Source organism: Sesamum indicum, linkage group LG11, assembly GCF_026168435.1.
Source record: "Sesamum indicum cultivar Baizhima isolate 11 linkage group LG11, ASM2616843v1, whole genome shotgun sequence".
In the NCBI taxonomy this organism is placed as follows: domain Eukaryota; kingdom Viridiplantae; phylum Streptophyta; class Magnoliopsida; order Lamiales; family Pedaliaceae; genus Sesamum; species Sesamum indicum.
The window spans coordinates 12,275,477-12,336,424 of NC_142667.1; the positions used below are offsets into that span (position 1 = coordinate 12,275,477).

General features: G+C 36.0%; 5 protein-coding genes and 1 long non-coding RNA gene across 8 annotated transcripts; 2 read left to right on the top strand and 4 right to left on the bottom strand.

Moving 5' to 3' along the window:
• Positions 1–2,839: 2,839 nt before the first annotated feature.
• Positions 2,840–8,141, top strand: LOC105173878 (putative inactive cadmium/zinc-transporting ATPase HMA3). The gene is made up of 10 exons (XM_011095780.3): positions 2,840–3,152; positions 3,312–3,531; positions 4,255–4,512; positions 4,812–4,909; positions 4,995–5,250; positions 5,326–5,463; positions 5,576–5,903; positions 6,025–6,227; positions 6,386–6,588; positions 6,684–8,141. The coding sequence occupies exons 2-10, from the start codon at positions 3,330–3,332 to the stop codon at positions 7,785–7,787; spliced, it is 2,790 nt and encodes a 929-aa protein (XP_011094082.1). The 5' UTR covers positions 2,840–3,152; positions 3,312–3,329; the 3' UTR covers positions 7,788–8,141.
• A 1,723-nt stretch (positions 8,142–9,864) lies between these two features.
• Positions 9,865–14,319, top strand: LOC105173927 (putative inactive cadmium/zinc-transporting ATPase HMA3). Its single transcript, XM_011095846.2, has 9 exons — positions 9,865–10,192; positions 10,869–11,126; positions 11,201–11,298; positions 11,389–11,644; positions 11,722–11,859; positions 12,168–12,495; positions 12,631–12,833; positions 13,016–13,218; positions 13,318–14,319. The coding sequence occupies exons 1-9, from the start codon at positions 9,991–9,993 to the stop codon at positions 14,281–14,283; spliced, it is 2,652 nt and encodes an 883-aa protein (XP_011094148.1). The 5' UTR covers positions 9,865–9,990; the 3' UTR covers positions 14,284–14,319.
• Positions 14,320–15,739: 1,420 nt separating this feature from the next.
• Positions 15,740–22,483, bottom strand: LOC148785101 (uncharacterized). Its single transcript, XM_088875224.1, has 2 exons — positions 22,195–22,483; positions 15,740–16,704 (listed from the first exon to the last, which is right to left on the bottom strand). Exons 1-2 carry the CDS (start codon positions 22,481–22,483, stop codon positions 15,740–15,742), a joined length of 1,254 nt encoding a protein of 417 aa, XP_088731350.1.
• Positions 22,484–26,450: 3,967 nt separating this feature from the next.
• Positions 26,451–34,087, bottom strand: LOC105173879 (dihydrolipoyllysine-residue succinyltransferase component of 2-oxoglutarate dehydrogenase complex 2, mitochondrial). 2 transcript variants are annotated; one of them, XM_011095781.3, is made up of 15 exons: positions 33,851–34,087; positions 33,649–33,718; positions 33,438–33,512; positions 32,688–32,748; positions 32,576–32,603; positions 31,896–31,966; positions 31,136–31,216; positions 30,964–31,019; positions 30,670–30,714; positions 30,296–30,568; positions 30,117–30,211; positions 29,400–29,490; positions 29,208–29,318; positions 27,028–27,222; positions 26,451–26,930 (listed from the first exon to the last, which is right to left on the bottom strand). In XM_011095781.3, exons 2-15 carry the CDS (start codon positions 33,697–33,699, stop codon positions 26,739–26,741), a joined length of 1,425 nt encoding a protein of 474 aa, XP_011094083.2. In that variant the 5' UTR covers positions 33,700–33,718; positions 33,851–34,087; the 3' UTR covers positions 26,451–26,738. The 2 variants fall into 2 exon arrangements, with proteins under 2 accessions (XP_011094083.2, XP_011094084.2); XM_011095782.3 differs by having other exon boundaries at positions 31,136–31,213; positions 33,851–34,084.
• A 6,319-nt stretch (positions 34,088–40,406) lies between these two features.
• On the bottom strand, positions 40,407–54,150 carry LOC148785102 (uncharacterized). Of its 2 annotated transcripts, none has more exons than XR_016062744.1 (6): positions 53,081–54,150; positions 51,874–51,913; positions 44,107–44,243; positions 43,843–43,983; positions 43,292–43,539; positions 40,407–40,895 (listed from the first exon to the last, which is right to left on the bottom strand). It is a non-coding gene; the product is annotated as an uncharacterized LOC148785102 (long non-coding RNA). The 2 variants fall into 2 exon arrangements; XR_016062743.1 differs by having other exon boundaries at positions 43,265–43,539.
• Positions 54,151–55,588: 1,438 nt separating this feature from the next.
• On the bottom strand, positions 55,589–60,324 carry LOC148785103 (oleuropein beta-glucosidase-like). The gene is made up of 13 exons (XM_088875309.1): positions 60,159–60,324; positions 59,940–60,009; positions 59,736–59,794; positions 59,206–59,281; positions 59,026–59,103; positions 58,840–58,927; positions 58,379–58,682; positions 58,015–58,130; positions 57,721–57,938; positions 57,577–57,608; positions 56,606–56,708; positions 56,224–56,332; positions 55,589–56,106 (listed from the first exon to the last, which is right to left on the bottom strand). The coding sequence occupies exons 1-13, from the start codon at positions 60,249–60,251 to the stop codon at positions 55,860–55,862; spliced, it is 1,593 nt and encodes a 530-aa protein (XP_088731435.1). The 5' UTR covers positions 60,252–60,324; the 3' UTR covers positions 55,589–55,859.
• Positions 60,325–60,948: the final 624 nt, after the last annotated feature.

The window sequence follows — 60,948 nt, forward strand, 5'->3', positions numbered from 1 at the left end:
TTAATATAATTAGTGGATGTAGTTATAATTATTTAAAAATAAAAATAATTTATATAAACAAATCATAAATCAAGAAATATAAATATAATTATCCCCGTACCTATAGTTGGGTTGACATATTATGTGTGTCTTCTGCGCCGTCTAAATCTTTTGGTTGCAGAGAATGGACAGGCAAAAGACAACATCGTTTCGCTGTAAAATAGACTTAACTTGGATGTTTGAATTGGCCTCGAGGTTCTGTGTCGGCTCTATTAGATCTTTAATTTGAGACAGTCAAGAAAGTGATGGCAGTTACTTTGACAATTCCGAATTTAGTCAAAAAAATATTTGAAAAGATTTTCATATGTACATATCTTTAATGCTATATTTTCATTTTTAATTTATACGTTTTTCCGCTTTAGTTCAATTTCAATATTAATAAAACAAACTAAATAAAAATTGGAACGTACAAAAAATACAACTACAACTTGAAGAGACATATTTATAATTTTATAAAAGATATAATTTTGTGTAATTAGATTTAATATCAATTAGGGGTGGCAAAGCTCGGAAGCCGACTTGATTTTGAGCTCAAGTTTTTCGAGCTCGAGCTCAATATTGTGGTACTTTTATTCATACATTTAATCTTTATACAAAAATAAACTTAATCAAGAATTAGTAAATTCTAATATTTTTTAAAAATAGTTATTTAGTATGACACATATAAACTTTACCTTTATTATATATATTTTTAAAAAAATCCTAAAAGAATCAAATTAGGTGGATGAAATTATAATTTATACTTCAAATAATAATAGAGTATTATAATTATAGAAATTCATTGCAATTTATCATATATATATATATATATACATACACACTAGTGTGATGAATCCTAGACTTTCGCACTATGGATGGTTGCTACTCCAAAATTAAATTATCTTAGGAGTGTCGCACTCACATTATACAGAATGGATGAGAGATATTAAACGATAAGAATTAAGTTGCATCGGCAAAAGATCTTTATTATTAAAGTGTCATAATTCATAAACTTCAACATTTCCGCATATGCTATATATAAAAATTTCCATAGAAATGTACGTACCAGCTAAAATACAACTGCAACAACAATGTTACACTTTCTCAACATATAGAATGAACTAAAATTATATTTTTCGCACGATCTTAATCATCCCATCTTCACTGCAAATAAATTTAGTATTAGTGACAATATATCAAGTAATAAGTTTAAAGTTGCGGCAAAAATATATATATCGAGTGACAGTAATTTTGATATTGTCTATGTATAATTATTAATGAAAAGAATTGTGTATAAAGCTGTTATAATAAATACATTTATAGTGACAATAAGTGAAGACAATTTAATTCACAATATTTTTTCACTAATTCTTATTAATTATAATTTTGACAAAATAATAATCATCATTAAACTTTGAAAATCATTATTGTGAGACTCATGTGATAAAATAATTTTTTTAAAATCATTCTTTTTAAAATCGTCACCATTCTTTTTTTCTTCTAATTTTTAATTTATTTTACTGTAGTGCCTCCTTATCGCCCTCCACCTGATGATCAATAAATGCGACTAAATTTAGAAATATTAGCTACAAAAACCTCCCGTGAAATTATAAGTTGACTGTTAGTCAACGGTTAAATACAACGGTGAAATTATAATTGTACTGAATACAGAACAATAAAATCAATTAAGGTTAAAAGTGAAATAAATAATTAATGAAACATCCAACATTGACATTATCAAGCAATAATATTTTTAGTATATATTGTTAGATTATATCAAATTGATTTTTATCTGAAAATTTGATTTCAATTTAATAATTTGGACACTTAATAATTGTTTATTATTTATAAGCCAAACATAAAATAAGTCCAAATTAAATAACCTTTTGAATTATGAGTAATTTCTTATATTATTTTATTTATTTTTGCTAAGTTAATAAAATAAGACTGAATTCATTTACGAAATGTATACTACATAAACTTAAAATCTTTTTATATTTAAACGGTAAATAAAATTTCTATATTTATTTTTTAATTTGCTATATATATAAGTTTATGTTTCTGTGATAAATGATAAAAAAAATTACTATTCGCTCAAATTATCAAATCAAATTCAGTTTGATAATCTAATAATATATATATATATATACTTTATAATATTCATGATAATTTCAATATTGGACGTCACATTAATTATTTACTTCATTTTTATTCTTAATTCTTATCGTTTTATATTAAGTAATATTATAATTTTACCCTTATATTTAACCATCAACTAACGGTCAACCTTCCTCAAGGAAAGTCTTCACTTAAACATGAAGTCCTAAGGGAGGTTCATGCAAATAACCCCGTCAATGAAATTAAAAAAAAAAAAAGACATTAGGTAAACATTCTTATTCGATTTAGTACTAACTAAAGAATAAAATGAGAAAATTCTTATCGTATCGGATTCAGAATTATGGAATGTGATATTGCATAGTTTGTACATATAATTAACAACCTTAAGGGGAGTGTACCTAATCGTCTAATACATTGTTAAAGTCAACATTCAGAATGTACATTTTTGTCATTTTTGCAGTATAATTTGTTAAACTAAAGCAAAAGAGGTTAGTGTTTTCGATAAATGATTTTTTTATCGCGTATATTTTAGTGGTAATATAATATAAATTAGTTATATTTTTAACTTTTTATTTAAAAGAAAAATACGTATCAATCACACATTGATACCACGATAAAGTACTGTAAAACATTATTGTCATTTCTTTAATTACCGCTTAACAACTTGAAAAAATAGGTGCAAAATTCTCATTCCGGTCCTCAGGCGGGCACCGAAGGACAGCATATATTCCAATCAACAAGCGTGCCGAGATTGTGCATTTACATGAGGATTCCAACTTTGTCGTTCCCAACTGATTTCTGAGCTATTTATGTATCAACCCACGAGACAGAATGACAACATTAATAGAGAGAGATATGAGGAAGAATGCCCATGAATTCCACTCCACATTCTTTTTCTGAATCTACCCTTTTCGCACACTATAGCTACTACATAGCTTCTTCGATTTGCACAAGCTTTTATCAGATATAGTTTCTGCCAGATCTCAAGAAATCATCAGTTTTTCAATTATCACAAGGTTTGCAAGAACTCTTCTGCATGCACTTCGATAACAACCCACCCACCCCATCTCACACACTGATATATACATGCACATTTGTATATATGTGGTACTTTACTAGTGTGTTTGTGTGAGTTTGTAGTTGACATCTGTTCTTATGATTTTCTTGTACATAAGAACTCAAGAAGGTGGGAAATGGAGACCATTGACAAAAATGTGGGGAAGAAGTTCCAGAAAAGCTACTTTGATGTACTGGGGCTTTGCTGTTCCTCGGAGATTCCAATGATTGAGAGAATTCTTAGTTCACTTGATGGAGTTAAGGACTTTTCTGTAATAGTTCCAACCAAAACAGTGATTGTTGTTCATGATTCTCTCCTCATCTCCCAGATTCAAATAGGTAAAAATTATATATATGTTTGCATAATTCAGTGATATATTGATTCTTTAAATGCTCTCTATTTTTTTGGTATTTTTCTTCTCATGGTTTTCACTTGAAAAGATTCATGCATTGCCTTCCTTTATTACTAGTAGATATCGATGCATTTAATTAGATGCTAGCTCAATCCACCAAGAAAACAGTTGAAGGAAAAAGGTGTAATAAGAACAAAGGAAAATTAGGTTCGCCTTTTTTAAGGTTGTTTCCAGGCGGTGGTGGCCGCCGGTCTTCTTGATACTTTATGAGTTATTGTGAAGAAAAGTTATTGTTTATGAATAAAAAGTTGGCTATATTTGGCTGGAAAGCTATCATGCTGTTAAAAATGTTGACGATGCATGCAATTATTGTATTAGAGCAAATTCCCCTCTCTGTATGTAGGTACATATACATGCTTGCATGTATGTATAAGTCTATACACACAAGAAGAGTACTGTATACAGATAAATATCACTTTCTGATTTTTACTGCGCCCCAGAATTGTTAGCCTGTTGTACGCGTGCTTCAAAAGACCAGCTGATTGCAACCTGAAATTGGACTATGAACAACTTGGTCGAAAGGGATATCTCATTTTCTTTCTTATTGTCTTTAAGTAGTGACACTGAACAAATGAAAATTGATTTTATTTCAAACTCTGTGAGGTACGTGGAAGTTTATCCTTTTGCGTCTTTGTGTCGTTTTTTGCAGTTAAAGCACTGAATCAAGCAAGGTTGGAGGCAAATATCAGAGCCTATGGCGAGCCAAACTACAAGAACAAATGGCCAAGCCCATATGCTGTCATTAGCGGTGTATTACTCCTGCTTTCATTTCTAAAATACGTCTACAGTCCCCTCGGATGGTTGGCCATCGGAGCAATTGCTGTTGGAATCATACCAATATTATTAAAGGCAGTTTCAGCAGTTCGCAATCTTACACTTGATATCAACATCCTTGTTTTAATCGCAGGTATATTATGAGCAACCTTTTTCATATTCCAGTTAGACAAAAGCATTAATTTGGTAATAGACACAGAGTTAGCTCTTGATGGAAACTTGCAGCTACCGGAGATATTATATCTTAAACTGGAGCTGCTGATGTTCAAATAGTTAGTTCATGACAATTACAGGTCACATCATAGTTCATCTCAGAAAATAAATCTGAACATCTTGACTTATTAGTTCATTGTTGTGTCTGTCTCGGTATAATGGATCATAGATTTAAAATTTTTTAATTACAGTTCTAACAAATTATATGATATTTTGCAGTTTCAGGATCAATTGCCCTTCATGATTACTGGGAAGCTGCCACTATTGTCTTCTTGTTTACCATAGCAGAGTGGCTAGAGTCGAGGGCAAGCCATAAGGTCTGCAAACTGCAACCTCTGCCTCTTTCTGAGTTAATTCTATACAAGTACTTTCTGAAGATGGAATTTTTTTCTAATCATATAGGCTACAGCCGTTATGTCGTCGTTAGTAAATGTAGTACCCCAGAGGGCAGTCATGGCTGATACAGGTGAAGAAATCAATGCAGACGAAGTCAAGTTGAATACAGTTCTAGCTGTGAAGGCTGGTGAAGTTATACCTATTGATGGAGTTGTTGTGGAAGGTAACTGTGAAGTGGATGAGAAGTTTTTGACGGGAGAGTCATTCCCTGTAGCCAAGCAGAAAGACTCCATCGTTTGGGCTAGCACGATCAATCTCAATGGTAACAGTTAGGCACTTACTTGCTCGGCCTTTGGATATTGCCATGAAATTCATTTTCTAGGTGCACATTTTTTAGGCTACATAACTGTTAAAACCACGGCGGTAACGGAAGATTGCGTGGTGGCCAGAATGGCAAAACTGGTAGAAGATGCTCAAAACAAAAAATCGAGAACTCAAAGATTTATAGACAAGTGCGCCAAGTACTACACGCCTGGTGAGTAAATTTTCACTAAGATACAAATACTTACTCTGTTAAACTTTTCTTGGAAATAGGATGTTAATAATAGAACTATTGAGGAAAACATTCTTTCTGAATTCTCTTGCAGCCATAGTGGTGATATCAGCTTTTTTGGCCATAGTCCCTGTGGCATTCAAAGTCGAAAATAAGAAAGAATGGTACCACTTGTCGCTCGTCGTTTTGGTGAGTGGATGTCCATGTGCACTTCTTCTGTCCACACCAGTTGCCATGTTCTGTGCACTATCGAAAGCAGCAAGGCTTGGAGTACTGTTCAAAGGAGCCGAGCATCTTGAAACTCTTGCTCGTATAAAGATCACGGCCTTCGACAAAACTGGGACGATAACAAGGGGAGAATTTCTCGTGGCAGATTTCAAATCTCTCCAGGATAATGTTAGCCTCAACACACTGCTCTACTGGTATAAGCTTCTCTTATGTTTTTATCATTTTTGTGTAGGACTAATGAAGTATATCTCCTATCGTATTCGAATTCTTCTTACCTGTAGAAACGACCTTAGAATATGAGTTGAACATCTCCAGGATCTCAAGCGTTGAAAGCAAATCAAGTCATCCAATGGCAGCTGCTCTGGTTGATTTTGCAAGAGCACAAGGAATTGAGCCAACGCCTGAAAAAGTGGAGAAATTTCAAATTTTTCCAGGTGAAGGGATTTTAGGGAGAATCGAAGATAATGACATATATGTTGGAAACTGGAAAGTTGCTTCAAGAGCAGGGTGTACTATAGGTGAAAAACTCAATCTCTTCTACATTGAAACTCTGGAAAAGTAGCACTTTCAACAGCATATGATCAGCTTAGTTGAATTGTACTGAAGAAGTTAAGCATATTATTGTTTTTGTCTTTTGGGCCTTTTCAGCAATAACCTTTGCACTTTTGACATCCAGTTCCGAAATTAGAAGGTTATGACGTAGAAGGAAAGTCCGTTGGTTACGTTTTCTTGGGGCCGTCTCCTGCCGGCATCTTCTGTCTCTCTGATGCATGTCGAACGGGAGCAAAGGAGGCTCTGAAAGAGCTGAAGTCAATAGGCATCAAGACTGTGATGCTAACTGGGGATTCCTGCACGGCTGCCAAGCATGCACAGGCTCAGGTAAAATACTGATAGTGTCACCATCAGTAGCTAAAGGTAATTATGTTTGGGATAAATTCTTGTAAACAAATTGGCTAAAATAATACTTCGATCAGTTAGGAGGGGCTTTAGAGGTTGTTCATGCTGAACTCCTGCCAGAAGACAAAGAAAGAATAATTAAAGAGCTTCAGAAAGAGGGTCCAACGGCCATGATAGGTGACGGTGTCAATGATGCTCCTGCATTAGCCACAGCAGATATTGGTATCTCAATGGGCGTATCCGGCTCTGCACTTGCAACAGAAACTGGAGACGTTGTTCTTATGTCAAACGACATTCAAAGGATACCCAAAGCTTTACGTATTGCAAAGAAAGTCCGAAGGAAAATAGTCGAGAACGTGGTAATAGCAATTTCAACCAAAGCTGCGATTTTGGGATTAGCAATAGCCGGTCATCCCCTCGTTTGGGCTGCAGTGCTAACTGACGTAGGAACGTGCTTGTTAGTGATCTTCAACAGCATGCTACTACTGCAAGGAATCCCGGCACAACAAAAACAATGTTGTCGGTCTACTATTAATTCACATGTCCATAAACAGAAGTGTAGTAGTACATCTGGCTGTTCCTCACATACTGATAATTCTTCTTGCTTTGATGTTGAATCTCAAAAGAAGTGTCAGCCTCAAACATGCTCCTCCGAGACATGTTCTTCTGCTTCAAGTTCTTGTGGGAAAAAGAAATGCTCGAACACTGCTAAAGAGCACGGTTGTGATGCACATGCTCATCACCACAATGAAGCCAAAGCTATGGATCATCATGATCTGAAATCAGAGAGAATACATTGTCATCAGCACGACGAGGCAAAAGCTATGCATGATCAAGATTTGGAGTCCCAGACAGCACACAACCATGGTTGTCCTAAGAAGGAGAGCTGCTGTAAGAAAAATAGTTGTTCAAAATCTGCTCAAAGGCACAAACACAACAGGCTCCATGAGACAGTAGAGAAGCAGAAATGTGAGCATAAGGGGTCTTCACAATCACCAATATCTGATAAGCAGGTGATGCATAACAATCATTGCATGGAAAACCACTGTGCAAATCACGACGATAAGCTCAAAGGACGAACATTGCATGGATGTTGCAACAGCTTGAGAAGAGAATGCTGCAAAGGAAATGGAAAGGTTGGAGCGAGTTTGAGAGGGCTATCAGAAATTGTGATCGAGTAATAATACGTAAGCAAGTGTAAGAATGATTAAACCTTTACAGATTCGGCCTCCGGATACGTAATTAGTCACAGACATTTCAGAATCAATTGAAAGTGGATAGTGCAAGAAGGCTGATGATCAGGATCTATGAACTTAATTAGAAAGTGTTTCTCAATACAATATTGTATCATCTGCAGAAAGAAGGTTTTGGACCAAAGGTGCAAACCTCTGTTGGAGCTTAACTCCAGACATGTCTGCCCACTCGATCGGAATTTCTCAACTAATTTGTCCTGATTTTTGCGATTTGAACTAGCTGTCAAAATTCTGAACTAATGTTCTTTCCAGATTTTGCCGATAATGTCTTATTTTTGTAGACGGTGAGACTGAGACCTCGTGATCAAGAAATTTTACATATTTATTTATTTATCTATATAAGTAATTAATATCTTATTATATGATTATATAGTGAAATTTAAATGTAATGATGGATGCATGTACAATAATTTGAAATTTGTAAAATATCAAATAATATTACCAACTAATTAAAGAAATCTTTATTATTATTTCTGGATCGACATTTTCAGTTTAGGATTCAAGTTAGTTAAAAATGTTGGAATTGTTAATACTCCTTCAAACATACAAGAAATCAGGGTGTATAAGCAACGTAGGCTGTCCAGAAAAAGGGCTGCTACCAAAGTATTGGTACTTTTAGTGAAGAGGAAACATGCCACGAATACCGATGCGGTTCTAAATCTTGATTACTATTATAATTTATAAAAAAAAAAATTTGTTGCACAAATTTTTTAATACCCAAATTTACCCAATAATTATATATTCGCTTCAAAGAAAAATTTGATCAAAATAGTAATTTTAATATTTTTCTAATAATATTACAATTACAATTTTTTCCCTCACACCCCACTGCTCCATATTTCTCTCTTACATATATATTTTTCACAAATTTTTATATTTTTAATAAATTTATAATTATAATTTATTTTCTCTCACCTCACTCCATATTTCGTTCTTCTCATCCTTCACACTGTGATTATTTTTTTTATAATTTTTTTATTTTATATCACAGTTTTATATATATATATTAAAAAACCCATGCAATAATGAGTAATTTTATATTAATTAAATTATTCATAACTCATATAAATACAAATTCATGTGAACAATGCCGAATTTCTTATCAAAAGATATTGAAAGCGTGCATCCCAACCTCACTCGGGTTCTAAATTCCCGGACGCTCCAATTCTTTGGGTTGATATGCAATGGTACGACCAAATTCTTTTCATTATTTTTCTCATGCTATATCAAATTTCCAAATAAGTTTTGCTTACACACCTTATTCGTGTTCTTAAAGTTTTAAAATATGAAATTAATGCATTTAGCTATTTCAATATATTTGTTAAATTATAATAAGTAAAAAGGAATAATTTAAAATAATACAAATCAAATAAAAAATACAATAAAATAAAAATGATAAAGATTTTAAATAATGAGTCGAATAAGAGGCGAATGACCCTAATTTAATTGATGAAATTGAATTTTTTTTTCAAATCACTGTAATGGTAGTTATTAATTTATTTTTTTTTAAAAAAAAATAATATTAAAACCTCAAATCAGAGTTAATCAAGCCAAAGCGATGAGCCTCGGGCAAAAAACACAAGAACAAGATCATGCAAACACCTGCCCGGGTGAACTGTAATGGTAGATATTGCTTTAATTATTCATATTAATATTGATAATTATCGTATATTGACTATTGATTATTGAAATTCATACAATCGTAATCAATTCACATGCATACAATTAATTACATAGATATTAATATATTATTATCTCAATAAATAATGATAATTTGGTATGTCCATCTAAAAATGTACCAAATTAGTTATTTAGAGTGATGATGATTTATATATAGTATACATTTAAATGCTTCCTTTGCAAATCCCCACTAGCTTGCTTACTTGTTCATATCAAGGCCCCTCTGCATAAGCCGTAATCAAAATAAATTTTCAGGCAGATTTCAAGAAATACTCAGTTCTTCATACCATCAAATGCTTTGCTTTACATGATATTTGTGTGTGTGTGTGTGTGTGTGTGTGTGTGTGTGTGAAGTTAATTGCTCAAGGCATTACAATACTGCTCTGGTTAGAAATTCCTTTGGAGATCTGTCCTCGTAAATTTTGCACACAGGAACTGAAGAAAGTTGGAAATGGAGGCCATTGACAAAAATGTGGGGAAGAAGTTCCAGAAAAGCTACTTTGATGTACTGGGGCTTTTCTGTTCCTCAGAGAGTCCAACGATTGAGAGAACTCTTAGTTCACTTGATGGAGTTAAGGACTTTTCTGTTATAGTTCCGACCAAAACAGTGATTGTTGTTCATGATTCTCTCCTCATCTCCCAGATTCAAATAGGTAAAAACTATACGTTTCATAACCTGTATACGAATTCTTTAACTAGTTATTGTTCTCTATTTCTGTGTATTTTTTGTCATAATTTTCGTTTTCAATGATTCATGCATTGCTGATTTTAGTTCTGGTAGATATGGATGCAGTTTAGTTAGATGCTCAATCCACCAAGTGAACAGTTGAATGAAAAGGGTGGATGAGAAGAAAGGAAAGATTAGGTTTTTTGGCCTTCTGGCTATGCAACAAGTAGTTTTTACTTTTTCTAATGTTGTCTCCAGCCTGTGGTGGCCTGCAGCGTTCTTAATATTTAATGAGTGATTCAGGGATAGACGAGCGAAAAAGTTAGATTTATGAAAAAAGTTGGCAAGATTATCATGTTGTTGATCATATCTATGACGCATGCAGTTCTTGTTTTCGAGCATATTCTCCTCTCCGTATATGCAACTTTTATATTTTTACTGCACCCCAGGCCCGTAAGCCTGTTGTACGTGGGAATTGCTCTGAACTGGTTGATTGCAATCTGAACTTGGAGTACTAACAACTTAGGTCAAAAGAGATACCTCATTGTCCATCTTTTGTACTTGAGAAGTGACATTGATTGTATAAAAATTGATTTTATTTCACTTGTGGTGGAGATTTATGTTTTTTTTTTTGCATGTGTCTGGGTGTTGTTCTTTTGCAGTTAAAGCACTGAATCGAGCAAGGTTGGAGGCAAATGTGAGAGTACACGGAGAGCCAAACTACAAGAACAAATGGCCAAGGCCATATGCCATCATCAGCAGTGTATTACTCTTGCTTTCATTTCTAAAATACATTTACAGTCCCCTTGGATGGTTAGCCATCGGAGCAGTTGCCATGGGAGTGCTACCGATTTTGTCAAAGGCAGTTCTGGCAGTTCACAATCTTACACTTGATATCAACGTCCTTGTTGTGATTGCAGGTACATTGTCTAGTAGCCACACATAGGTCTCGGTAGGGACATGTAGCAACCTAATAACATATTACATCTTGCAGTTTCAGGATCAATTGCTCTTCATGATTACTGGGAAGCTGGCACTATGGTGTTCCTGTTTACAATAGCTCAGTGGCTAGAGTCGAGGGCAAGCCATAAGGTCTGAAATGGAGATGTCTGTCTACTTTTGAGTTGATTACTATTCTAGGAAAGTACTTTCTGATGATGATTTTTTTCTTAATTTATACAGGCTACAGCTGTTATGTCATCGTTAGTTAATGTAGTACCCCAAAGGGCTGTTCTAGCTGATACAGGTGAAGAAATCAATGCAGACGAAGTCATGTTGAACATGGTACTAGCTGTGAAGGCTGGTGAAGTTATACCTATTGATGGAATTGTCGTAGATGGTGGCTGTGAAGTCGACGAGAAGTTTTTGACAGGAGAATCATTTCCTGTAGCCAAGGAGAAGGACTCCCTTGTTTGGGCTGGCACGATCAATCTCAATGGTAACAATTTGACCTTTCCTTGCTCTGCCTTTTGTGATACTGCCATGAAATTTGTTTTCTATATGCACAATTTTCAGGCTATATAACTGTTAAGACTACGGCAATAGCAGAAGATTGTGTGGTGGCCAGAACGGCGAAACTTGTAGAAGATGCTCGAAACAAAAAGTCGAGAACTCAAAGATTTATGGACAAGTGTGCCAAATACTACGCTCCTGGTAGTAATTTCAAGTTCTTTTCCTACCCAAACTAATAAGATGAAAACATTTACTCTGTTAAGCTTTTGTTTGGACCTAGGATTTTACTACTAGAATCGTCGAGGAAAATATTTTGCTCTGTCAGGATATAGAGCAAAGCAGGAAAGAAATGCTTGTACAAATATATGAACATGTGATATATGTTCTAATTAATTTGACATAATGCCATCTCTGTACGAAACTGTACGTCCTTAAAACCTTAAGAATTTGTTAGGTCTTTAAAATCATGCACTTATATGTTCACATATTCTTTTCAAGCTTTCTTGTAGCCATACTAGCGATAGCGGCTTTCTTGGTCATTGTTCCTGTGGCATTCAGAGTCAGGAATAAGAAAGAATGGTACCAATTGGCTCTTGTTGTTTTGGTGAGTGGATGTCCATGTGCACTTGTTTTGTCCACACCAGTTGCCATGTTCTGTGCACTATCAAAAGCAGCAAGGCTGGGAGTTCTGTTCAAAGGAACCGAGCATCTTGAGTCTCTTGCTCATATAAAGATCATGGCCTTTGACAAAACTGGGACGATAACAAGGGGAGAATTTCTTGTGGCGGATTTCATATCCCTCCAGGATAATGTTAGCCTAAGCAGACTGCTTTATTGGTATGAACCCATTTTTCTGTTTTTATCATATTTCTGTGGGGCTAATGAAGTATATGTCATGTAGCATTTGAATTCTCCTCAACTGTAGACGATGCCTGTGGAGTATGAACTGAATATCTCTGGTAATATTTCCAGGATTTCGAGCATCGAAAGCAAATCGAGCCATCCAATGGCAGCTGCTCTCATCGACTTTGCAAGAGCACATGCAATTGAGCCGAAGCCTGAAAAAGTGGAGAAATTTCAAATTTTTCCAGGAGAAGGGATCTGTGGGAGAATTGAGGATAAAGACGTATACGTTGGAAACTGGAAAGTTGCTTCAAGAGCAGGGTGTACCGCAGGTGAAAAACTTGATCTCGTGACTCTCGTCTATATTGAATCCCTAGGCAAAGTAGCACTTTTCAACAAACAAGTTTGTCAAAATTTGATGATTTACCTTGTTGAACTCTACCAAAGAAACACATATTTTTACATTTTTCTTTTGGGCTTCTTCAGCAATAACCTTTGCACTTATGACATCCAGTTCCGAAATTAGAAGGTTATGACATAGAAGGAAAGTCCATTGGTTACATATTCTTGGGGTCATCTCCTGCCGGCATCTTCTGTCTCTCTGATGCATGTCGAACGGGAGCAAAGGAAGCATTGGAAGAGCTGAAGTCAATGGGTATCAAGACTGTGATGCTAACTGGGGATTCTTACACAGCTGCCAAGCATGCACAGTCTCAGGTAACTAGCAATTCAGCCTTCGAAATTGAAGTTCTTTGGTATAACTGCACTTCAGTAGTTAAAAGGCAATTATTTCTAATTAAATATTATCACAATCAGTTAGCAGGGATTTTAGATGTCGTTCACGTTGAACTCCTGCCAGAAGACAAAGTAAGAATAATTAAAGAGCTCCAGAAAGAGGGTCCAACAGCCATGACCGGTGATGGTTTCAACGACGCTCCAGCACTATCCGCAGCAGAAGTTGGTATATCAATGGGCATAAACGGCTCTGCACTTGCAACAGAGACTGGAGACATCGTTCTTATGTCAAACGACATTCAAAGGATACCGAAAGCATTACGTACAGCAAAGAGAGTCCAAAGAAAAATAATCGAGAACGTGATCATAGCAATTTCAACCAAGGCTGCGGTTTTGGGATTAGCAATAGCCGGACATCCACTCGTTTGGGCTGCAGTCCTAACTGATGTCGGCACTTGCTTGTTAGTCATCTTCAACAGCATGCTGCTACTGCAAGGAACTCCGACACAAGCACAAAAATGTCATCGGTCTACTACTAACGCAAATGTCGTCCAAAAGCAGAAGCGTATTAGAACACCTGGCTGTTCCTCAAGTACTGATAATTCTCCTTGTTTTGATGTTGAATCTCAATATAAGTGTCAGCTTCAATCATGCTCCTCCAAGAAGTGTTCATCTGATTCGATTTCTTGTGGGGAAGAGAAACGCTGCAGCGCTGCTGACGAGCATGATTGTGATGCAAATTGTCATCTCCTCCATGAGGCCAAAGTTATGGATCATCAAGATTTGGAATCAGAGATACTACCCATGCACGATGATTATTCGTCAAAGACGAGTTGCTGTAAGGAAAATAGTTGCTCAAGATCGGCTGAAAGGCACAACAATGACGGGCTACATGACAGAGTAGTAGAGGAGCAGAAATTTGAGCATAAGGGCTCTTCAAATTCAAGCCATGGTTGTTCAGAGAAGGTGAGTTGCTGTAAGAAAGTAGTTGAGTCTGCTGAAAGGCGCAAAAACGGCAGCCTCTACGACACATTACTTGTCTACTAATCATTCAAATATGTTTGGATAATTCTATATTTAAAGGGTTTCAAATCATTTCATCCTAATATTGAACTATGTTTTCAAATTTTTTGAAATCTTTTCTCCAAATTCTTGAAATAACTTCAAGTTCATCAATCCAAATACACCCTTAGGCAATTTTAGAAATTATGTCCTGATTAGGGAATTTATAATTAAATCGTGAATTAGATTAATTTGGATTAGGTTCACTCAGTATTGGTATAGTCAATATATCATCAATTTGACTGAGTTTTAGGAAAAGTTTCTGATTTAGGATTGTTTTCTTAATTTTAGCCTTTAGGTCTAATTTAAGATTATATTTAATAATTTAGGTAAATGTAAATGTAATTAATGTGAACTGTTTAATTATAAATAGTCTAAAATACTTCAATCAAATTATCCTTATTAGTTCAAACGTGCGCAAAGTACTTGATAATTGCCTAAATTAAACATTTTGTTTAAGTAGTTTAATTGATCATAATTACTTCAACAATACCCAAAATACTCCACGTTGCTTGATGTGGGCTTAGACCCAAGAATCAAGATAGTCTTCATTGAGGCCTAGACTTTGGAGGATCCGCCTGTTTTCCAATAGGGTGGCTCGGGCCAACCCTAAGCCTGATTGAGTTAGTCCTTTGGATGAGAGACAAGTGGCACCATCCCAAAACACACCCTGTCGTCTGACTTGACTGTTAAGTGTATTTTGGTAGGGGACAACCTCAAAACTTCGAACGTGTATTACTAATTTCAAACTTATTTCCTACAAATCTATGGATTACATCTGATCAGCAGCCTCACGACTACATAAACTAAAATACTTTTTCAAGTCAAAGAAAATTAAATAAGCATAATTAGTCTAAACTCAATTGTTTCAAATCACAACAGCTTAGCATGACTGTGCCCAAAATTAAAGAATCGAGTTCAGTTTCACGAATCTTATCTCAAGCATTTCAATTTTCAAAATAATACAAATAAAGTAAAACTAAAAAAGTTACCAACTAAGCCAACTTAAACTATTTAGATTGAACTTTAAATTACTTTGAACTTATGTTCAGATTAGACCACTTTCTGAACTTAGGTTGTACTTAGACTATGTGCTCACTTAAATTAGTACTATTAGTGCCAAATTGTCGTTTTATGTTTCTTGAACTGCATTTTTGCTTTGTTTTGTGAAACAACACCATGTGGGGTTTGTTTGTTTGCTAAAATGCATTTATTGCTATTATTTGTGAAACAACACCGTTTGTGGTATAAAATTGTCATTTTGTTTTCTAAAAAGAGTTTATTGCTATTGTTTATGAAACGACACTCCGTTGTAGGGAGTCAAGTTTTCATGTTTTTTGCTTCTTTTTTTTTGGGGTGAATTGTAAGTTTTCATTCATCCGTAATATTTACAAGGTACTCCGGGTATACCCGGAGAGATACAAAAGACCCACACTAAAGTTTAAAGAGCAATTAAACCGTGCGGGAAAAGTGACAAGAGGACCCTATAGACAGTGATCTTCACGGAAATAATAAGGCCCTCGGGATTGGGTACTGCACCCTCAAAAATGAATTCGTTACGATGCCGCCAAAGGGTGTAGACTGTGCATGACAAAGCGAGGTGTCGTGCTTTGTTATGAACGGAGGATCCGGTTTTCTCCTTCTTGAGCCATTTCACCGCACTATGCAAGGTGGACATACGTCGGTTGATCCCAAGCCATACTCGGATATGTGACCAAACGTAGGTGCTAAACGGGCACTCAAAGAAAAGGTGTTTGGCCGATTCTTTGGTATTGATGCAAAGTGAACATAAGTCCTCCTCATGGAGGAAATCGAGTCTGTCCCGTGTAGCCAATCTGTTGCGCAGACCAAGCCACATGATGAACGAGTACTTCGGCGGGATGAAAGCCTTCCAAATAGCTGCTTTCCAAGGCTGCCTCGCAAGTTTTGGCCTGAAGTACTCATAGGCTTTCGACGTCTGGAGTCCCTTTAGGGTGGACCATCTCGTCATCTGCTCAATTGCTGCCTCTGAAGACCCAAATTCGGTGATCATCCTATTGCGGATTTCGGCAAGCCGTTGAAGGAGTGGAGAATCCCCCTTCTTCGGTTGCCATTCCCAGATTGATGCATCTCTGAGGTAGACACCGTTGACCCACTGTACCCACAACGTGTCTGCCTTGCGGTGAATGTTCCATAATACACGAGCAAGTAGAGCCACGTTCCAGGACTGTATGTGCCGAATACCAAGTCCCCCTTCTTCCTTGGGATGGCAGATTTCCTCCCAAGCGACTGGCGCCCTCCTAGAATTCCATAGGAAATTCCTACAAAGACGGTGAATTTTCTCGATGACCACCGCTGGAAGGGGAAAAACTTGGAGCCAGAAACACTCCACGCCTTGAATAACCGAACGGACGAGTTCCAGTCGGCCTGCGTAAGATAATGATTTATGTTTTTTGCTTCTTGATCTGTGTTTTTGCTATTCTTTGTGAGATCTCAACGTGTGGGGTGCCAAACTGTCATGGTTACTTTGATTAATGACTTTTTTGGTACTATTTAATGAAATGACATAACATGGGATGTCCTTTTATTGTTGATTTTTATAACAGTTAATATTGTGTAGGCCGATGATACCTCTTATCTGATCATAAATATTCCACCACTTTAGTTCTATGCCTCCAAAACTCTAAAATCTTCAACATTAAGTCAATGTGCATTTACATCTCAGACCCCCACCTCATAATATTATTATAGCATATCATATGATTCTTACACATGCATCCCAAAATTTTATTTATAATATTTTGGAAGAATAGAAGGAGAGAAAAATTAATTTGAAAACATAAAGGGCACGATAATCAACCAATCAAAGGATATCGAAAATGGGCGCACAAATCAATGATACCTTAATTTAGTAATAGTTAAGGTTGAAGTCCCATAAACGAATTTGATATAATTATAAATTCGAATTCTACCAAATATATATATTTATTTTACTCTATATGAACTTATAATTTATTATATTAATGTATTGATAGAACGTAAATACTGCTCATTTAAAGTGAGCAAGCAAGAGAACCACGTTCGGTTTCTATATTCCTCCATAGTCAAATTCTTGATATTTCGTGTCATTATTTCTTCATTGCTTGCTTGACCATTCCATTAATTCCACAATTCTTTGAATAATTATTAGAGAATTGTTTACATTTATCTCTCCTTTCCAATAGCTAGCTGGATACCATATTCTATTCCCATTTCCCCACTCTTTTCAAAATCGAAAGCATATCTGATTTCAACCATTCTTGGCCAGACCCCACCCCCACCCCCCACCCCCCACATGGACACTTACTCATGAGCACAAAAAAGTTAGATAGATTGCCCATATTTGGCAAGTTTCCCTTTGTTTTCAATATGGCATGAGAATCTGAATGATTTTTGTGGCTGCCACTTTCGGAAAGTTGACCCTAACAAAGAATATTTTTTCAGGGCCCATTCAACACTGCCGTTTCATAGCTCACTTACATATTCATTTCATTTTCTTTTCTTTTCATTATCAAGAAAAGGAAAAAAATTATATATGTCTTTTTTCCATTATCGGATCCCGTTTCTCTGCCTATATAAAGGGTGAAACCATGGTTCAATTGAATGTGGAGGGAGAGACCTATTCAGCACATTGTGTGTGTGTTTCTCTTGCAGTCTTGCATGAAGAGGTGGAGAATGGTTTGCAGCCAAGGATGACTTGCCGGCGGTGTTGGTTTCTGCAGAATGTCGTTGCTCTTCCGCCCCGGCAAGTTGTTCTTGGCTACAGTTTGTTCTCGGCTTATCATGCCAGGCTCAATTGATTTATCTACATATTCCTGGCGTATGTTTATGTCATGATGCGAAGGGTTTACATTGAGATGAGAAATTCTAGCTTGGATTAAGTTTTGTCAAATTTCAACGAATTATATGATTAATATAATGTTTTTCATCTCATTGCAGGTACATATAATTTGATGAAAAACTGACGATTTCGTCGTAAATGTAAATAATATGATGTGATTAGTTTGATGCAGCCAAATGTAGTCGTCGGTCATTAGAATCTTCCCAAATTGATTTTTATTAAATTGAATTCTTTATTCAAACTCATTGCATTTTTTTACTTTATTTATCATATATATACTACGTATATAATGCTTTGGTATAAAATAAGTAACGTAAATTTTATGTACATATTTGTGTATATATATTAAATAAAACAAAAAATGTAATATATATATATACAGCTGAAATAGAGCAAGTGGCGTTTTGAGAATCAAAAGATATATTAATAGGCACTCTATGAGAAAAAATAAAAAAAAAAAAGGACTTCAAATATTCATATATCTGTTTTACAATTTATTATTTATTTATTTATTTGTATTGTGAGACTTGAAATAGGAACATATATATGAATTTACGAACCGACATTACAATATTACATGTCTATGTGCTTTTTTTCTTACTTAATTTACCACCAAAATTAGTTCATTTTTGGTATTAGCGTACCCCATGTGATTTGAGTCACGATCTAATATTTGCAGATCTTGCAACCATAATTAAAGGTAAAAACCCATAGACTATGCCTCAATTACATATATCTCCACGATTACTGTGTTAAAAAAAGTCGATTTGATGATAAAAAAATTGTATATAAAACGTGTGACACCACATAAGACTCCAGATAAAGTTGGGATACTTATAAATTAGATTCGCTTAAATCAATCACATAAATATAACGTGAACGGAATCATAAGCCTTCAACGTGGTGCATTGAATGGCCAGGATAATAAATAATGTCATCGAGTCGGGTAGACTAGATTCTATCCTACAAAAACATATGGGTCCTTAGAGTATAAGGTCATTTTCTTATTTTTTGGAGGACGATATAATCATTTAACTCCAAGTGGGTCGATCCCATATATATCACCCTGTATAATATGCACATATTAAATTTGTTTGAATAATTGTATTTGATGCCCGTATCATTATATACTAAATTATAGTGTAGGAACCTGTGTTAATTATGCACGGTTACCTATATATTTTTTAAATTAAATAATTAAGGCAAATTACAATATGTTTTTCTGAGATTTAGCATGAATAAGGAATACTCCCTTATTGTTTGAAAAATTATGAATACTTTCTTAATGTTTGTTGAAACTATGTAATCTTTGTATGAAGGTTTAAAATTATCAACTTTGCCTTTATTGTATTTTTTTTTTTAAAATAAAAATTATAAAAAAATTTGACGAGATGGATGAAAAATTTTAGTATTTTATAAAAAATTGTGCAGTTAATCCATAAGTTTTTTTAAAAAAAAAATAAGTATAACTATAATTCATGGTTTAGCCCGTTCTTTACAAAAAACTTAATGAAAATCTAGCGAAGATTAATAAATTGAACTAGTTGTTGGACGATCGTTAAAATAGAAATGATGTTAGTATTTTTCAAAATAAAAAAATATTTATAGCTATAACAAATTTCAAGAAAACTTACTATAGTTACCCTAATAATTATAAATGTATCTTATTCTTGCATCATACGTAGATCAAAATAAAAATAGCAAGACAGAAGTTGTTTAATATATATATATATATATAAAATTTTGTATAGGAAAATGAAATATACCGTTGAGGACTCTTCCTCTTGTTGTCAAGATCAACTTCAATTCTATCGAGTATATTGCACGGATTTGCACTGAAAACAGGGAAAACGTCGGTTACTGATTTTGAGATGTAAGTGATCCAATAACGAACACGACTTCTATTGGTTTTAGTGCAAAAACGTTCTTCTCAAGGATACCACTCAGCAGCATCAGAGCGCAAAGCGAGGCGTTTCTAGATACACGACTACTCTTTCTTTAATATGGATTAGAGACGGCAGACGAGTCGAGTTGACTAAAAAGGCTCGATTTTGAGCTTAAGTAAATTTGAGCTCGAGCTCGAGCTCAATTCTCTCTATGCATCAGCTCGCGAGCCACGCGAGTTTTTTTTCTATTTTTTCAACTTTTTATATATATATATTTTTATTTTTAAAATTTTTATATATTTAATTTTATATTCAATAGTTTATCAATTTTTTATACTCAAAATTGACCGTATATTATAATTATTAACCAATATTGTATATTTTATTTTGGATAATAATAAATTATAGTACTTTTATTTATAAATTTAATCTTTATACAAAAATAAATTTAATCAACAACTTAGTAAATTATAATATTTTTTATAAAATAATTATTTAATATGACATATGTAGACTATATGTTATATTTTAATATATACTTGTATTGTGTTATACTGTTTTTAAATTAACAAGTAATGTTTATCATTAGAAGATAAATATAATAATATTAACGAGGTCTAGTTTAATTGACGAAATTAAGGCCCCGTAATTTTAAAGTCATAAGTTCGAACTTCACCAACTTATGGGACGTTAGTCTATTCTATTTTAGTAACAAGTATTGTTCTACTTTAATATATAAAAAGTGTTGATTAATTATAATTATCTAACATTGATGCTTAATATATAATTAATACCATTATCAATTATTATTAAATATAAATATTTAATATTGATAAATTATAATCCACTTACTAAAAAAAAATATACCCTAATAATAAATTGGGTGGAACAAGTTGTCAACAGCTTCTTGTCCTTTAAAATGAATATTTACTCTCTCCCTGTTTAAATGTATGTATACATGGAACATTTTGGGCCTTTAATTTAACTATAGAAAAATATATATTGTTCCTCCCTTCTAAGATAAGTCTATTTTATTTCAAATTATATATATATATATATATGTGTGTGTGTCTTTACGAAATTTTTAAAAATATTGAAACTTTCAAGAATTTCTGGCATTTAATAATGTAAAAAGATTAATTTAAGTTACTTAAATTATAAATTACTGTAATTGGATTTAACATTCAGCTTACAGTATAATTATTTCATTCCGGTTCATATTTTCTTAAATAATTTTCTTTCACAAAAATATATTAATTAAAAGGAGCAAAATGTATATTTTTCATAATTTGAGCAAAGTGAAATTGATCCTTTCAAAGTGTAGATGGGACGTCCAGTTTATGAGGCGACCCGTTTCATCATCAAAAATTATTGGAAAAATAAAGAAATAAAGAAAAAGAAGAACCCACAAACATGAAAAAAGTTTAAATAAAAATATTCAATAAAGTTAAAGAATTCAATTCGCCAAAACATTCCAGTTGGGATTAAATTTGATCAAATTCAATTAAATTACATACCACGTTATATTTATTATATGATTTTTTTAACAAATATGATTATGTCTACTGTTAATTAGTTTAATTCAATTAAATTTGATCCAGATAAGATTTTTTTGAAATAAATGTAATAATTTAATCAGAAAAAAAATTTATTTAACTTACAATAAATTATAATGCTATGCAAGAAAACTTATAAATTATATGATATTATCAGAAAGTCAAATATAAATTTGAATTTATCTGCCCCGTCTTGTCTTTCATAAATAGGAAGTGGGGTCACGTCATCCAAGTTTCAGCCAATAAGCATAGCGACCCACACTTTATGCATACTAAAATAAAGATAGAACGAACTGGAACTTTCTCAACTGATGTGGTCTTTCCTTAGCCACGAGACCACCACTTTTCCACCTTTTTTTTATTATTATTTGCTCAAAAGATTAATACATTTATATTTGTTGATCACAAGGAACAGTTTTTCTACCTTTTTTTTAATGGAATAATGCTCATATATATATATATGCACACACTCCATAAATTTTACGACTCACTTTGACATATTAATGGTGTATAGGTCGACGAATTCCATGCATTTCCATCGAAGAGACTTCCATGGATAAAAGCAGAGAGTCGATTGCAGCCAAGGATGACTTGCCGGTAGTCCTGCAACCTAAGTTAATTTGGACGGCCGGCAAGTTGTCTTTGGCTACATTCTGCTCTTTTCTTTTCATGCCAGTCTCATCAGATGGATCAGACATTGCCTCGCCTGAAGGAGCGACGTCGACTGCTTGCCAGAAACGTAAGCTTCCGAATACGCTTAACTGTATATATTTGTTTAGTTTGTTGCTTGCATGTTCCGTGTAAGCAAAATTATGGCAAGTGTCGGATTTCGTAGTTTTCGGATATGGTATTTGCAGGTTTTGTCGCCAAGTTGTGGCAGCCATTTTAGCAGAAAACAAAACTTGGTTAGGTTAGGCTGCATTTCTCTTGGGGATTCTAGAAAAAATATTATTTTTTATTATGATTAATTATTATAATGAAGGTGAAAATTATGAAAAATACAAAATTAATTCCAACTTTGCAACGGAACTTTTATGTTTTTGCAAGTGTGGTAAAAAATTAACTATGATTAAAATCATAACAAATATTATGGCTATGGCTAAAAACCATAGCGGATATTGATTAATTCTAGTAAAAATTTTGAGTTTTTGCTTTGATTTTATTCAACCATAAGTAATAGTATTGATTTTCTACGATTTTTAAGCTGTGGTCATTTATGTAGCGAAAATTTAATTTTTTTTATAGTGGAAGAGTATTAATTCAAATTCAATTTGATGGGATATAATCCATAATGCTGAATGCTGTGAATGAAAAGTGAACTATATACACGTCAACGAGGTCTGGTTTAGTTAGTGAAATTGATGTTTTATAACTAAAAGATTATGTGTGCAAATTTCACCAGCGTTGTGGTATTAATCTACTGTATTAGTAGCTATTGGAAAGTAATAAACATTTGAGTTGGTAATTGTAGTATATTAACTGGTTGATTATTAAAATGCATAATATAATTATAATTGATCCATTTAAAAAGGGAAAAAAAGATAAGTGAATTAATTACCAAATAAGTGTCGTTAAAAAAAATACGATATTTTGTTATGGTTATAACTAGCAATATTTATACTATTATAAAAGAAAACTAATTTATCGTACTAATTTTTAAATATCCAAATCTACTCTTTTGTTTCTTCCCTTATTTTTTTTTTTATCAAAATAGTAATGTTAATATTTTTTATAATCTCATAATTATGATTTTTTTTTCTCTCAACCCACTTCTCCAAATTTCTCTCTCACCATTTCCATAGTTTTTTCTCACAGACTTTCATATTTTTAATAAAATCAATAATTATAATTTATATTTTTTATCTCTCACCTCACTTCATATTTCTTTCTTCTCACAAACTTCTTTCTTTCTCCTCACCTCACACTACATTTGTGTCTTTCCAAAAGCTTATATTTCTCTTCAACTCACGCTATGGTTCTTTGTTATATGTTCACAAGAATTGCGTGCGACAACGACTAGTTATTTGATTAATGTTTCATCAATTAAAGTAGAACTGAAAACTCAATTTGGACAATAAACATTACAATTTACAATTACAACAACCGCTTATTTGATATTACACAATAAAGTCGAATAGGAAAAAGATCGAATTAAAAGTATCTTTTGAGCCATTCGCAGTTGTCAAACATTTTAACCCTTGAGCTTCACTCCCGAGTTGGGGTGGTTGGATCGGATAGTTCGGTTCCAGACCCGATCACTTAGAGTTTGGATAATTTTTTGAATTTATTTTAAAAATTTTGAGTATCGAATAACTCAATCACCCGACTACAAAATATTGGGTTGAGTTCAAATCAAATTCTCCTATTCGAACTATATGATAGGATACCCAACTTTTTTTTAATAAAAAATAAAATAAAATATGTATAGGGAGTGTTTGAGTTTATTAGGGTTTACTTTCTCATTCTTGTTCCAACTCTTTCTCCCTATCCCTTCAATTCAATGCCCACTCCTACTCCTCAGTTATAAAAGCACACAAAAATTAGCTAGTTAAAGAAAGTAATCATGATCAATTAAATTCAAATTTTATTTATTTTTAGAATAAAAAATAAGCAATTAAAAGTTAATACTCCCTTGCATACCTCGTGCCGACCCCTACGACCACCCATTTTCGAGTTTAATATGCATGCTTGCCGCATTGGACCAATCAAATTTTTCAAAGGGGTTATTGTAAACCTATTAACTGGTAAAAAGATATCCAGGTTCAGACTCATTATTTTTATGTTAGACCAAAATTCAAATTTAAATACAGATCCACTAAAATAAAATATATGGGTATGGACTGAGTATAGACCCAATAATACTCAATAATGCCCATGCGCATGCCCTTCTTACCATCAATGCAAAAATGAAAACCCTCTTCTCCGAATTAACACTCCTCTTAGACCCATGGTTCAAAGTTGTGGTATCGACAATAACATCGGCCGATATTGTTCTACATCAGTTGCATATATCAGGATATTATTGGGCTATACAAAATAAAATATTATACAATGCTTAAAAAAATTCCCAAAAAATAGTAAAATTATATATATATATATATAAAGTGTAAGTATCACAAATTACTACATAATTACAAACTACAATTTTTATCACATTGAACATCGATAATATTAATTATAGAAGCGCTTAAGAAATTAATACAAAAGAATAAAATATATACACAAAAATGCTACTACATAATTGTTTATAGTTCAAGCAAGATTATTTCGTATGACATTAATATTCACAAAACATGGCACTCAGCTAGCTAGAATTAGGCCACAAACTAATGGTTAAACCATCCAGTGGCTTCTTAAACAGGCTGAGCCATCAATTATTGTCGTGATGGGCACTGAAACTATTCCAACTTCAGCTGTAAGTTGCTCAATTATTCCAATTACAAGAGGTCGGAAGTTGCTCAATTAATTGTGTGAAACAATATAAAGATTACCTATGATACAATATTATCAGCGATATAATTGAATTCAGATAATCATAACATCGAATATTATCAATGATACCAAATAATTTCGAATAATATACAGAATCGAAAGATTATATCGGTACGGTCCTAACCGATCCAAATATGTATCAACCGATATCCTATATTTGATCCATGCTTAGACCAAGCCCTCCACGATAAGAACTTCAAGTCCTCCACCATCAAGGACCATGGCGAAATTCCGTTGCTTCGTGGAAGAGATGGACAGAATTTCCGCAACAGAGCACGACGATTTGGACAAGCATCGATTAGAAAGTGACTATGTTTGATTTAACTCCTTTGAATTCTGGAGAGGAATTTGCCAATGACCGTTGGATCTATGCTCTTTTTCTACTTTGTTATTCTTCCGTTAACTCCATAGAGGAATTTTAGAAAAGAATTCTTTATTTTATTTTGATTTATTGCATGAAAAAAAAACACAAACACGCGCATAAATTGGATTTAGGTCTGACCCGACCAGAAAATCTGGATCTATTATAGTCCCTTCAGATCTAAAGACCCTTGGATCTTAATTAGGTGGATAGGAGTTGAGCATTAATAATTTATTAGGGCTTTGACCCTAAACGGCAAAAAGTCCTGCTCACTGACAAGTTTACTCCCCGACATCTTTACGTTGGCCGAATGATCTAGTTGGTATTGATTCTATACTCATCCATTCAAGCTCAGGGAAGTGGTAGGCTTCTATTATTCTTTTCATTCACCCCCCACATGACTATTACCATTCTCTGTAATGTAATGATATAATCAATACCTATTCTTTGTATGAAGAAGCAGCTTTTGGATCAAACATGATACAATATACAACCAATTGAGTCAGTCTAGCATCGAATAAGAACAATGGCATCTCCATAATCTTTTCTAAAGACGAACTAGATAAATAATTATTTTCTGTAACGTGAAAACGATTATTTAATCATACATCACGCAGTTATTTAGTGAGAACAAACAAATTCCAAAGTAATTTCACAAGGAATCCAGAAATTGCCCATAAAGCCAGGATGATTGGGATAAGTGGTTCTATTCAATATAGGCAGGTGGAGCAGACGCACACAAATGGGACACAACATCGCACACGCATACAAACACAGATTATTTCTAACGCTGTGTGGCTTGCTATACTCCACGGACCCATACTGGTTGGGAATAGGTACGTGGCAGAATGATCTCCTGCTAATTTGACATGATTCTTGCATTATAAACAATAATTTACCTGAGGAAGAACAAGAATGGTACCCATCACCATGCAGAACATACTATTTCATACAACCCTTTCCTCAGATCATACAATACCATCATACAGGCAACATGATACTAGCAACCACATTATTTAAACCTTTATTTCAAAAATCATCCATGCACTTTTAGTGACACCAAGTGCTGTTGCAATGTGAAAATACATGGGACTGGTTTGTAAGATGAAAAGGAGAAATATGTGTGTTTGTGCTGTGATCTCATTTCAAATTTGGACACTGCATGCCGCGAGAAAAGACTACTTCAGTCCAAAGTGAAGCCAAAAAATAAATACTACAGAACTGTTCTGACCACCAATTCAGATATATTAGCAATGCCAATGTAAGTACCACCAGTTGCAGCAGTTTCATACATCCAACAGCAATCTTCGAGGATCTTCCACCACATCTTTGATTCTTCCCAAAAAGAATACTGCCTCTCTTCCGTCTATCAGCCTATGGTCATATGTCAGTGCAATGTACATCATTGGTCGTGGAACTATTGCACCTCCAACAACCATAGGGCGGTTTACTATTGAGTGCATACCCAAGATTGCAGACTACATTTCACCCAAATAACAAACAAATTAATCACAGGTTTAAACATGCATATAGAACAGGAAATCAACAAATGAAAAAGGCCCACAAAGAACAAACCTGAGGAGGATTAATGATCGGAGTACTTAGAAGACTTCCATATACACCACCATTGGATATGGTAAACGTTCCCCCAGCCATCTCATCAATTGATATAGTACCATCATTGGCCTTCTTAGCAAGGGTGTTAATTTCCTTTTCAACCTCAGCAAAATTCATACGTTCAGCATTGCGGAGAACTGGGACAACAAGACCCTGACGGAAATAGAAAGGTCAAGTAGAGTAAGAGACAGAGGAACCCTTCTATTTAGACAACTACCAGAAAATACACAAGATACAGTAAAGTCATACTGCAAGATAATGCTTCAGGACTGAAAAAATCTTCCATTCTGCACCTCATTAAACAAAAAAGGATTCCCATGATTTATAAAAGCTAGGATTAATTATAGAAACCTTCCCTTAAAGTTAGTTTAATTACAATTTGTACCCATCTCCATTTTGAAACTACAGAAACCGACTCTCCAAATTTACAGAATCTATGACACCCCTTTCCATAGGGTCTTAGAGAAATTAAAATTGTAATTTATTTTTTCCTTGTTAAATTTGGAGGAATATTTTGGTAACGAATCAAAATTTGCAAAGAGGTCAGTGTCAATTACAAAGTAATATCATTTGATACCACATTTAGTCATATGCTCTTTTATTTTTCTTATCTCCTCTTTTTACATCTACATTTATATGTGAAAAATAAGGGATAATTACACCACCCTCTCTGAGGTTCGCTATAATTATCCGTAGACATCAATGATCTCAAAATTAGATTTAGTATCCCTAATGTTTGTTCCCGTCTAACAAGTAGAACCCCCAATTAGTCAAAATTCACCAAATTTGTTGATAATAGCAAAAAAAAAATTGAATGAAAATATGCAGTGCAATCAAAGTGTCAAACAATATTTTTCTGACCAAACTATCCTTATATATCTTTACACGTTAATACATGTGAATAGATATATCTTCATGCTTATAAAAAAATTTCTTTATCCAGCAATAAGTCAAAAATAAATCAATTGAGGTTAAATATGAATTTTTCATTCAATTTTTTTGGTTATAGCAACAAATTCGGTGAAGTTTGGCTAACGGAATGATCTATTTGTTAAATGAATACAAACATCCTCTAACTAAATATAGCTTTCCAAACAACATGGAGGTTACGTGTGATTACACCAAACCTCAGAGAATAACTAGGGGTCATTATCCGCATTTAGTCTTATGTTCTTTTATTTTCAAATCTAATCTTTTTACATCTATATTTATATGTGAAAAATAATGCATGCATCCAACCAGATCGCTTAGACTAAATTAAATCTATGGGCAGAAAATCTTGTAGTATAAGCTCTTTAAATGATATTCCCCATTTGTATTATCTTCACAAGATGATGAGGTGAAGCTTCATTCCCTTTAAACCAAAGGATTATTCTTTGTCATTGATTTCATAATTGGAACCAAGAGTTCAAAATATTTTAAGAAGAAACATCTATTTTATGTTGTCACTTGCCATTCAACAAATAAAATAAGTAGACACATAACATTAACACAGTCCTCATCCACAGTCCCCAAAAGAACATCACCTGGAATAGTTGTAAGAAAACTATGGTATCATCCAAGCATAAGCAAAATTTTATAATGTCCTACCTTCTAGAATTAGACACAAAACAACTAAACGTCTATGTTTTGTAAAGTTGTGAGAAAAGGCATGTTACTAGTATAAACTTGGAACTTGGAAGTGGTGGCAGCTAAAAAATTATAAATTTGAAATATAATTGCAAAAACAAGAAGGGTATTGTCCGTAATTACATTAACTTGCAAGGGAGATCTTTGTAGTTAACCCGTCATAATTTTTTTTCTTTTTTTACATGAAGATAATTAAGGCCTTTTACATATGTAGTTCGGATCTTTTAACAACAGAATTCGATTGGGAAATTTTTAAAATTTTAGAGTAAGGAGGTGTGCAATTCGTAATTACACCAACTTACATGGGGCGTCATTGAAATTGACTCTAAAAGCTAAAACATCTTACGACAGCTCATTCAAAACAGAAATTACCCTTTAGTCCAAATCTGCATGTTCATCTTAAATTAGAGATGCCAAGAGAGTTCACAAGGGGTGTACTGCTAACTCTTAAAACCTTTAGCCCATCTATGACAATCTCTTGAATATCAATTAAAGAGTCAAGATGTTACCTTGGGGGTACCAACAGCTATGCTAATATCGACGTAGTCTCTGTAAATTATGTCATCGCCATCAATAACAGCATTCACTATTGGCTGCCTCTGCAAAGCACTGATAGCTGCCTGAAACTCATTAAGACAAAGTTCAGTTCCTATGAAGGATGCATAAGATAAAAAAAGACTGGAATACTGATATCAGCATACTTTCACAAATCCGGACATTAGTCCCAGCTTCACTCCATGTTTTTCAAAAAATGCATCCTTGTAATCAGAGCGAAGTTTCATCAAATTAGTCCTGTCATAAGCAAATCAGAATGTGGAGCAATCAGAATTTAACTGCAGAGAGAAAATAAAGTGTGGCAAACACCCTCAACTTTTTCAAACTGCTCAACCAAGTAAATGGTTGACAAGTATAACAAATGTGATTAGCAGTTAGTACTATCAAGATTCCATGTCCCTCCATAATATAACAAGTCACAGTTGAAACAAAACGGTGGGTGTATTTTAATGGTTAAGATGAAAATCTAAAACAAATGAATCTACAGAAATCAAAATAAGCATAAACCTTGCACAGAGAACTAGACTACAAAATTCAACCAAGGAAATCAACATGCTTGCAAGGACTAAAGATATGATGAAACACAACAAAACTAAAACTTGATTCAGGATGCCCCACCCCATGACCCAGAGAGCAAAAACCCCCATTAACCAATCAATAATGGCAGCATCACCATGGAAAATTCTTCCACAACAGAAAATTTGATGTCCATGTTTTAGCTGGTATGGCAGCTCAACTACTCAACTCAACACAATTATCACTAACCAAAGCATAAGCGCTCGCAGAAACCTTAAATATCTGGCAAAGACCCACATCATCCTCTCTAAGCTAAAGGAAACCCCAACATAGAGACATGAACTTACATATCAACTTCATTAAATGTTGTCAGTAATGCAAATGTGTTTTGAGAATCCTTCAAACGCGTGGCAACTCTCTTCCTAAGCCTTGTCATAGGCACCTGTCATCAGAGCAATTAACATACCACAAGTATGACAAAATTGTTCAAGAGCATCCCAGTAATATGTGAAAACATTAGACTTACTCGTCTTTCCCTGTCTTTGGGAGGCAGCTGGGGTTCTGTAGCTGAGGGTTTGGGAGGAGGGGCAGGACTTCCTTTCGGCTTTCCTACGGTAGGAGTAGTTTCAACTTTAGGAGTTGGATTCTCCTTTTTCTCTTCAGCAGGAGTTGGTGATGGAGGAGCTCTCTCGGATGCTTTGTCATCAGAAGGTGCAACATGAGTTGCACCTTCACCAGATCTTGATATGATAGCGACCTTGGTGCCAGGTTCCACAGTATCTCCTTCCTTAGCTATTAACTATGAACGTTCACATAAAATCAAAAGAATATCAGCTCCTAAGTAACTAAAAAATAAAGTTAGAGCAAACATAACTATTTGTCTAATGTATGGCATTGTACCTTTTGGATCACTCCTGCTTCAGGACTATTGACATCAATGGTTACCTGGGCCACAAACAACAGAAGAGCCAACTGTTACAAATAACCTAGAAAAGAATCCTATATCTAAAGTTACTTCATAGATGTTATTTTATGAACAGGATCTAACCCCCCTTCATTATTTACAGGGAAGTGATGGCAGATGATCATTCTATAAATTTTAGGTACAGTCCTGAAAAGCTCTATTTCCAAAAAAAAAAGTTGGTAAACTATATATTCTTAATCATCAGCTATTAAAAGGGACTAAGGGAGTACCTTGTCTGTTTCAACCTGAGCAATTGGCTCATCAACTTCTACTCGATCCCCAGGTTCTGTTCACACCAAATAGCAGTAAAAAACAAAAGGGAATAAGCATCAGATCATGATTACTTAAGTGAATATAAGACTAGAGAACATACTGGACTAGATCATAATATAGAGAACATACTTTTCAAGAATGTGGCTAATGTTCCATCACTAATGGATTCGCCCATAAAAGGAACAACAGCTTCAACAATATCACCTTCTGCTGAGCATTGATAGGAGACAAGTTACAAGCAAGACCAAAAAATAGAAAAGAGTAACACTGCACATAAACACATTGCCAAGCCTTCCATTTATAGTGATAACTTATCCTAATCAGCCAATAGCTAAACTTAGAATGCACAACAAATCAAAGACTAAAGCACACAAGACATAAGTGCATTGCATATCATGCCAGCACCATTGCATTTATCGAATGCGGCCATTCTAGATGCAGAAACACCATCACCACTAACATATTGGCTTTGTATTGTTAAACCATACTTCTTAGGTTTACTTCAATGTTTTACACAATATACTAATATGTTATATGTTATAGGCAAACCAAGGCGATACCTTCTCAAGTTCACTTTATATAAGGTCCGTTCAAGAAAGCAACAAACAGAAAAGTAGCAAATTTTCCACTTTTATTTTACTTTACACTACTTCATGGATTTAATTCTTTCATTCGCCAACTCTCATGCCATATGGTTCATCCTTCTGATAATAAATGTATAAGAAATTCAACTTTCCAAAGGACAGAAATTAAAAGGCCATATAAAATATGACCCATAAATAGAAAAATGATACAGCAACTTATATGTGAAAAGCCTGTTCTCATCCACTGACACAATTCTGATGCACATAGGCTACAATGAAAGCTGGCACTCTAGTGAACATTATACCAGTGCTAGAACTGAATGACCTGCTCCAAATTTGCATGTTGACATCTTGCTGAAGAATGCCTAAAACTTCCCTGCAACACAAGAATCAGATCCATCTCAGCTTGAAATTATCAACCAGTTAGCCCTGCATTCCCCAATCTTTCAGTAGGAAATTTTAGTACTTTTTCTTTCCACATGTGGAACACACATGATGCTTGAAATCAATTCCCACAAGCAAGAAAGAGGAATACCGCAAGTTGGAGTCACCAGACACTTTTCATGAAGTGAACACCAAGTTTAGCTATGATACGACTAAACCTTCTTGCCACGGTTAGATCAATATACAGACTGGTCAGTAAATCTGAACAACCCAGGTATGCTTTCACCAGTCAACTAAGCAAGCGTCCAACAGGATTCAACAGAGCCAAGTTGTTCCTGAATTATAACTAGAACTTCCCTTTCATGGATCCACTTCAGAGATTATCTTAGTCATCAGCTAAAGAGAGCCGTAATTCGTAAGTTCTAATGACCGATTATCATTAAACCAAGACTCTAATCTATGACCACTTTAGTTGGTCTTTCAAATTTCTCACTCACTTTCATCTTGTTCTTTACTATCCATCAATGAGCAAAGACCATGAACACAGTACAATAAGCACCCAAAAGAATATGTATGAAAACATTTACAGTGGATCACTGACCTCTTTGGCATCAAGGTCGTCATGTGTCCTGCATAAAAAATAGATAATATGACTGATGCAAACCATGTAAAGAGTAGTCGCAGCTATGTATGGAGAAAGCAAGAAGCCCTACCAGCCAAAGGAAGGTGGCAGAAAGTACGAGCACCACCAAATCCCCTGGTGTAATGTATGATCTGTTCACAATTTAAAAATAAGTGAAAATTGATGACCAAGACAATCAGGTTGACTTCAAAAATGATTCTTGATCAAACAACTAAAGTGTCTTCTTAGGTCCAACAAACTATACTTGTCCTAATAGCAAACACTAAGTATAACCGTCTTCTAAAAAGGATCCACAGAGAAACTATAATCATAAACGCCCGTGTATGTCCATAACTAGCATAAGCTACCCTATATTCTTTTATATACATATGCAGATATGCTGATGATTATTGAGTAATTATGGTGTCTTTCTAAGGCTGATCCCTCAGACATAATCCATAGAATACATACATAAGCATATCCAGGCCTTCAGAGTTATACATATCAATTTCCATAATGGGTATACGAACATATACACACTGAGACATAATTGCAGACAGATGATGACAGGCTGTCTCAAATCATTAACTAGACACGAGGTAGATTATTAATCAAATACCTCAATAACCAAGTAGAAAACAAAAGTAAATGACAGTAAACAGGACTCCTTTAGCTGACTTTCTCCAAAACGAACTGTAATGAATCAAGGATCTCATTCACCGCCAAATATAATTAAATTATGTTAAGTAGCTCATATGCTGCCTGCATTTCCATAAAAGCTGAAAACACGAAACAGCTGGCTAAGATTTTGTACACATCAAAACCAAAACATCCATATTACCTCTTCTGCCGCGGCAGAGCATGGTCGTGGTGTAGGCACTGCAGGCTTGAGCTTATACAGCGATTTTCCGTACACCTAACCCAAGAAAGCATAAAAAAGTTTCTACGTAAATGTTTCGGACACATAATATAAGCGGATATGCATAACTAAATCCACATATAAACTTAGGCCACTGAAGTTAAAAAAAAAAACGAATGAATGAGGAAATTACGGAAGCAGATGAGGCACCGGAAGCGGCTTTACGCCTTAAAACACCCAACATCACGCCTTCGATCTCCTACCTGCAAATACAAACAAGCGATTGAACGGAGGAAAGCGAGGTATTGGAACAGATTTTCACATCATTCCAGAAATCAACAAAAAGAACAAAAATACGTAATCATGAGGAGAGAGCAGCGAAATGCCAATCTGACCTAGGGTTTGATTGAAGCGGAAAAGGAAAGTCTAAATGGCCAAACCGAAGTACAACTGCAAAATATTAGTAAAGATCTTAGGCCTTCGCGAACTATTCTAAATTGACTTCGACGGGTTCATAATGCGCTTCAGTGAAAGGCAAAAGGCAAGAGGGGGAAGAGAAATAAAAAATCAAAAGAAGAAAATAATAAAGAAAAAAATATTTCGGGCTTTGGTTTCAAAAAGTAAATGAATGCGATCGTAAAAATGTGTTATCCTCCTCTAATTTTCTTCCTCGAAATATTTATTTTGTTATGATCCTACCTAAAAAAGTCATTAATGATATTGAGAAACGGCTGCGAAAGTTCCTATGAGAAGGTACAGGAGATTCTGGCTATGCCAAAGCTGTATGGAAGGAGGTATGCAAACCTTTGAGTGAGGGAGGACAAGAATTGAAGGATATTGGCACTCTGAACAAGGTACTCATGTGCAAAATATTGTGTGATGTCATTCGCCGTGACAGAACTTCGATTTGGGTGAATTGGCTCTACCACGGACGATTACGCAATTCCTCTATTTGGACGATTTCTGAACGTAGAGGCTCATGGGGATGGAGGAAGCTCATAAGGCTCCGGACCTTGCTGCAGTCAAAGGTTGAATATCGCATTGGAGATGGGCGAGACTTCTATTTGTGGAGAGATCCATGGCACCCACTTGGCCCTCTTATGAACAGATTCCCATGGGGACCGAGTGCTACGGACTTGCTGGAACATATCCTGTTACATGTTGTCATACCCGAGGGACTGTGGCACTAGCCACTTATCACAGACATGGAATGTTTGGAGATTGTGTATACATTAGTGATCCATGGAGGGAATGATAGTATTCGTTGGACATTTACGGGGGGGGGGGGTTCCCACGACCCAAGCCCTTTATAGTCTATTTGATCCGCTGAGTCCGAAAGTAGGCTGGTTTTCACTACTTTCGGGCTCTCTCAAAATACCATGCCACATGTTTATACTTCGGCTCGCCATCCTAGAGCGGCTGGCCACAACTGACAAGCAATGGTTATCACACTTGGGAGGATGTGTCCTATGTAACGAAGACTATATAGAGACATATTCGCACTTATTTTTTCACTGCCAATATAGTCGCCACTGCCTCATTGTCGTCCGTCGTGTGGTTTGTTTCCTATGGCCTAACAGGGAGTGGCAGATGGATATCCAATGAGCCACTCAGAAATGGAGGGGAAAGCACATCATTAACATGGCTAATTGCGCGCTACTTGGATCATGTGTTTACCACATTTGGAGGGAACGCAACTTAGATGATTCGAGCACACTGAGTGAACCCTGATTATTTTAGCGAGATTTATTGTTGAGGATATCAGATTACGTATTCTTAGCATTAACTTACCTAAATCTGTTAGCACAAGTGCACTATATAGATTGTGACGTATCTCTTGACCTATCGAGGGAGAACTGAGCTCCTCAGTACTGTTGTACTCATTTTTTCTCTCATTTATGAAATTTACATTTATCAAAAAAAAATATTTATTTTGTTCAATAATAAAATTTATGATGGTTGATCGATAAGATATCGAGAGATAATTTTAAAATTATTATTAAAAATATATATTAAATAATAATAATTTTAATTTTAAAATAATATAATATAATTATTAGTATTGGAAACCGTCTTTTCTTCTTCTTTTTCTTTTTATTTTGTTTTAATATGGTGGAAACGGCCTGTTTATTTAAACTCTTGCTAACGAGATATATTGAAAGGAAAAAAGAAGAGGGACAATGCACTCTCTCTTGTCCTGTTATTGCTCTTCATTTCAATAAATACTCACTCATATCAAGTAAACAAAAATGAGAATACACATCTATGTAAGCACACAAAAATATTATAAAGGACATAAATAGACCACAAAGACACACAATACCTGTAATGAGCATAAAATGTTGCGAAACTATGGTGACATCCTTCACTAGAAAAAGGGTTGTGTAAATCGAAATGAAAACTTAAAAATTGAAGGAGAATGACAAATGTAACAAGACGCAGATGGCATTCGTTGGCGCAGAAGATGAAAGCAACACCTCACTTCTTCTATGTTCAAAATGAAAGTAAAACATGTTCTACAGTGACACACACAGCGCACACGCACACACACAGACACACACACCACACACACACTCTCTCTCTCTCTCACACACACACCACACACACTCACTCACATACACACACACACACATAAAGACGCACAAATAAGGAAATGGAAAAGTCCGAACAAGAAGGGAGTATCATTCAACAAAACTTCTCAAGTTTGTGGTCGATAAAATTGAAAAAGAAATGCAGCAGCTGATCAGAATATATAAAAATATATTCCTGGAAGGAAAAAAGAAGAGGGATAATACTAACAAGATATATTGAAAGGCAAAAAGAAGAGGGACAATGCACTCTCTCCTGTCCTGTTATTGCTCTTCATTTTAATAAATACTCATTCATATCAGGTAAACAAAAATGAGAATACACATCTATGCAAGCACATAAAAATGTTACCAAGGACATAAATAGACCACAAAGACACACAATACCTGTAATGAGCATAAAATGTTGCGAAACTATAGTGACATCCTGCACAAGAAAAAGGGTTGTGTGGATACAAATGAAGACTTAAAAATTGAAGGACAATGGCAAATGTAACAAGAAGCAGATGATATTCGTTGGCACAGAAGATGAAAGCAACACCTCACTTCTTCTATGTTCAAAATGGAAGTAAAACATGTTCTACAATGACACGTACACACACACACACACACACACCGCACATGCACACCCCCCCCCACACACACACACCACACACACTCACACACCGCACATGCACATCCCCCCCCCCACACACACCACACACACTCACACACCGCACATGCACACAACACACCCCCCCCACACACCCGAATCATTTTTATGGCGATGTTTCTTACTCTTCTTCTCAGACCGCTTCTTGCCCCTACCCACTCCCGAATCATCTGAAGCACTGACGTCAGAATCAGAGTCTGAATATGCCTTCCTGCACCTCCTTTTATCCGCAGATCAACAGAATCATCAGAAGAATCATCATATGAATGATGGTGACTCCTCCTCCTCTTCTCCTTCCTACTCTTCCTCTTTCGTCGTCTGCGCTTCAATTCCTGCAAATTATCTAATTCAGAAGAAAAGTGCCTTCAATTCCTTAAAAAGAAAAACAAAAAACAAAGAGAAAAGTACCTTTAAGATAATCTAACTACCCACACTGCTCAAAAGCAATATGAGATCATAAAGTAAACCAAAATCCAAAATGCTATGAATACATGGGATGGTTAAAATAAAGCAATTAGCAATGGGTTAGCTTTGTATTTGCTAAGGCATTTCAGCAAAAGCCCAAGCGACAAGAAACATAAATCACACAAGACGCCTCAACCTTTAACAAAGTTAGCATAAAAACTTGTAATGGATTTTGATTACTTCATGAAACTTACCTCTCTTTCAAAAAGTTAAAGCTTGTGTCTCCTTCAAGTAAAGGAATCATTCACTTTCTAAAGAAGAGCCACTAGAACATATGTGCTATTTATCAAGCAACAACACAGATTCAACAACTTATAGGCCTAATATCCTGGTTTCTGCAATACCAAAACCACATTACTTGGAAACTGTTATCACTCAAATATGTATGAAACATCCCATAAGTACCTGAAGGCAGAAAAATAACAGAAACTTGGGCAAGTGAATGATTAGTTCTTTACCTGATAAATAGTAACCCACATGTAAGGACAAACATGAGTCAAGCATCAACTACAACATATATACCTGATCAATTGTTCCTAAGCAAAAGGACCATTCTTCCTCTTCCATTCGAGTATTCAAAAATCAAGGTGATACTACAGAAACTACCATGTGTTTAAAGGGTAAAAATAATAGAGACTGCTAATAGCAGGAAGGAAATAAAAAAGGTTAAACGCACTAAAGTCAGGGTTCAAAACTGTAATATTTTATAATGGTCACTGTCAACCAATTCAAGAATTGGTTAGCAGATCATAACCACCTAAGGCAGTAATAAGATTTTATCAATCCTCCACTCATTTTCTCTCACTATATCCCCTATGGTAAGGTAAATCAATCCAAGAATTGAAAGGAAAAAAGAAGATGGACAATGCATTCTTTCCTGTCCTATTATTGCTCTTCATTTCAATAAATACTCATTCATATTAGGCAAACAAAAATGAGAATACACATCTATGCATGCACACAAAAATGTTACAAAAGAAAATAAATAGACCACAAAGACACACAATACCCGTAATGAGCATAAAATATTGCGAAACTATGGTGACATCCTGCACGAGAAAAAAGGTTGTGTTAATAAAAATGGAGACTTAGAAATTAAAGAAGAATAGGAAATATAACAAGATGCAAATGACATTCGTTGGCGCAAAAGATAAATGCAACACCTCACTTCTTCTATGTTCAAAATAGAAGTAAAACAATTTCTACAGTGAGACACACACACACACACCCCGCACACGCACGCACACACACACGCACACACACACTCACACACACACTGAACACGCGGACACACACACACACACCGCACATGCACACACACACACACACACCCCACACACACTCACACACGCACACCACACACACACTCACACACGCACACATGCACACACACACACACACAAAAAGTCGCACAAACAAGGAAATGGAAAATTCGGGGCAAGGAGGGTGCATCATTCACCAAAACTTCTCAAGTTTGTGGTCGATAAAATTGAAAAAGAAATGCAGTAGCTGATTAAAAAATATAAAAATATATTCTTGGACATCATGATCTCAACAGAAACTTGCTACACCAGATCATGATTTTTAGAGAGGTTGATCTAGAAACTGAATAATATTAATCACAAAATCATTGTCCTAATGCAATTACAAAAAAGAAGAGGGACGACACACCCTTTCTTGTTCTGTTATTGCTTCATTTCAATAAATACTCAATCATATCAGGTAAACAAAAATGAGAATACACATTTATGCAAGCACATAAAAATGTTACAAAACAAAATAAATAGACCACAAAGACACACAATACCCGTAATGAGCATAAAATATTGCGTAACCATGGTGCCCTCCAGCACGAGAAAAAGGATTGTGTAGATAGAAATGAAGACTTAGAAATTGAAGGAGAATGACAAATATAACAAGACGCATATGACATTCGTTGTCGCAGAATATAAAAACAACAACTCACTTCTGTTATGTTCAAAATAGAAGTAAAACATGTTCTACAGTGACACACACACACACCCCTACCGCAAACGCATACACACACACACCGCACACGCACACACCCCACACACACACACGTACACACCACACACACACACGCACACCACCCACACACACACGCACACCACGCACACACCCCACACACACACACACAACACGCACACACCCCACACACACAACACATAACACGCACACACCCCCCACACACACACAACATGCACACACCCTACACACACACGCACACACCCCACACGCACACACCCACACGCACAGCACGCACACACACACACACCCAACACACACACACCCCACACACACACGCACACCACGCGCACACACACACACACACACCCCACCCACACACACAATACCCGTAATGAGCAATAAATATTGCGAAACTATGGTGACATCCTGCATGAGAAAAAAGGTTGTGTAGATAGAAATGAAGACTTAGAAATTAAAGAAGAATAGGAAATGTAACAAGACGCAAATGACATTCGTTGGCACAAAAGATAAAAGCAACACCTCACTTCTTCTATGTTCAAAATAGAAGTAAAACAATTTCTATAGTGACACACACACACACACCCCGCACACGCACGCACACACACACACACACCACACACGCACACGCACACACACACCGCACACGCATACACACACACACACACGCACACACCCCACACACACACGCACACCACACACACACTCACACACGCACACCACATACACACTCTCACACGCACATATGCACACACACACACACCGCACATGCACACACACACACAAAAATTCGCACAAACAAGGAAATGGAAAAGTCGGGACAAGGAGGGGGCATCATTCACCAAGACTTCTCAAGTTTGTGGTCAATAAAATTAAAAAAGAAATGCAGTAGCTGATTAGAATATATAAAATATATTCTTGGACATCATGATCTCAACAGAGACTTGCTACACCAGATCATGATTTTTAGAGAGGTTGATCCTGAAACTAGATAATATTAATCACAAAATCATTATTCTAATGCAATTAAATAAATAAAATACACTAGGAAATGCTGCAACCTTCTTTACTCAAATATTAGCACTGGGTTCAAAGGAGCAACAATAGTTAAGCTCTACTTGATGCCCACAGGCAGGCTTCCTCCAAAGTTTGGAATAGCAACCAACAAGTAAAACAACTTTAAACTCAAAAAAATTCCAAAGCATTACTGCAATATTTCAACTAATATGATCGATCACATTTCGGAATCATACATAGCATACTCAATAAATATCAAAATTCTTACAACCAGAAGAACAAAACAATTAAAATGATACATTATATCAAACTGAAAAACAACAAATGCACCAAACTAATGTATTGTCCACTAAGCTAAAGTGATTTTCATCAAGAAGCTCATCAACCACCAGATTAAAGATTGAATAGGGCACACTTAGCAGCGTTTAGAGGAACCTTAAAAGCACAAGATAAATCACCCACTGTAGATGCTAGTCCTCTTCATGGCGATGTTTCCTGCTCTTTTTCCTCAGACCGCTTCTTTCCCCTACCCACTCGCGAATCATCTGAAGCACTGACGTCGGAATCAGAGTCTGAATATGCCTTCCTACTTCTCCTTTTATGCCGCAAATCAGGAGAATCATAAGAAGAATCATCATCTGAATGATGGTGACTCCTCCTCCTCCACTTCTCCTTCCTACTCTTCCTCTTTCTTCGCCTGCGCTTTAATTCCTGCAATGTACGTGATTTAGAAGAAAAGTGCCTTCAATTTCATAAAAAGAAAAACAAAAAGGAAATAGAAAAGTATGTTCAACGTAATCTGGCTACCCATACTGCTCAAAACAACATGAGATCAGAAATTAAACTAAAATCCAAAATGCTATGAATACATGGGATGGTTAACAGAAAGCAATTAGCACTGGGTTAGCTTTATATTTACTAAGGCATTTCAGCAAAAGCCAAGCGACAAGAAATATAAATCACACAAGAGGCCTCAACCTTTAACAAGGTTAGCATAAAAACTTGTAATGGATTTTGATTACTTCATGTAACTTACCTCTCTTCCAAAAAGTTAAAGCTAGTGTCTCCTTCTAGTAAAGGAAACATTCACATTCTATAGAAGAGCCACAAGAACAGCTATGCCATTTATCTAGCAACACCACAAATTCAACAACTTATAGGCCTAATATCTTGGTTTCTGCAATACCAAAACCACAATACTAGGAAACTGTTACCACTCAAATATGTATGAAACTGCCCATAAGTACCTGAAAAGGCAGAAAAATAATAGAAACTTGGGCAGGTGAATGATTAGTTCTTTACCTGATAAACAGTAAGCCACATGTAAGCACAAACATGAGTCAAGCATCAGCTAATGCATATATAAATGATTAATTGTTCCTGAGCAAGAGGACCACTATCCCTCTTCCATGCGTGTACCCAAAAGTCAAGGTGATGCTACGGAAACTACCATGTGATTCAAGGGTGAAAATTATAGAGACCGCTATTAGCAGGAAGGAAATCAAAATGGCTAAACGCACCAAAGTCAGGGTTCAAAACTACGATATTTTGTAGTGGTCGCTGACAACCAATAAAGGAATTGGTTAGCAGATCATAACCACCCAAGGCATTTATCTGATTTTATCAATCCTCCATTCATTTTCTCTCACTATATCCCCTCTTGTAAAGTAAATCTATTAAAAACCACTCTTGCTAATGAGATATATTGAAAGGAAAAAAGAAGAGGGACGACACACTCTTTCCTGTTCTGTTATTGCTTCATTTCAATAAATACTCATTCATATCAGGTAAACAAAAATGAGAATACACATTTATGCAAGCAAATAAAAATGTTACAAAACAAAATAAAAAAACCACAAAGACATGCAATACCCGTAATGAGCATAAAATATTGCGAAACCATAGTGTCATCATGCACGAGAAAAAGGGTTGTGTAGATAGAAATGAAGACTTAGAAATTGAAGGAGAATGACAAATGTGACAAGACACGAATGACATTCGTTGCCGCAGAATATAAAAGCAACACCTCACTTCTTCCATATTCAAAATAGAAGTAAAACATGTTATACAGTGACACACACACACACACACCTCAAATGCACACACATACACATTGCACACGCACACACACACACACACACACACACACACACAACACACACACACCCCAGACACACACACGCACACACACCCCGCACACACGCACACCACGCACACACACACACACAACACCCACACACACCACATACACACGCACACCACGCACGCACACACACACACACATGCACACCACTCACACACACACACACACACAACATGCACACACCCCACACACACGCACACCACGCACACACACACACACACACCCCACACACACACACTCACACACCACACACACTCACAGATACACACACAAAAAAAAGATGCACAAACAAGAAAATAGAAAAGTCGGAACAAGGAGGGGACATCATTCAGCGAAACTTCTCAAGTTTGTGGTGGATAAATATGAAAAAGAAATGCAGTAGCTGATTAGAACATATAAAAATATATTCCTGGACATCATTATCTCAACAGAAACACCAGATCATGATTTTCAGAGAGGTTGATCTAGAAACTAGATAATATGAATCACAAAATCATTGTCCTAATGTAATTACATAAATAAAAACACACTAGGAAATGCTGCAACCTTCATTGCTCCAATATTAGCACTCGGTTCAAAGGAGAAGCAATAGTTAAGCTCTTCTTGATCCCCACAGGCAGGCTTCCCCAAAGCATGGAATAGCAACCAACAAGTAAAATAACTTTAAACTCAAAAAAATTTCAAAGCATTACTGCAATATTTCAACTAACAGGACCGATCACATGTCGTAATCACACATAACATACTCAGTAAATTTCAGAATTCTTACAACCAAAAGAACAAAGCAATTAAAATGATATATTAAATTAAACAGAAAAACAGCAAATGCGCCAAACTAATGCATTGTCCACTAAGCTAAAGTTATTTTCATCAAGAAGCTCATCAACCACCAGATTAAAGATTGAATATGGCACACTTAGCAGTAGTTTAGAAGAACCTTAAAAACACAAGACATATCACCCACTGTAGAAGCCAGTCTTCTTCATGGCGATGTTTCCTACTCTTCTTCTCAGACCGCTTCTTGCCCCTACCCACTCGCGAATCATCTAAAGCACTAACGTCGGAATCAGAGTCTGAATATGCCTTCCTACTCCTCCTTTTACGCCGCAGACAGCAGAATCATCATCTGAATGATGGTGACTCCTCCTCCTCCTCTTCTCCTTCCTACTCTTCCTCTTTCTTTTTGTTTGCGCTTCAATTCCTACAATTTACCTGATTCGGAAGAAAAGTGCCTTCAATTCCTTAAAAAGAAATAGAAAAGTAACTTGAATGTAATCAAACTACCTATACTGCTCAAAAGCAACATGAGATCAGAAAGTAAACTAAAATCCAAAATGCTATGAATACATGGGATAGTTAACATAAAGCAATTAGCACTGGGTTAGCTTTGTATTTACTCAGGAATTTCAGTAAAAGCCCAAGCGACAAGAAATATAAATCACTCAAGACGCCTCAACCTTTAACAAAGTTAGCATAAAAACTTGTAATAGATTTTGATTACTTCATGAAACTTACCTCTCTTCCGAAAAGTTAAAGCTAGTGTCTCCTTCTAGTAAAGGAATCATTCACTTTCTAAAGAAGAGCCACAAGAATAGCTGTGCCATTTATCAAGCAACACCACAGATTCAACAATTTATAGGCCTAATATCCTGGTTTCTGCAATACCAAAACCACATTACTAGGAAACTGTTACCACTCAAATATTTATGAAACATCCCATAAGTATCTGAAGACAGAAAAATAACAGAAACTTGGGCAGGTGAATGATTAGTTCTTTACCTGATAAACAATAAGCCACATGTAAGCACAAACATGAGTCAAGTATGAGCTACTGCATGTATAACAGATTAATTGTTCTTGAGCAAAAGGACCATTATCCTTCTTCCATGCGAGTACCCAAAAATCAAGGTGACCCTCTATTAGCAAGAAGGAAATCAAAATGGTTAAACACATCAAAGCCAAGGTTCAAAACTACAAGATTTTGTAGTGGTCGCTGGCAACCAATTCAAGAATTGGTTAGCAAATCATAACCACCTAAGGCATTAATCAGATTTTATCAATCCTCCACTCATTTTCTCTCACTATACCCATCTAGTAAAGTAAATCAAACTAAGACCACTCTTGCTAACAAGATATATTGAAAGGAAAAAAGAAGAGGGACAGTGCACTCTCTCCTGTCCTGTTATTGCTCTTCATTTCAATAAATACTCATTCATATCAGGTAATCAAAAATTAGAATACGCATATATACAAGCACACAAAAATGTTACAAAAGAAAATAAATAGACCACAATAACACACAACACCCGTAATGAGCATAAAATATTTCGAAACTATGGTGACATCCTGCACGAGAAAAAGGGTTGTGTATATAGAAATGAAGAATTAGAAATTAAAGAAGAATAGGAAATGTAACAAGACGCAAATGACATTCGTTGGCGCAAAAGATAAAAGCAACACCCCACTTCTTCTATGTTCAAAATAGAAGTAAAATAATTTCTACAGCGACACATACACACACCCCGCACACACACACACACGCACACACACACACACACCGCACACGCACACGCACACACACACACACACACTGCACACGCACACACACACACACCGCACATGGACACACACACACACCCCACACACACACTCACACACACACACCACACACACACACTCACGCACACAAGCACACACACACACACCGCACATTACACACACAAACACACTCAAAGACACACACACAGACACACACAAAAAGTCGCACAAACAAGGAAATGGAAAATCCGGGGCAAGGAGGGTGCATTATTCACCAAAACTTCTCAAGTTTGTGGTCGATAAAATTGAAAAAGAAATGCAGTAGCTGATTAGAACATATAAAAATATATTCTTGGACATCATGATCTCAACAGAAACTTGCTACACCAGATCATGATTTTTAGAGAGGTTGATCCAGAAACTGGATAATATTAATCACAAAATCATTGTCCTAATTCAATTACAAAAAAGAAGAGGGACGACACACTCTTTCCTGTTCTATTATTGCATCATTTCAATAAATACTCATTCATATCAGGTAAACAAAAATGAGAATACACATTTATGCAAGCACATAAAAATGTTACAAAACAAAATAAATAGACCACAAAGACACACAATACCCGTAATGAGCATAAAATATTGCGAAATCATGGTGTCATCCTGCACGAGAAAAAGGATTGTGTACATAGAAATGAAGACTTAGAAATTGAAGGAGAATGACAAATGTAACAAGACGCAGATGACATTCGTTGCCACAGAATATAAAAGCAACACCTCACTTCTTCCATGTTCAAAATAGAAGTAAAACATGTTCTACAGTGACACACACACACACCCCCACCGCAAACGCATACACACACACACCGGACACGCACACATACACACACACAACACGCACACACCCCACACACACGCACACCACGCACACACACAACACGCACACACCCCACACACACGCGCACACACCCCACACGCACACACACACACGTACAGCACGCACACCCACAACACGCACACACCCCACACACACACGCACACACACACACACACACACCCCACCCACACACACAATACCCGTAATGAGCAATAAATGTTGTGAAACTATGGTAACATCCTGCACGAGAAAAAGGGTTGTGAAGATTGAAATGAAGACTTAGAAATTAAAGAAGAATACGAAATGTAACAAGACGCAAATGACATTTGTTGGCACAAAAGATAAAAGCAACACCTCACTTCTTCTATGTTCAAAACAGAAGTAAAACAATTTTTACAGTGACACACACACACACACCCCGCACACGCACGCACACACACACACACACTGCACACACATACACACACACACACTGCACACGCACATGCACGCACGCACACACACACACACACACAGCACACGCACACACACCCCACACGCACACACACCACACGCACACACGCACACCACACACACACTAACACACTCACACATGCACACACAAACACACACCGCACATGCACACATACACACTCAAAGACACACACACACACAAAAAGTCTCACAAACAAGGAAATGGAAAAGCCGGGGCAAGGAGGGGGCATCATTCACCAAAACTTCTCAAGTTTGTGGTCGATAAAATTGAAAAAGAAATGCAGTAGCTGATTAGAACATATAAAAATATATTCTTGGACATCATGATCTCAACAGAAACTTGCTACACCAGATTATGATTTTTAGAGAGGTTGATCTAGAAACTGGATAATATTAATCACAAAATCATTGTCCTAATGCAATTACAAAAAAGAAGAGGGACGACACACTCTTTCCTGTTCTGTTATTGCATCATTTCAATAAATACTCATTCATATCAGGTAAACAAAAATGAGAATACACATTTATGCAAGCACATAAAAATGTTACAAAACAAAATAAATAGACCACAAAGACAAACAATACCCGTAATGAGCATAAAATATTGCGAAACCAATGTGTCATCCTGCACGAGAAAAAGGATTGTGTACATAGAAATGAAGACTTAGAAATTGAAGGAGAATGACAAATGTAACAAGACGCAGATGACATTCGTTGCCGCAGAATATAAAAACAACACCTCACTTCTTCTATGTTCAAAATAGAAGTAAAACATGTTCTACAGTGACACACACACACACCCCCACCGCAAACGCATACACACACACACACACCGCACACGCACACATACACACACACACAACATGCACACACCCCCACCGCAAACGCATACACACACACACACACACCGCACACGCACACATACACACACACACACACCGCACACGCACACATACACACACACACAACATGCACACACCCCACACACACACACGTACACACCACACACACACACGCACACCACCCAAACACCCCACACACACAGACGCACACCACCCAAACACCCCACACACACACACGCACACCACGCACACAGACAACACGCACACACCCCACACAACACGCACACACCCCACACAACACGCACACACCCCACACGCACACACACACACGTATAGCACACGCACACACACACACATACAACACGCACACACCCCACACACACACACACACCCCCACCACACACACACACACACCACCCCCCCCCCCACACACACACACACACCACCCCCACACACAGTACCCGTAATCAGCAATAAATGTTGCGAAACTATGGTGACATCCTGCACGAGAAAAAGGATTGTGTAGATACAAATGAAGACTTAGAAATTAAAGAAGAATAGGAAATGTAACAAGACAGAAATGACATTCATTGGCGCAAAAGATAAATGCAAAACCTCACTTCTTCTATGTTCAAAATAGAAATAAAACAATTTCTACAGTGACACACACCCCGCACACGCACGCACACACACCCACACAACACACGCACACGCACACACACACACCGCACACGCACACACACACACACCGCACATACACACACACACACACACACCACACGCACACACCCCACACACACACGCACACCACACACACACCACGCACAAACTCACACACACACACACCGCACATGCACACACACACACACTCAAAGACACACACACACACACAAAAAGTCGCACAAACAAGAAAATGGAAAAGCCAGGACAAGGAGGGGGCATCATTCACCAAAACTTCTCAAGTTTGTGGTCGATACAATTGAAAAAAAATGCAATAGCTGATTAGAACATATAAAAATATATTCTTGGACATCATGATCTCAACAGAAACTTGCTACACCAGATCATGATTTTTAGAGAGATTGATCCAGAAACTGGATAATATTAATCACAAAATCATTGTCCTAATTCAATTACAAAAAAGAAGAGGGACGACACACTCTTTCCTGTTCTGTTATTGCTTCATTTCAATAAATACTCATTCATATCAGGTAAATAAAAATGAGAATACACATTTATGCAAGCACATAAAAATGTTACAAAACAAAATAAATAGACCACAAAGACAAACAATACCCGTAATGAGCATAAAATATTGCGAAACCAATGTGTCATCCTGCACGAGAAAAAGGATTGTGTACATAGAAATGAAGACTTAGAAATTGAAGGAGAATGACAAATGTAACAAGACGCAGATGACATTCGTTGCCGCAGAATATAAAAACAACACCTCACTTCTTCTATGTTCAAAATAGAAGTAAAACATGTTCTACAGTGACACACACACACACCCCCACCGCAAACGCATACACACACACACTGCACACGCACACATACACACACACACAACATGCACACACCCCACACACACACATACACACCACACACACACACGCACACCACCCACACACCCCACACACACACGCACACACGCACACACCCCACACACACACACAACATGCACACACCCCACACACACAAACACAACACGCACACACCCCACACACACACACACGCATACACCCCACACGCACAGCACGCACACACACACACACACAACACGCACACACCCCACACACACACGCACACCACGCACACACCCCACACACACACGCACACCATGCACACACACACACACCCACCCCACCCACACACAAAATTCCTGTAATGAGCAATAAATATTGCGAAACTATGGTGATATCCAGCACGAGAAAAAAGGGTTGTATAGATAGAAATGAAGACTTAGAAATTAAAGAAGAATAGGAAATGTAACAAGACGCAAATGACATTCGTTGGCGCAAAAGCTAAAAGCAACACCTCACTTCTTCTATGTTCAAAATAGAAGTAAAACAATTTCTACAGTGACACACACACACACACACACCGCACACGCACGCACACACACACACACACACATGCACTGCACACACACACACACCGCACATGCACACACACACACACACACACACGCACACACCGCACACACCCCACACACACGCACCCCACACGCACACACCCCACACACACGCACACACACGCACACCCCACACACACTCACACACGCACACATGCACACACACACACCGCACATGCACACACACACACACAAAAAGTCGCACAAACAAGGAAATGGAAAAACCGGGACAATGAGGGGGCATCATTCACCAAAACTTCTCAAGTTTGTGGTCGATAAAATTGAAAAAGAAATGCAGTAGCTGATTAGAACATATAAAAATATATTCTTGGACATCATGTTCTCAACAGAAACTTGCTACACCAGATCATGATTTTTAGAGAGGATGATCATATTAATCACAAAATCATTGTCCTAATGCAATTACAAAAAAGAAGAGGGACGACACACTCTTTCCTGTTCTGTTATTGCTTCATTTCAATAAATCTTCATTCATATCAGGTAAACAAAAATGAGAATACACATTTATGCAAGCACATAAAAATGTTAAAAAACAAAATAAATAGACCACAAAGACACACAATACCCGTAATGAGCATAAAATATTGTGAAACTATGGTTTCATCCTGCACGAGAAAAGGGGTTGTGTAGATAGAAATGAAGACTTAGAAATTGAAGGAGAATGACAAATGTAACAAGACGCAAATGACATTCATTGCCGCAGAATATAAAAACAACACCTCACTTCTTCTAAGTTCAAAATAGAAGTAAAACATGTTCTATAGTGATACACACACACACCCCCACCACAAACGCACACACACACACCACACACGCACACACACACACACCGCACATGCACACACACACACACACCCCACACGCACACACCCCACACACACACGCACACCACACACACACTCACACACACACACACACCGCACATGCACACACACATACACAAAAAGTCGCACAAACAAGGAAATGGAAAAGCCGAGGCAAGGAGGGGGCATCATTCACTAAAACTTCTCAAGTTTGTGGTCGATAAAATTGAAAAAGAAATGCAGTAGCTGATTAGACCATATAAAAATATATTCTTGGACATCATGATCTCAACAGAAACTTGCTACACCAGATCATGATTTTTAGAGAGGTTGATCCAGAAATTGGATAATATTAATCACAAAATCATTGTCCTAATGCAATTACAAAAAAGAAGAGGGACGACACACTGTTTCCTGTTCTATTATTGCTTCATTTCAATAAATACTCATTCATATCAGGTAAACAAAAATGAGAATACACATTTACGCAAGCACATAAAAATGTTACAAAACAAAATAAATAGACCACAAAGACAAACAATACCCGTAATGAGCATAAAATATTGCGAAACCATTGTGTCATCCTGCACGAGAAAAAGGATTGTGTACATAGAAATGAAGACTTAGAAATTGAAGGAGAATGACAAATGTAACAAGACGCAGATGACATTCGTTGCCGTAGAAAATAAAAACAACACCTCACTTCTTCTATGTTCAAAATAGAAGTAAAACATGTTCTACAGTGACACACACACATCCCCACCGCAAACGCATACGCACACACACACCGCACACGCACACATACACACACACACACAACACGCACACACCCCACACACACACACGTACACACCACACACACACACGCACACCACCCAAACACCCCACACACACACGCACACCACGCACACATACAACACGCACACACCCCACACACACACACACACAACATGCACACACCCCCCACACACACACACAACACGCACACACCCCACACACACACACGCACAGCACGCACACACACACATGCACAGCACGCACACACACACACACAACACGCACACACACACACACGCACACACCCCACACACACACACACACACACACCCCACCCACACACAAAATATCCGTAATGAGCAATAAATATTGCGAAACTATGGTGACATCCTGCACGAGAAAAAGGGTTGTGTAGATAGAAATGAAGACTTAGAAATTAAAGAAGAATAGGAAATGTAACAAGTCGCAAATGACATTCGTTGGCGCAGAAGATAAATGCAACACCTCACTTCTTCTATGTTCAAAATAGAAGTAAAACAATTTCTAAAGTGACACACACACACACACACACGCACACGCACGCACACACACACACACACCGCACATGCACACACACACCCCACACACACGCACACCACTCACACACGCACACATGCACACACACACAAACACCGCACATGCACACACACATACTGAAAATGGGAAAGTCGGGACAAGGAGGGGGCATCATTCACCAAAACTTTTCAAGTTTGTGGTCGATAAAATTGAAAAAAAATACAATAGCTGATTTGAACATATAAAAATATATTTTTGGACATCATGATCTCAACAGAAACTTGCTACACCAGATCATGATTTTTAGAGAGATTGATCCAGAAATTGGATAATATTAATCACAAAATCATTATCCTAATGCAATTACAAAAAAGAAGAGGGACGACACACTCTTTCCTGTTCTGTTATTGCTTCATTTCAATAAATACTCATTCATATCAGGTACACAAAAATGAGAATACACATTTATGCAAGCACATAAAAATGTTACAAAATAAAATAAATAACCACAAAGACAAACAATACCCGTAATGAGCATAAAGTATTGCGAAACCATGGTGTCATCCTGCACGAGAAAAATAATTGTGTAAATAGAAATGAAGACTTAGAAATTGAAGGAAAATGACAAATGTAACAAGACGCAGATGACATTCATTGCCGCAAAATATAAAAACAACACCTCACTTCTTCTATGTTGAAATTAAAGTAAAACATGTTCTACAGTGACAAACACACACACCCCCACCGCAAACGCATACACACACACACCGCACATGCACACATACACACACACACAACACGCACACACCGCACACACACACACGTACACACCACACACACACACGCACACCACCCACACATCCCACACACACACACACCACGCACACACACCCCCCACACACACACACAACATGCACACACCCCACACGCACAGCACGCACACACACACACACACAACATGCACACACCCCACACACACACGCACACCACGCACACCACGCGCGCACACACACACACACACCCCACCCACACACACAATACTCGTAATGAGCAATAAATGTTGCGAAACTATGGTAACATCCTGCACGAGAAAAAGGATTGTGTAGATAGAAATGTAAACTTAGAAATTAAAGAAGAATACGAAATATAACAAGACGCAAATGACATTTGTTGGCGCAAAAGATAAAAACAACAACTCACTTCTTCTATGTTCAAAATAGAAGTAAAACAGTTTCTACAGTGACACACACACACATCCCCCGCACACGCACGCACACTTTCACACACACACACACACTGCACACACATACACACACACACACACCGCACACGCACATGCACGCACACACACGCACACCACACACACACTAACACACTCACACATGCACACACAAACACACACCGTACATGCACACACAAACACACCCCGTACATGCACACATACACACACACATAAAAAGTCGCACAAACAAGGAAATGGCAAAGCCGGGGCAAGGAGGGGGCATCATTCACCAAAACTTCTCAAGTTTGTGGTCGATAACATTGAAAAAGAAATGCAATAGCTGATTAGAACATATAAAAATATATTCTTGGACATCATGATCTCAACAGAAACTTGCTACACCAGATCATGATTTTTAGAGAGGTTGATCCAGAAACTGGATAATATTAATCACAAAATCATTGTCCTGATGCAATTACATAAATAAAATACACTAGGAAATGCTGCAACCTTCTTTGCTCTAATATTAGCACTGGGTTCAAAGGAGCAACATTAGTTAAGCTCTTCTTGATGCTCACAGGCAGGCTTCCTCCAAAGCATGGAATAGCAACCTACAAGTAAAACAACTTTAAACTCCACGCACACACCCCACACACACACACACACAACACGCACACACCCCACACACGCACACACACAACACGCACACACCCCACACACACACACATACACACCACACACACACACGCACACCACCCACACACTGCACACACACACGCACACCACGCACACACCCCCCACACACACACTCACAACACGCACACTCCCCACACACACATGCACAAACCCCACCCACACATGCACACACACGCACACACCCCACACACACACGCACACCACGCGCGCACACACACACACACCCCACCCACACACACAATACCCGTAATGAGCAACAAATGTTGCGAAACTATGGTGACATCCAGCACGAGAAAAAGATAGAAGTAAGAGTTAGAAATTGAAGGAGAATGACAAATGTAACAAGACGCAGATGGCATTAGTTAGCGCAGAATTAAATTCATGGCAAAATTATATTATTTACTACGATTATATAAAATCATATTTTTAACTATATATATATATATATATTTACTTCTTCACTTGTCCAACCAAGTAAACAATTGCTTCTCAAATTCAACCAAATAAAAATTTTCAGAACATATTTAACTTCTCTCAAGACATTTATTCCAAACTATCTCATTACAAACTGTAGTAAATATTTTCTCCTACACAAATTTATTAATCGGACATACGCTAATAATAATAGTTATGTGGGTGAGGAGGGAGGCTGTCTGGGTGTGTGCTCGACGGAGGCCCCTGACAGACCGGCAAGCATTTGGTCAGACAATCAGGATGGAAACCTCCTTGGAAGCATTTCTCAAGACATTCAACGCATGTTTCTGCATTTGCTGTAGATATAATTAGGAACACCATCACCATCACTATAACCACTGCAGGTCCCGACCACCCTTTCCCCTTCATTTTTTTCTGATTTAATTTTGTGTTGCACCTCTTGCTAATTAACCTCCCCTATTTATAAGTGCGACGACAGAATTACAAGAATTTAACTTTTTTGACTTATGCCGGGCTTAGGGGGGATGCTATTTGTAATCTGTTTCGAGATTGCATGAATATGGTCTAGAATTTGCTTAACCTGAGTGGCCATATTTTCGAAATCTTCGATTCCGTGTGGAGTATTGCTATAGTTGGGGAAAATTATGGTTCGAATCAAGTTTGATCTAATTACGTCTGTTAATGAGTAGTTTAGGCTCAAGCACAAAGAAGGCTCAAATAAATTAATTTATACAAAAATTATACCCAATTCATTGAACCCAACTCAAGACCCATAGCTCTTTAGACTTGACCGAGACCTGTTTTTCGAATAGGGTTCGACCCAAATCCATTTTTTTTGCAAATCATACTAATTAAATTAATATTTTTTATTTTTACCCATAATTTATGAATAAATTCAAAATTATCGAGATCAATTCACAAATAACTCTTATTTAAAAATATTATATTATTTATTATACCATTTACAAAATAATCTTATGAAAATATTAAATCTACATATTTAATAGTAATTGAATTTAATACTTCCGTGATTAATTTTAGTACATTAGCTAATTTTCATAGTTCTTACATTTTAACCACTAATTTGCAAAATTGTGTCAACTGGGTCCTCCGACGTACGCAAAAAATGTGTTCATTTGCAGGGCACATGCTATTTAATGTGGGAATTTTTAGTCTCGTGTGGCACATTGACATCCCTCGGTCGAAACAATTCTTCATTTCTTCATTTCACTATTATCTAGCGTTATTTCAATTTTTCGCATTCTTTTTACAGAAATTTAAATTACTGACTTAAGTATGACATGCTAACATTTTCTGGTTAGATCCCCTTTGATCTTAAGACTTTCAAAAAGCTCCTTCAATTATTGTGGTGTTGTTGGACAACAATACACATCAATTTGAATATCTGGGTTGAATTAGTATCATTGATATTATATAGATCTATGATGGGTTTTAAATAGGTCCAACCTATGATTTATTAATTGTTTAAATTTATTTTTGATTTAATTATACCACATATCACTAAGTACTTCTACATTTTCTAACTTTTCATATTTTCTTACAGGAGATAAACTTTTCAAATTATTAAATCGATATTTTTCAAATTAATGAGAAACCAAAAGAAAAAAGTGAAGGACTTTACAAGATAGTGTAAAATTTCCTCTTTTTTTTTTTTTTGAATAAATCTATAATGTACCATTATATATGAATTTCAATCAATATATCAAATATCAATACCTAATAATAATTTATAATAAACACATCTACAAGTAATATCAATAAATATTGAAGAAATTGATTGCAAAACTATTCGTTTCATAATTTATTTTAAAAAAATATGGTATTTTACGTTAAAAAAAATTCATTTTGTAGTTTAACAGATGAATCTTTAATCCTTAATAAAAGACTTCCATTTTCTTTCATTTGTGACTTATGCATACACGAGAAGTACTAACAGATGTACGTGATTTTTACTCGACAGACAACAACATTACCACTATAACAGGCGCTTCAAGCGCTTATTTGAGAATACAAGACATGACATTGTCCCTAAGTTCCCATAAAAGGAACCAAACAGAAAAGCCATAAAACTTAATCAAGCAAAGGGCACGACTCAAAGACGAAGCATCTCTTCTACGCTTGACTATTGGGTTAACGCTTAACGACCCTTCTTTCTTTTCGTTGTTGTGGTATCGTCTTCAATTTCTTCAATTTGTCTCTTGGTACGTGGAAGGGCGTTTTTGTTCAGGAAGTTCATGTACCATATAGCTGACTGTTTAGGATATCTGGTGTAACCATTGACATAGTCTACATAAAACATTCCAAATCGAACCGAGTATCCTTCTGCCCATTCATAATTATCAAACAATGACCACGCGAAATAACCCTTGACCCTCGCTCCCAAACTACAAAAGCAAACAACAAGTTATCTTGTTAAAGAAACAGCATTGTTCAATTAAACTCAAAACTTGTACCCTATTTGATGATTAAAATGAAAAAATTTGGACAATGATAATACTTACTCTATGGATTCCTTTACGTAGGCCAAATGATCTTGATGGAATTTGATTCTGTAATCATCCTTTATAGCTTTGGCAATTGTAAGGCTCCTGTCATTCTTTTCATTCACCCCTACATTTTACAACATAGCATGATTGAAATAACTGGCATGGTATAGAGTACCAAAATTAAAGAAAATTCTAGTTCAGATTTGGTTTGACCGAACCTAAACCAATCATATAGTAAGTGCATTATTGTCATATAATTGATGTATAATTTAGAAAAAATGATCCATCATATAGTAAGTGTGGTACACTTGTCCTGTAACCTAATCCGAACAAGAGTTTTCTCAAAATTATTTAATGCTATTAGGCACTTGAAGAAGTCAAAGAACACGACTATTACCATTCTCCGTGATGTAAATGATAGGATCATTATAGACATTCTTTGTGTGAAGAATAAGGTTTCGGATTCCGTATGGCACAATGTACAACCAATCTGAGGCAGCCTAGCATTGAATAACAACAATGACATGTCAGAAATCTTTTATATTCATGAAAAAAAATATATCTAGTTAAAATTCATTATAAATAAGGATTAAATACACTTTACATTTTTGAGCTATACCCGAGCGAGGTTGTACTTACCCTCTAAACTAACAAAATGTAACACTTAACCCTCTTGAATTAATTTGCTGGACAAAATTGCACTCATGTCATACATATTTATATTGTTCCGAATGTATTTTGAGTACTTTTTTTATACTAACTTATTTTTGGATTAGAAGAAGAAATTATATTATAGAGAAAGTAATTAATAATTTAACTAGTTCAAATAAAAAATAAAGTAATAGGAGAGTATAATAAATATACAACAAATAATAAAGATAATTAAAACTATTTCGTTGACAACTTGGTCGTAAAAACAAATAAATGATTATATCCCCGTTAACTTAGATATATTTTCTTCAATTAAATATTGATAAAGAAATTCTTGGCCACTTTTCGGAAAAAAGGGATACATGTGTTTTTATTTACTTTTTTGAAAATATATATCTAAGATATAGTTAGAGATGTTATTCATTTTTAGCTAAAACAGTCTAGTTACTTAATTTAAATAGCTAATAATTCAATTTTAAAGTAAAAAATTAAGATTCTAAATTATTTTTGTATATTTATTATTTTCACTTATTTGATTGGCCTTTATTCTTTAAAATGTAAATTACACAAGTTAGTACAAAATATTATTAAAGAATCTTCTTGTGCATTATATACATAAATTATATAAGGGTAATTTTGTCCAAAATTTTAGTGAAGGATAAGTGTATTTAACTCTATACAGGTAATGTAAAAACAATAAAACGTAGTTAATTTTACCTGTTCGCCAATTGGAACCCCATCTCGCTCCACTAAAAAGTTAGATAAAAAAATGAAGTTAATAGATGTTAGTGTTTTCAAGTTAGATAATTCAAAAGGAATAGTATATGATAATTGTTATTCAAAGAAGGTGAAAATACTTACTAAAGAATTCAACTTCTTGGTCCGTCATATAAGTTGGTGGTGTACCGGGTGCGGTAGGGTCATATGCTGCCCAATAAGTTGTGTAATAATTCAATCCCATAAAATCGAAGGATCCTTTTATCAATTTAACTTGTTCTGGTGTAAATTTAGGTAGTCGATTTCCTGCTCGTTCCCTCATAACCGGAGGATAGTCACCGGTTACTACTGGTGCTACAAACCTGAAATAGAAGAATGGAATTGAAATTGATATTTTATCGATGATGAATGAAAAGGGTATATGAAATTATTAATTACCATCCCAACATAAAATCGACAGCTCTTGAGGCAGCGTCAATATCAGCTTGAGTATTACTATAAGGTTCAAACCATCCTGACATATTGGTAACCCCAATCTTTCCACCTTGAACAGCCTGTACAAATCAAAATTTTCTTTTCAGTTGGACTTTAATTAATTTTTATACCTTAATCCATTAAGGCATTATTTCGTAGTAGTTCTATTTATATCAATGAGAAGAAAAGACTACACACTATAATAGGTAATAGATTGTAACATACACAAAGTGTTGTTAAAGTGTATCCCAACTTTATCCATTAGAGCATCAGATCTATAGATTGGAAAAAAAATTGTAAAGATGCTAATTTTGAAAAATAATCAGACCTGATAGTTTCTTCTGTATATGTCAACAGCTACAGCATGAGCAATAATCAAATGATGTCCCACAATATATGGTTCAGTTCCTGCATCTCCACCATAACAAGTCCTGTCGACTCCACGACAACATCTATGTAATACAGCATTTTTTGGACGTGGATGTGTTGAAGTTGAACCATGACCAGGTGGAAAAGATCCGAGAACATATCCATTTTTGGCGAATGTAACTGGCTCATTTTGTGTGATCCAATATTTTACCCGATCACCAAATTCAAAAAAGCATAGTTCTGCAAACTCAACAAAATCTTGCCTGTTGACAAAAAAAATTTAATTTTGGGATCATTTCAAAATTCACTTGAAGCAAGGTATAAAAATATTGACCCCTTTCATGTGGTACTGCAACTTTGTAGTCTAAGTATTAGTAAGAATTAAGAAGCTGCTTCAACACACAAAAATTGGTTACTTACACAATCCTAGGGCTTAAAAAGCCACCATACTCCTCTTCCAAGCATTGGGGAACATCAAAGTGGAAGATGGTTACGAAAGGCTCAATTCCTATATATAAAAGGAAAAGAATTAAAACATGAGATTGTAAATAATGTGTATATATATATATATTGAACTACATTATTTTAATAAAATAAAATATTAACCTTGAGCCAACAACAAGTCAATTAGATCATTATAGAACTTAATGCCTTCTCTGTTGATACCACCGCTCAATCTTCCACCTATACCATTTTAAACAACTAAGTCAGCCCTCGTTGATATTGCTTAATTAATCAACATTATGCAATGTTATCGATATTGCTTAATTAATCAAATTTTCATACCAGGCAATATTCTTGACCATGAGAGAGAAAATCTGTAAGCGTCTAAGCCCAATTTTTTCATCAACCTCACGTCTTCCTGCAATATTAATCGAGCATAAGTTAGAGTTTCTAATCCGATGATAATATATATATATATATATATGAAAGAATAAGAATTTTCAAACTGGTAGTATATGGATCATAAGGGAAATTACATTTTTCGTTCTGTAACTTAGGCCTTTTTACTTTTAATCCCAGTGATTATGGAATTCTCATATTTAGTCCCGTAATTTTAAAACAATAGCGGTTTTGGTCCCATAACACATTATCGTTAGATGTTTAATGGAAAATGCCACATAGCAGTTTAGTGCTTCGGATCAAAGTGCTATTTTTTTAAAGTTATGGGACCAAAAGTAATATTTCTATAAGTTACAGGACCAAAAGTGAGAATTTCGTAACTGATGGGACCAAAATGAAAAGGCTCTAAGTCACGGAACGAAAGTGTCATTTCCTTATAAATCACATATTCTTTTTTTTTTTTAATTAATCACCTTGACTCTATTGTAATGATCAATCGCAACACAACCATTGGAACCATCAACAATTTTACCTATCATTCCAAGAGAAATAATTAGCAACACTTAAAAGCCATACTATACAAAAGTGCTAGTACTTTATTGAGAAGCTAAATTAAAAAGTACGACATAATTCGAAAAGAAAATTCAATTCCGAGTGAAGGTAAGAGAAAATCAGACCAGGCCTCTGTAGGGAAAATACATCCCAATTACACAGTGATCTACCATCCTGTGCATAAGCACCTTCCACCTGAAACATTCAAACCAAAACTAACATAAGCAAAAACAACCAAAAGCTAGAAACACGACAAGCTTATATGCTCTTAGCCAGCTAGCTAGGTACATCAATATCTTCACATAAATCAGCAAACACACACACATTTATACACGAATAGAGACCTGGTAAGTGGAGGTGGCGGCGGCAAAGATGAAGTCCGCCGGGAAGTCTTGGCGGGTGAGTTTGGCGCCGACGTACTTCCCCACCTGAGCCATTGCAGAAGGCTGAGAGAAAGATAAGACTTTGTGTGGCTAAGCAATTAAAGGGATGGATTGTTGGTAGGATTGGTGAAACCAGGGTGGTGGCATTTATAGGCAAATTGGTGCACTGCATGCCCCTCCAGGACCCACACCCATCATATAATTGAGCAGAATTCGCTTTTACTGTAACATCCATTTCAATAATTTCTTCTACTAAGATAAATTTCCTTTGAATTATTGCCAAAAACTTATAATTTTGGCCCCAAAATATAAGGTGATTTATAATATTTGTCCCATATTTTTATAAATAATTAATATTAGTCTTACACTTTAGAAATACATCGCAAAACTAGTCCTACTGTCAAAAAATTGCAATATTTCGGACCAACTTTGCAGCTTCAGCGACTAACTTGGGATTAATTGTGCAATTATTTTCTGAAATATGAGATTAATATTGATTATATTAAAAATTATATGATTAATATTACAAACAATACTACACTTTTTAATTACAATTTTTTCGAATTATTGCTTTTGAATTTCAAGTTGACGTTTGTGGAGTAAAAACAAGTCTCCCACCCTCGTACGCCTTCTAGGTCCCCCCATCCCTTGTTCTCAATAACTAAGTTCAATTTGGGCCACGAGTACTTTTCACAAGTCGTCTGGCTAAATTCATTTAAAATATCTTATCAGATATTTTAAAAATTTATAA

Coding starts and splice junctions, on each gene's coding strand:
- LOC105173927 (XM_011095846.2), top strand. CDS start 9,991: ATGGAGGCCATTGACAAAAATGTGGGGAAGAAGTTCCAGAAAAGCTAC. Junction 11,860..12,167: donor TGCCAAATACTACGCTCCTG/GTAGTAATTTCA, acceptor GCTTTCTTGTAG/CCATACTAGCGATAGCGGCT. Junction 13,219..13,317: donor CCAAGCATGCACAGTCTCAG/GTAACTAGCAAT, acceptor TATCACAATCAG/TTAGCAGGGATTTTAGATGT.
- LOC105173878 (XM_011095780.3), top strand. CDS start 3,330: ATGGAGACCATTGACAAAAATGTGGGGAAGAAGTTCCAGAAAAGCTAC. Junction 3,532..4,254: donor CATCTCCCAGATTCAAATAG/GTAAAAATTATA, acceptor CGTTTTTTGCAG/TTAAAGCACTGAATCAAGCA. Junction 4,513..4,811: donor CATCCTTGTTTTAATCGCAG/GTATATTATGAG, acceptor GATATTTTGCAG/TTTCAGGATCAATTGCCCTT.
- LOC148785101 (XM_088875224.1), bottom strand. CDS start 22,483: ATGGCTGCCACAACTTGGCGACAAAACCTGCAAATACCATATCCGAAA. Junction 16,705..22,194: donor CTTAGGTTGCAGGACTACCG/GCAAGTCATCCT, acceptor TATCTTACGCAG/GCCGACTGGAACTCGTCCGT.
- LOC148785103 (XM_088875309.1), bottom strand. CDS start 60,251: ATGGCTCAGGTGGGGAAGTACGTCGGCGCCAAACTCACCCGCCAAGAC. Junction 58,131..58,378: donor TATACAGAAGAAACTATCAG/GTCTGATTATTT, acceptor TGATTTGTACAG/GCTGTTCAAGGTGGAAAGAT. Junction 56,333..56,605: donor CATTTACATCACGGAGAATG/GTAATAGTCGTG, acceptor TGTAAAATGTAG/GGGTGAATGAAAAGAATGAC.
- LOC105173879 (XM_011095781.3), bottom strand. CDS start 33,699: ATGTTGGGTGTTTTAAGGCGTAAAGCCGCTTCCGGTGCCTCATCTGCT. Junction 29,491..30,116: donor ACATTTAATGAAGTTGATAT/GTAAGTTCATGT, acceptor TGCTTATGACAG/GACTAATTTGATGAAACTTC. Junction 26,931..27,027: donor CGATCATTAATCCTCCTCAG/GTTTGTTCTTTG, acceptor GGTGAAATGTAG/TCTGCAATCTTGGGTATGCA.